Below are 72089 nucleotides of genomic sequence, written 5' to 3'. Positions count from 1 at the left end.
GTTTGCGGTCCGATCGATCCAACTGGCTAGTTCACCGATTTTTTTTTCTTTTTTTGCAACTTTAGTGTTAAGTACTTCATAGGTCTTCATTCTACACTTGAACTTGATAGCTAATGTACAATTTAACATGGTTATTGATAACTTAAGTTTCTAAAATGCATTCACCAACATAACTAAATTTAAGTTGAGATAATAATAAATTTCCTAAAAGTTATACATAAAACCTATAATGATAAACATAATTAAAATATCATAATTCACCACAAGTTTTCATAAATTCATTACAAACATAAATAGATACAATCCAAATGTTCACCAATTATCACAAATAAAAACACAAAAATAAATAAAATAAATATTGAAATTCTTTTACAATCCTTAAAAAGTCCATAAAAGAGTCCAACTCATATTCAAGACAAACCATTTGAATAACAAACTTCCATCAGTGGCATGATAAGCAACAACACCACCTTCACAATTTCATCAACTTAACCTGAAAAAGTTAAAATTTTATTATAAAATATAAATCTAATTGGTCAAACTCAAAAAAAAATCTAATATACAAAATAAATGAAACTTTCGAGTAAGAATAACTCTAACCAGCTTTAAATGAAACAAACATCAATTGAGATACAGTTGATTTTGTGCCAATAAATTTAATGGTTCTAATGACCCTAGTGGCAAGTGTAAATAAATGGTCAATTGATGGGATCCTGAGGTTACCATTTACGGATTTACCAAGACATACAAACATGTGGTCCGATTTGGCACTTTTTTTTAAGTTTTTGTTTGACAACTTTCACAAATCAACTTTAACATGTCTTTAATTTTGTTGCTTCAGTGAAACCTATAAAATTCAAGATAAGTGAGCATTCGGTAGACTAATTACTTCAACATAGAAAAAGAAATAAAAACACAATAAACAGCATAGAAAAAACAGAACAATCATTGATACAAAATTTATTAATTTGATACTTCATCCATGTCTAATTTTATTAATTTGATGCTTCTTCCAAAAAATAGCTCCTCCAAATATGATTTCAAAATAATTAATGATTCATAATTTCATCCTTAATTAATCAAATAAAAATAAAACAAAAATTAGGGGAAACGGATGAAAATTGGGGGAAAAAAGAAGAAAATGCAAAAAAATCGGCTAAAGATAATAATATAGAAAACAAACACCTTGAAAAGGGAAAAATTAAACTTACCAAGATGATGGAAAACAGGAAAAGCGCTTGAGTCTCAAATATCTTGTGAAAGTTGAAATTTCCAACTTGTCTACAATCTGCTAAAGATGATAGCCTGATAATAATGGTGAAGCCGTGAAGGATTGAGAAAATCTTGTTGTGGATATTTGGGTTTGAAAGGGTTAAGAAGAAAAAATTGAAAAAAAAAATTCAAGAGGAGAACTGAGGAGCCGTTGGCCTACAAGCCTGAAGCCGAGAAAGTGATGGATTGAAAGAAAACTACGTCTGCTGTTTTTTTTCTTAATGTTAGGGTTTCATTTTTTTAATCTATTTTTTAGTCAAGTTAAGTAGAATTCTCGACAAACTGAACTTGTCCTATGACTGTAGTCAAGTGGTGGGATTGTCTTATGTGAACATGGAGACCCAGGTTCGAATTTGAGCCCGCCGGGTTACGATTTGTACGATTTTTAGCAGTTCATACGGTTCGACCAGTTTTACGAGAGTGTACTTTATCGCTTTCATCCTCTCTCTCTCCTGATTACATGATACTTGTTACATGAATATACATGACTTGCACTTGTACATGAACATGTTTTAAGTCGTGAGCTCTGAACGGTTAGAAGTATCACACCTTATTTTGGTAGGAGGTACCGCTCATCCCATAGAGTGCTATGACCGATTCAAAATTGATTGGAGCGTTGTCTCGTTGACCAAATATACTTGTGGGGACGCCCCAACCCATTGGCTAGTCTTATAACTCGACCCGGCAAGGGCTTGGTCGAGAAGCTTGGTAAATCTTGGAAAATATTATAGTTTGATTTTTTGAGATCTCGTTTGGCATACTCGAATAGTATCGCTACTTCATACATGTTTAGTTCCGAATTCAAGTGGGTGATATGTTGGTTGGAGGTAGTAAGTGGAGTGCTACGGTCCCATTACTACATGAGTTGACGGAGAGTCAACCCCAAATGGCTTGAATGGGTCAAGAAGTGGAAATAGCTCCTAAGACCTCCCGTATCCTTTCATGTGTGTTATTTCCAACTTGTGCAATTAAATGAAATGTTATGTTTAAAAGTTGTTTAAAGCATGTTATTTGATTGAATGGTGTTACTTGGTTGCTTGTCTGTTTTTTTGGCCTCACTGAGCGTTCGCTCATTCCTTTAAGTTTGTTTTCCTTAACAAGCATTGGAGGTGGATTGGAGGATCTAGACTAGCGTTTTGGTGGAAGCTAGTATATTTTGTATGAATTTGGTGACTCTTAAAGTACAACTTTTGTTACTCTTCGTTAGTGGTTTGTAATTATAATGGTTAACCTTAAAAGTTATGACTTGTATATTCAAAGTACTTTTATTTAAGTCGTTGGATGTTTTGTGGCTCTATATTAAGCTTGAACGAGTGCGTGAATCCTGACGAGAGTTAAGCAGGCATTCCGCTGATACCCTAGGATTCGCCCTAGGGAAAAATGGGGGCGTTATAGTTGGTATCAAAGCGCTATATTTGAAATATCTGGATTAGGGTTAGAAGTTTCTAGTTGTGAACTTTTGGTCATAGAAACCCGTGGTAGATGATATGAACCCAACCGTGCTTGGCGAACTCGCATACCAACAAATAAGATCTAGACAAGCGACTCCATGGTTTGATTGTTCGGGACCCTAAACCCCCTTGGAATCCCTTGGATGAGAACTAAGATTGAATCTTAACCCTCAAGAAAAGATTAAATGAACTTACGGCTATTGGTAGAACGGCGCCACGAGCAAGTGTGATTCTTGCTTGATAAGCCGAGAAGAACACTTAGAACAAAATCTAAGATATTCAAAGTTAATCGAAGCTAAGAGAATACTCTTAAAACTGAAAATTGTTTATTGATTATTGAATGAATAACAACTCGGCCAAGCCTTATATTTATAGGCTTTGGTACCCTTAATCCTAACTAGGAATGGAAAAACGTGACTAGTTCAAGTAGTCCTAACCCTACTTTACTAAGGAAACTAACAAGCGAAATTGGAAAGTGCTAATACGCCCTAAATGGACTAGGGCTGGTCGGCTAAGGCCCAACATGGGCTGCCCAACCTTATTTATCAAGCCTACACTAGTCACTTAACTCGATAAGAAAGCCCTTCATGCCATCCGTGCTCTTTTAGTCACTTGTGGCTCCCTCATGGGCTTGGAGTAGGTTCACCAATGTGTGGTGATTCTCTTGAATCCCTCCTATGCGTGTACGAATGATTTGTAGGAGTGTTTGGAGGGTCTCTCTCATCTTTCTTGTCCGTGCACAAATCATCGGTCCAAGGTTCATCGAAGGGGCACTTAGAACCTCACTCGAGCCATTTGGAGCCTTGGTGGTCCCTCGTATCAGTAGATCTTAGGTTAAATTCTTAAATGGTATCAGTGAATTTAAGACCTAGCCTTTGGTTGTGGGTTATTTGTAGGATATGGATAGCAGCAGTGATGACAATAGTATTGAGGGACCTCTCCCTGTGATCCCGTATCGCATAGTTGGAGGCAGCCCCCTTTTGCGATACTCATCTGCTAGAAGGGGTAGATCGTGCCCATACCGAACAAGATACTCTTACCCTAACCGCTTGGTGTTAGGGGTAGCCGAGGAGCAGAGGCATTTGGTTAGTAACCTCCGGATAGTACTAGAGGAGAGAGAGGAGATGGAGGCCACTATAGAGGCCCAGACTGTCCGGATCCAAAAGTTAGAGGCTAGAGTACTAGAGGAGCATCAGAGGGCTAACACCTCCCATGCACAGTTTCAGTAGACCGAGGGGCGCCTTATCCGGATTATCCAGGATGCGAGGGACCGCTTGGATAGTATTATGGCCGAGTGTGTGACTATGGCTGAGCGTCTAGAGAAGGCTTTGCTTGGGGATGTACCTGGGGAGGCTGCACCTGCTGTGGAGGTGGAGATGGAGCTGATGGAGGAGGACCCTTCTGAGGCTGTAGGATCTTCTAGTTCGGTCCACCTGTATTAGAGATCTCTTGATCTTTTGATTGTTGTTCAGGACTTAGGAGGGGTGAATCTCGTTGTGAGGCCTTTTGTATTTTTGTGCATGTACCCCTGTATTTTTGAGGCATTTGGATGCCTATGTCCTGTATTTGATACTAGTGACTCGTTGTATGTACTCTTAACATGTGACATGACTTCTAATCTATGTAAATATCTATACTTTGGTTTTAAAGTGTTCTTGCAATCTGTACTTGTTTTAAATTTCTACGCTTAATTTTTTTTCCTCTTTTAATTATGCGCTTAGAATCTTGCAATATGAATCGACAGGACGTGGAAGGAGGCGTGGGCATGGAGTTCGGCAACCCTGCACTCCTGAGAGAGGTGAGGGATCTGCGACTGGTCCAAACCAAAACCCTAGAAATGAAAAGGGTGATCAAGTGGCTACAGCCATTAACCGCATAACTGATGTTCTTGAGTGTTTAGTTGAGCGCCAAGGCCCTGAACCAGCCAACCAATTTAGGAACCAAGAGAGGGGTAATGATAGAGCCCCAGAGAGATTCTTGAAATTCGCTCCACCTAGATTTCATGGAGAGTCTGATTCAGAGGTAGCGAAAACTTGGTTTGAAAGGATGGTGGAGATTTTTGCTGCCTTAGACTATACCGAGGAAAAGCAAGTGAATTTTGCCATTTTTCAGTTTGAGGGAGCAGCCAGTTCGTGGTGGAACGTTGTTATAGCAAAGTGGAAAAAAGAACAAACCCCTTGGACTTGGGTAAAATTTGAGAGGGAGTTCAATGCCAAATTTCTTCCGCCTATGATACAAGAAAAGAGGGAGGATGGCTTTATTAATTTGAAACAAGGGTTACTAAGCGCAGTCGAGTATGAGGAGCGATTCACTAAACTTTTCAAATTTGCCACTGAACTTGTGGTTACGGAGCGTAAAAGGATAATAAGGTTTATTCAGGGGTTAAATGTAGAAATTCAAAAATCCATAACAGCCGTCCAGATCACAACTTTCACGGATGCTTTAAAAAAGGCACAGAAAGACTGTTAAGTCCAAATCTAAAGCTTTTCATGCTAGAAAGAGGGGTAACCCAAGAAACACTCCTAGATCGTCTGAAAAGTCTATCCAACCTCTTAAGATAGGAAGAGGGGCTGGAGGAGTAAGAATGCCTGAAAAACGGGTAGGAGTTCCATCAAGAGGAGCCCCGTCGAAAAGAAATCAGGGTGTACGAGATCAGCAAAAAGGAAATTTTCAAACTAGTCAGGCCATGACCCGTCGTGTGATTTGTGGATACTGTAACAAGCCTAACCACATTGAGATCGAGTGCTGGAGAAAGCAAGAGAAGTGTCTGATTTGTGGTAGTGCCGAGCAACAGATTGCGAGTTGCCCTAGTGCCTCTAAGGAAAAGGAAATGCCCAACAGCCTGCTAGGTCTGCTTCAAAGCAGTCAAGTGCCGGAGGGAGCCGACCGAAAGTGCCAATTAGGGTTTACGCCTTAGACAATCAGCAATTTTCTAATCCAACTGAAGTGGTGAAAGATACGATTCCTGTTTTTCATTACCTAACTAGAGTTTTAATTGATTCCGGGGCAACCCATTCTTTCGTAGATTCTAACTTTATGAAGGATGTAGATATTAAGTGTGATTTCTTACCTTTTGATTTGGAAATTAAGACTCCTACGGGGAACCAATGCCTGATTGCTAATAAAGTTTATAGGAATTGTGAGATTTGGGTTGGTGAGAGCAAATTGTTGGTGAATTTAATGAGTTTAACAATTACGGAGTATGATGTGATACTTGGGATGGATTGGTTAGTTCGGTACCATGCTCAATTGAATTGTAAGATAAAACTAGTAGAGTTGCACAATCCCGCAACTTTGAAATTAGATATGAGAGGTAAACTAGCGTCGTCTACTTTAATTTCAGGGATTCGAGTTAGGAAATTGTTGAGTAGTGGAGTCAAAGGATATCTAACCTTTCTTATCGATACACCTGGGGATAAGGTGAAGTTGAAAATGTAACGCCCCCACTTCTCCCTAAGGCGAACCAAAGGGCATCCGCGATACGCCTGCCCAGTTCTCGCTAGGACTCAAGACAAATCCCGTTCAAACTTAATGAAATACCCCATCACGAAGATATAACTAAGAAAGGGAGATCACTCCCATAAATAACATTCAAACTTACATCACAAGTTCCAAAATACATCCAGTATCCAATCATTACATCAAGTTTACAAAGGTTACATCAAATCCCAAGATATGCAATAATTTAGAGTCTAGCCAAGTACATTGAAAACCCTAACACAAAAGTACATTCAAAAGGATTTCTCCGAGATTCACTTCCGATTCTTTCTTGTTAAGGAAAACAAAACTACAGGGTGAACAAAACGCTAGTGAGGCAAAGAACACACATGCAGGCACGTTGTTCAAGTAACAATCCCCAGTAGGCATTCTAACATCCAAATCATAAGGCAATTTAATTGGTTTCAAGTCTATTCCGTCCATGAAGTTAGGGTTTACAAAAGAATGTGTCGCACCCGAATCAATTAAAATCTTAGCTAAACGGTGGAAGACAGGAATCGTACCTTCACCTACCTCAGTCGCATCAAGTATCTGTTGATGATCCAGTGCATAAACCCTAATAGGTACCTTTGGTCGGCTTTCTGCAACACTGGTCTGTTTAAAGGTTGACTTTTCGGGTTTTTGGGTGCCACCTCCCACCTTCAGCTTATTTGAACAAGTCGCGAGTTGGTGCTCGATACTACTACAAGCCAAACACTTCCCAAACTTCCTCCAACAATCGTTCTCAGAGTGGTTGAATTTTTCGCAGTATCCACAAGTGACTTGAGGAGTCACGACTGAACCACTAGAAGGCACTCCCCTAACTTGAACCGGTCCACTACGACCTCCTCTGGATAAAGCTCCAGTAGTCCTTATTTCTCCCATTTCTCTCCCAATTTTGGAAGGCTGTGGACCCTTACTAGTCTGTCCAAAAGTACGACTAGAAAAGTTCCTCTTCCTATTTTGAAAGTCCTTAACTTGCATTATCGCACTTTCAACCCTTTGCACTTTCTCTAAAGCCTCAGTAAATATAGAGATTTGGGTTGCAGCCAAGCCCTCCTGGATTTCCACGTTAAACCCTTGTACAAACCGCTTTATCCTTTTTCTCTTATTGGTTACCAATTCAGGAGCATACTTAGACAGTTTAGTAAATTTCCCTTCATACTCTGCTACGCTAAAGGTCCCTGATTTCAACTTGATAAATTCATCCTCCATCTTTTTTTGGATCGAAAGTGGAAGAAATTTTTCATTAAACTCCCTCGTGAAATTCTCCCAAGTCCAAGGAGTTTTAACTCTCTCCCATTTCCCTTTTATCATGTCCTACTAAGTACGAGACACTCTCTCAAATTGAAAAGCAGCAAAATTCACTCGTCTATCCTCAGTATAGTTTAAAGCAACGAATATGTTGGTCATCCTCTCCAACCAATTCTCTACTACTTCAGGGTCGGGTTCGCCAATGAATTTAGGCGGGTTAAACTTCAAGAACCTGTTTAAGGCTCTATCCTCACCCCTATCCTGTTCCCCAGTTTGATTAAGTGGTCCAAGATCTTGTCTATCAGTCAAACGCTCTAGGATATCAGTCATCCTATTAATGGCAGTCGCCACTTGATTACCCTCAATATTTTCTTGTCCCTGAGTCGGTCCAGTTGTCGATCCCTGGTCATCATCATGAGGTTGGGTCTGTCTAGTCCCTCGCCCACGGTCTCGACCACTCCTTCGTCCGTCCATTATCCTAGGTGTGCCTAGTGCAAGAAATAAATCAATTATGCGAGAAAAAGTCGAAAACAAGAACCAACCAAGAAAGCGTTGGAAATAACAATAATTTACATTCATTAATATGTTAAGATCCATACAATTAGCAAGTCATGGGGAGATCACAAAAATATAGCACGGAAGTGCCACAAGAATACTTGTAATCATAGAAGACTAAAGTAAAAGCAAGTGTCTCAAAAGTAGGTCACACAGTTATGCAAAATACAATGACCTCAGCACTTAGCATCACCTCTGTTAATCCTAGCTAAACCAGTCAAAAGGGTCAACTAGTCTAGACCTAGTCCACAGTAGGACTACCAGGCGGAATCTCCGCCTCAGGATCCTCCTCCTGATCAGGGTTCTGGGCAATATCCGACACCTCTTCTATTATCTCAATGGCATCGGCCAGGATCCCGGAAACCCGATCACGGACCTCCTCTCCTAATCTAGTAAGTCGAGCCCTAGTACTCTAGAGCTCCTCATGAACAACTGCAGCTATATCCACCTCGCCCTCTATAACGTCCTTGATCCTTTCAAAAACGATCTCGGATCAAGAAGCTCGAATTTTTTTCTGATTGCAGAAGTGGATCCGAGGCCTTGGATCCATATGGATCCGAGGCCTTGGATCCATTAAATCTGCACTTATTGCAGAATTTTTGCAATTTTCAGTTTGACCTCAATTCTTCAAAATACACCCTAGATCATTTCTATGTCAAAATAAACCATTCACGCACATGTAAAATGATCTAAACATGCATTCTAAACCTCTTTAATGCATCAAAAACCATAATTACTGAATTTGAGGTATTGAGATCTTTGATCAAACTTCGCCCTTTTCACCTCATTTGGTCACTTTTTCAAAACCTACAAATGAAAAACAACAAAATTACTCAAACTTATACTTTAAACATAAAATCACTCCAAAGTAACACCAACTTAAACAAGCATTGGGTTGCCTCCTAATAAGTGCTTCTTTAAAGTCAATAGCTTGACTATATCACCTCATTTTTCAAGGAGGCTTAGTTAACGAATAATCCACCATTTTTTGTCGTGGTGGATCATTAAATGGTGACTTTATAGCAAAAGTCACATAATCTAATGATGTGAGAAATAGAAGTGACTTACCTATCCCAAGTGGCTCATAGATATTACCTTGAATATGCACCACTTGAGAACTTACCAAAGGGAATGTCATGAGAGTATCTTGAGCAGGAATACCTTTAGAACCTATACTTTCAATGCACTCCTCAAGAGGGGTAAAAAATGAGTCATTAAAACTCACCTCTTGAGGTTCAAAGTTAGTTCCAAAGATATTATCATGTGAAATGAATAGTTGCTCATTAAAACACTCTTGAGATTCATCATTTTCATCAAAATGCAACCCATTTTCACATACAACATTCCCACCATTCGTGCTAGGATCATTTTGCACATTATTAGAGGAAATAACTTCACACAATGCACTCAATTGCTCATGTATTCGACCAAAGTGAGAAGCTAATTCATCTATTCTTTCCTCAATCCTATCAAAACGGTCGGATGTTACATTTGCTAGCTTTTCTATTGCTGAATCAAATTGATTAGAATAATTTTCTACAGCTAGCTCCCAAGATGCATTAGAATCATTAGCTAATGGTTCACTTTCTAACTCCCAAGGTAGAGGTGCATTAGCTAACTTCTCTATTGCCAACTCCCAAGATGGTTTTGATTCATATTGGACACTTTCAGGTTGGTAATCATAAAAATTTGAATTATTACTATAAGTACATTGATTATTCCAACCATAAGCAGGAGAATTGCTCCAATTAGCACTATATTGATCAAAACAAGGATTGTAATGCTCTAATTCATCATAATAATCCACATTTTGTGCTTGCATACATGTATTAGTAGCATGATAACCTCCACACAAGTCACAAATCACATGATAAGAATTAAAAGCATTAACATTCCTCCCTTGATCAATTTCATGCATAATTGTGTCCATTTGAACTTGTAATATCATAACATCAAATTTAGCCTTTAACCACCTTAAACCATCTTCAAAAGACATACATTCAGTAAATTCTTGGTTACCTCTGTTGGAGGAGTTTTGCACTTAGTAACCATCCATTGCCAATCTTCCACTTCTCAAGCATTGTCCTCCAAATTGACCTACCCTTCTCATTACCTAAAATTGCTTTTAAACAACCTCAAAAGCAAAATTAGTAAGAAAAATAGGTAATGAAACACATACACATAAAATACAAAAATAACAGAAAATAACATTCACATTATAACTAATATTATGTCTAAACTAATAAAGTTGCTCTTCACACCGATATTGCCAAATCTTCCCCAGCAGCGGAGCCAAAAACTTGACGTGCGCAGGGTATACATATCAATTTAACCTCATTCTAATCAAGTTTTACATTTATAAATTCCTAAACACCCCACACGCGATTTATCGCAAGTATACGAATCGTGAGCGAGTATAGAGTATTAAGGGTCGATCCCACAAGGAAGATTGCAATTACCGGTACTACTAAAGCTTCTCTATTATTTAGACTATCAATGAATTATAACAAATTTTACCTACTCAAATTATACAAAATAACAAATAAAAGCTCCTTAGGTTGTGGTATCCCTAACTACTCATGCAAGTGCTATATTTGGATCATTGAATACTACATCTAGGCTAGTTATAGTGTAATTTCCTTAAACATCTGAAACCTACTTTCGTAGTGAATCAACTATACTCATAACTAATCCATACCTATTTTAATGGTTATGAAATTAGCTACAAGTTCATTTCTTCAATGAAATTACATGAAATGAATCACTAAAAACCACATAAGTGCACCTCTACTTCCGTGAGTGTACTCCCTATGTTTAGCACTTCTTGAACTAGTGTTAAATCTCAATTTTCATTGCAGAAACAACACCTTAGATAATCACAATTAATGGTACCAGATTAATCATGATTTAAAGAGCCCAAGTGCTAAATAACTTGCTCAAATCTTAGCAAACAAATAACCAAATAATAAACACTAACAATCATAGAAAGTTCAACCAAACCCAAGGTATAAACTTTAAAAACACATATTACACACAAAATCCAGAACTTGTATATTAACTAAACTTGGAATCAAATACAAAAGATAAAGAGTTGGAAGGAATACAACCCTTGTCACATGAGCTTTCTTCCTTGCCTTCTTCATCCTCCATCTTCTTCTTCATCTAGCTAATAACAAGAATGGATGAACTATCCTACTCTATACTAAGCTAAACTAACACTAGGAATATGAAAGAGCTACATTTCTGCAGACTCCAAGTTTCTCCCGTATGTCTCTCTATCTCTTACTCTATCATCCCCCTTTTTTCATTTTGTAATGAATTTGGCTATTTAATGATGAAAGGTTGGTCAAGAAATGATGTTTTCAACTCCCTTTTACAGCTGGGAATGTTTCTCACATGTCTAGCATCACATGTTAGTTGGTGGAGGTGAAATTGAGTTTTACGCGTATAAAGCAGCCTTTTCTGACCAGTGATCCGAGCTTCTACAGTGCCTCGGATCCGTATGGATCCGAGCTCGGTTCCACTAACCCAGAAACAGCCGAGGGTTCGAATGAATAGTGGATCCGAGTGTGGATCATTTGCTCTATTTTTGGCCCAACTTCAACCGATCTTTTCTTGATGTTAGAGGCTGAACCAGCTCATGCCTAAAACATGAAAGTTGTAGCCTTTTGATTTATCTTTCCAATGCATCAAGAATCACCTCATTTGGATCTGTGTAGGCTGAGATATGACTGAAATACCCTTGCCTGCTCCATGCCTTGTTCCAGTTTCGACCAATAGCAATTGACTCTGTACTTCGGCTTTTTTGACCTGGAAAACCTTCAAACTGGATTCGGATGTCTTCACCAAAGTTGTAGATCTATCTCTTATCTTCAAATGGGTTCAAGAATCATCCCAATCCGATCATTGGAGCTCAAGTTATAGCCGAAATACGAAAATATGTCAAAACTGTCAAAATACACAAAATCCAAGTAAAAAGTGATAAAAACCTCATTTAATTGAACAAAAGCATTTTATACCAATTATAGCCAAAATGAATCATTTTCTTCCAATAATATACCCAAAGTGACTAAAAATAATATAAAATATCATACAATTATTACCTAAATTAGTCACTTATCAGTCCTCGAGCTCAACAATCCTCTCATCCTGAGTACCTACCATCTGTCTAAACTCATCCACCTCCGCCTACAAGTCAAAGTTGGAATTCACCAACTGACGACGCTCGTCGTCCAGAGCTAGTACTAGGTAGTTCAGGTAGACAAATGTCACCCTACACGAATACCGAGGATACCTATCATAGGGTGAGTAGCGCACTCGAACTCTTCCACTAAGAGCTCGGTAGTAAATAGGTCTAAGAAACTCTACGTGACCATTAGCATGGTCATTCCCATTAGCTGCCGAAGTCCCATTTTTATTTTTCATCCCTGCAAAATAATCACACCTTTCGGTTTAGAAACTTAATTACTAGCTCGCTCGGTTGTCACTTAATTCATGACCAACTGGGTCACCAACTTGCCCTAAGTATCACTTAAGGTATGACTAAATTGTCCAGTCTCAGGTCTTAAGGGTAGAGTATCTAGTATGTCTCCCATATATATCTTTAAACTAGTGTTCTGATACCAACTATGACGCTCTCATTTCTCCCTAAGGCAAACCAAAGGGTATCCGCAGGACGCCTGCTCAACTCTCATCAGAACTCAAGACAAATCCCGTTCAAATTTAATGAAATACCCCATCACAAAGTTATAAGAAAGGGAGGTCACTCCCATAAATAACATTCAAACTTACATCACGAGTTCCAAAATGCATCCAGTATCTAATCCTTACATCAAGTTCACAAAGGTTACATCAAATCCCAAAATATGCAATAATATAGAATCTAAACAAGTACATTGAAAATCCTAACACAAAAGTACATTCAAAAGGGTTTCTCCGAGATTCACTTCCGATTCTTTCCTGTTAAGGAAAACAAAACTACAGGGTGAGCAAAACGCTAGTGAGGCCAAGAACACACATGCAGGTACGTTGTTCAAATAACAATCCCAATTAAACATGTAGAGCAATAATATTGCAATAAATAATAATTCGAGCGAGAAAAGTAAATAGAATAATTCAAGAATATTGTAGCTCTCAGGAGCTAATTTTCACTTGCTTTGCAAATTTCATTCATACATCTCCCCGTGATGACTCTCTGTCAATTGGGTCAATATTTTCAATCCGTAAAACTCCACTTACTTCTCATGTCCATCCACCTTACAAACCCCCCCATCGGGCCCAAAAGACGAGAAAGGCACTACTGCACGAGTAAGCCAAACAATATCTTTTTAATAGATCAAACTTATCATATTATTCTCATGGCTCACCGAGATTCCCGACCAAACCCATGCCAGCTCGAGTCCCAAAGTCGGCATATGAGTTTGGGCATCCCCCATGTACATTTGAGAGTCGAGAAGTTTCACTCCAATGACGTAAGTAGCCATAGCATACTATTTCATATTATTCAAGCATTTGATATATCCAAGTATTTCAAGCATGAGTTATTCATTTCAAATGAGAACGAGTGCGATAAAGTACACATTCGGCTCCATTTTCAAAATCTCAAGTCATGGATAACAAGTAAGCATGTATCAAGTTCACAAGAGTTCAAGTAGTCATGCACTTGACACTCAACAAGTAAACAAGAAGGAATGTCACTCGACGTTCAGGCGTTCACCGTGGGATCCTCTTGAAGGTCCTCGTGCGAGCATAAGCAATTAATAGTGAACTATCATGTATAAACCCCCAATTATCACGAATGATTGTACACTTGTATAATCTAAGAAAATCTCATGAAAATGAGCCATATTTACTCGTAAATCGAATCTCAAAGGCAGAGTTTTAAAGCACAAGAGAAATCTGGTTTTCATCTCTAAATTCAAGTGTAAAACGATCATGTGATACTGAAGGGAAAAGGAGAATTCGAAAAACTCCATTCCCTTAAATTTCAAAAATTTCAGCTTGGATACAAGATCTTTGAAAAATCGTATCTCACTCATTACAAGTCCAAAATTGGAAAACTTAGTACCGTTGGAAACTCTTCCAATATACTAAAAGTTTCTAGAATATACTTTTCCATGATTCCAAATGGAAGACATTCAAAATTTGGCTCAAAGTTACTATTTTAGGTTATCAAGGCAGTTTCAAGGTTAGTTTTTGGCCAACTTTGGAAATTTGACAGAATTCACAGAATTTGAACTAGTTTATTAGATTTGAAATTCAATTAGAGTTGCAATCAAAGTTTAAAACAAAATAAGTGGAACAAAAATTAGAGTTCTGAGCACCAAGATATGGCAGCTCAAATTTGCTGAAAAATGAGACCGTTGGGCCAATTTTTCAAATTTAAATTGCTGACTTTGGGACGTTGGTTGAACATCGAAACGAACTCAGAATGGCACCAAATTTGGCAGTGTTTATCCTACCATATGAGGGCTATTCCTCTACAAAATTTCATAGGAAAATTCATTCGGGAAGTTGGTTGACAAAACCATTAAAGTTTCCAAATCTCCAAGGCAAAGCTGCCTTGCACCTCTAGTTTTCTTTTTTCAAACCTTTGGCCAAATAAAATGCCTAAAACATATCTCATTTATGATAACCAAGTCTAATAAGGATCCAAGATACATTTGGTAGGTGATTACACCAAGAATTTCAAATAACAAGTCCCAAGTCAAGATTGGTTACAAATCTGTCCAAAATGAGGGTTTTCTCCCACAAAGTCAGTTTCGAAGTCTGGTCATAAATCACTTAATTTTACTCGAAATTGAGCGTAGTTGGTGGTTTGAAAACTAGTTCATAAAGCTACAATTTCTTAGAAGAAATCATTTCCAAAATCTGTCCACTACTAGCTCATATTTGGGCACTAATTCGCTGCTCAAAACAGAGCTCCCAGTGTAGATGTGAAACAGGACAGTCATATTCAAACGTTTGGTATGGACTACTCAGGTGGAACCAAGACGTGCATTTTATACAGTTGGAAAGCAAGGAATGTCTAGTTTCCAGTGCCACAAACGGCACTCAATTTTGACGTCGGAGCAAAATGTTATAGCCAAAACAAAAACACTGCCAGAGCAGTTACGGGAAATTTCCAGTTTTTGCTGGTTTCCAAAAACACATCATTTGGTCAACCAAATCATGAAAATTTTTTATAAAACTTTGTACACAACCTATATTACACATATACATCATAAACAAGTCATTAGAATCTCAAAAATTTGCACTAAAGTGCACAAAATTCACAGGGGCTGAATCGAAAAAATTCTCTCTTTGACCTCCTTTGGGCTTTCATCCTTAACATCACTCATTTCTAGTATAACAAGCACTAAACCAACATTAATAACACCATAGTTCATCAAATTAGTCCATCCAACCATAGTGGGAATTTATAGAACCCACACACCTAAATTTAACATAAATAAATCTACCCACAGGCATGCATGAGCTCATAAGTGCACTACTACTTCCATAAATCAAGATTTTCAAAGTTGATCATCACTTACTTTAGTTGATGAACCAAGCAGAAATTTCGGTCCTCCTTAACCCAAGAAAAACTGTGAAAGCGGCCCTCTTTTCTAGCTTGATGTGGTCTCCAAGTGATTTAGCTAAGTGTGATTAAATTTTGGTGTGATTTGGTGGAAGATTGATGAAGAAATGAAGAAGGAATTGGAAGAGCTTTGGGTTTGTTTTTCTTCCCCTTTGGTCGACTGGAATGGAGCATGAGAGAGAGAGGTTTGATAAAAAAAATGAAGCTTCCAAGAGAAGCTAAAATGTATGGCCCAAAATTAAGCAAAAGTCAACTCTCTCCTCGCGCGTACACGCGCGCGTTTTGTGCTCGATTTCTCTCGAGTTTGTTTCACTAGTGTACCAAACCTCTAATGCACTTGTATTCATACTATTATTATTCACTCTTAATGGTCTAAAAATAATGGTTTTAAGTTCCTCAATTATATCACGCGTGTGAAAACGCGCATTTCCAATTTGTGCGCGATAACGTGAAATCTCCAAGAAATTCTTATAACGATAGTTTCACTAACTAATTCTTGAATACTTAAATATAAAATACCTATTTTAGGACTAATGTACAAGTCTCCAATTTTTCAAACTCACTGCACGCCCAAATCGGTTATTGTTTCCAAACGCGCAATCACTATTCTCACTTAACGAGTTTTCAAAAATTAAATTTTGAAACAAGTCAATTTAAAAATATGGTTAAGTTATAGACCCATGTAATTGGATCTAGAGAGGTTAGAAAATAATATTCGGAGTAAATGGCCAAATAAATAATTAAATAAACTAGAAATAGAAAATTAAATAAGTAAATTTTTGCAAGAAAAATAGTGTTTAAGATTGATGTGGCTTTGGGGATGGCCCCTATCTCTAAGACACCTTACAGGATGGCTCCAACTGAATTATAGGAATTGAAGTTGCAGTTACAAGATTTATTAGAGAAAATGACTCACCATGGGGAGCTCCAGTGCTCTTTGTTAAGAAGAAATGTGGGGATTTGAGGCTATGCATAGACTATCGAGATTTGAATGATACAACTATCAAGAACAAATACCCTCTGCCTCACATAGATGAACTATTTGACCAGTTGCAAGGGGCAATGGTATTTTTCAAATTAGATTTGAGGTAAGGATATTACCAATTGAGGATTTTAGAAGTTGATGTGCCTAAAACCGCTTTCAATTCAAGATATGAGCACTTTAAATTTGCAGTTATGCCATTTGGGTTAACTAATGTATTCGTAGCATTCATGGATTTGATGCATCGGGTTTTTAAACCGTATTTGGATCAATTTGTAGTGGTATTCATTGATGACATATTGGTGTACTCTAAGTCTTGAGAAAATCATGAACGGCACTTGAGAATAGTTTTGCAAACCCTGAGAGAGCATAAACTTTTTGCTAAGTTCAATATATGTGAGTTTTGGTTGAAAGAATTAGCCTTTTTAGGTCACATAATTTCTAAAGAAGGAATCACTGTGGATCCAACTAAGGTAGAAGCTATTTTTAAATGGAAGCGACCAGAGAACCCTACCGAAATTCGAAGTATCTTAGGGTTAGTCGGATGTTACCATCGGTTTATCAAGAACTTTTCTAAAATTGCAACATCCTTAACTGAGTTGACTAAGAAGCATGGTAAATTCATTTGGAATTCTAAATGTGAGGAAGGGTTTCAAGAGTTGAAAAAATGTTTGACTGAGACATCTGTAGCATTGCCGAGCGGAGGAGATGGTTTTGTGGTTTATACAGATGTTTCAAAGGATGGTTTAGGATGTGCATTGATGCAAAATGGAAAAGTGATTGCATATGCCTCTCGTAAGTTGAAATATCATGAACAGAATTATCCGACTCATGACTTGGAGTTAGCGACAGTAGTGTTTGCCTTGAAAAAGTGGTGACATTATTTATATGGAGTGACTTTCGAAGTTTTCACGGATCATAAGAGTGTTAAGTATTTGTTCTCCCAGAAAGAGTTGAATTTGAGACAACGTAGATGGGTGAAATTTGTGGAGAATTATAACTGTTCCCTTAACTACCATCCTGGAAAAACTAACGTAGTGGCAGATGCCCTAAGTCATAAAGTGCAAGTGGCCAGTTTAATAGTATGAGAATGACACATGCTAGAAGAAGCTAGTGTTTGGAATCCGTGTCTTGAGCCATAGAGGATAATTTTTGGGAATATTACTATGAGGTCTACTTTGTTAGATTGAATCAAAAAAGTTCAAAAAGGAGACCCTGAAGTGCGAAAATGGGTTGAGAAAGTTCAAAAAGAGAAAAAGTATGATTTCAATTTGGGGACCAATGGAGTGTTAAAATTCAGAAATCGCCTAGTGGTACCAAAAGATGCAGGCCTAAAGAAGAAAATTTTGGACGAAATTCACCATTCTAAATATATGGTGCACCCTGGAGGTAATAAGATATATCAAAACTTGAAAGCCTTTATTGATGGGAGAATATGAAGAGAGAGATTACTCAATTTGTTTGAGCTTGTCTCACTTGCCAGCAAGTTAAGACCGAGTATCAGAAACCGTCTGGATTATTACAGCCGTTAGAGATACCTGAGTGGAAGTGAAAAATTATCACAATGGACTTCGTATCAGGGCTATCAAGGATTCAGAGAGGGCACGATGCTATTTGTATAATAGTGGATCGATTGACCAAATCTGTTCACTTTTTGTCGATTAGTATGAAGTACTTCTTGAAGAAGTTGGTTAAATTATACTTGGACGAGATTATAAGATTGCATAGGATACTAGTAAGTATAGTGTCAGATCAGGACCCTAAATTTGTGTCTCGATTTTGGAAAAAAAATGCAAGAGAGTTTAGGGACTAAGTTGAATTTTAATACCACTTACCACCCGCAAACCGATAGACAGTCGGAAAGGACAATCCAAACCCTAAGGAACATATTGAGGTCGTGTATTGTGAATTTTGGAGAAAATTGGAGTCCGTACCTTACGTTGGTGGAATTTGTTTATAACAATAGTATTCATTCCTCAATACAAATGGCTCCTTACGAAATTCTTTATGGTCGGAAGTGTCAATCTCCGATTCATTGGGACGAAATTGGAGAAAAGAAGATTTTGAACCCAACTACTGTACCTTAGGTTGAGAAAGCTTTTGAGAAGCTGAAGTTGGTATGTCAAAGGATCCGAATGGCTTAAAGCCAACAAAAGAGCTATGTGGATAATCGAGAAAAGGATTTAGAGTTTGAGGTTGGAGATAAAGTATTTCTTAAAATTACTCCCTTGAAAGCGAGTCTAATGACGAGAAAAGGGAAGAAGTTGCAACTAAAATTTGTGGGACCCTATAAGGTTATTCAACGCGTAGGAAGTGTAGCTTACAAGTTGGAATTGCCTTTGAGTTTGTCCAAGATTCATGTTGTCTTCCATGTCTCTATGTTTAAGAAATATCATCTTGATCCGTCCCATGTGTTATGACCGGAAGAAGTAGAGATTGATGAGAATTTATCCTATGAAGAAAGGCCAGTAAAGATTTTAGATCAAAAAATGAAGGAGTTAAGACGCAAGCAAATCCCTTTAGTGAAGATTTTATGGTGAAATCATGGAATCAAGGAAGTGACTTGGGAAGTAGAAGAGGAGATTCAAAAGAAATATCCAGAGTTGTTTCGAAATCAAGGTATGAATTTCGAGAACGAAATTCTTTTAAAGGGGGAAGGATTGAGGACCCGAGTTTTAATTTTTCTTAATCTTAATTCATTTTACTGGGTTATTTAATTATTTATTTACCCGTTTATTCCGAATAATTTATTTCATCAATTTTAAATCCATTTACATGTAACAATGTCTCATTTATATTTTTAAAACGTTTCGTTAGTGAATTTAATTTTTCTACTGCTCGTTTAGCGAGAAATAGTGAATGCACATTTTTTGAGACAAATTCGATCCGAGAGTACATTAATCTTGGAGAACTAAGGATGATTAATAGTAGACTAAGAAAAGTTAATTGAGGGATTAGATATGAGTAAGTTAAGTTAAACTCAATTAGGAGCACTAATTGCTCACTAATTGGTTGTTGACTTTTGGGCACTAAGAACACCTTTATGTCAATCCTTCTTGTCATTCCATCAACTCATCACCTACCACCCAAAACCCTTTCTTCTTCCTCTTGCTTTGGCCAACTCCCCCTATTTCCCGTTAAAAATTTCAGCTCATTGTCTTCCATTCTTGCTCAACAAAGACCCTCCAAATTTGCTTCTTGTTTTGGTTCTTCATACAAGCTTGAAAGGTGACTTGAACAAGGAAGAAACTTTGATGATTTAAGAGCTCAAACCCTAGTGCTTAGTCTTCATTTTGGCAACAAGGCAATCATCCAAGAAACCCTCAACTTTTTCTCTCAAATCTTAGTAGTAAGTTAGTTTAGTTAGTTTAGTTATTGGGTTGTTGATGGGTTCACAAGAATCCTGACATTAGATAGTAGACTTAAGGTGGCTTTGTAGGTAGAGGCCTTGAGGATTTTGTACGTTTAATTGCTTTTTTGATGCTTATTTTGAGAAGATATGGTTTAGTTCTAGTTGGAAAGCTAAAAAAGAAAGCTAGAGGAGTGAGAGATGCTTGCTGGCCGAAATTTGTTGGTTGTTCCTTTCTAGTTAATTTCGAATTTTTGATGTTATTTTGGTGCAATAATGCTTGATATATGATGGTGATTATGTGTGTTAAATATCTTCCAAAAAACTTTCCAATTGGTTGTGTTAAAGTAGGGTTAAACTGAGGATGAATTCTGGAAATTTTTTGATCAGGAGACCCCAACCAGTGTTCACGTTTTAAGTCATAACTTTTTGTCTGGGAATTGAAATCGAGTACCGTTAGGGCATCCGAAACTAGACTCTGAGATATTTTCGTCGGTATAAAATGCACCTCCTAATTCGTTTCCTATAAGCCGTAGTGATCCGGGCAAAAATGACTGAATTTCCTCACTGTTCTCATCCGAGAAACAATCATAACTGCAGTTTGTAACTCAATTTTACCTATCTTGCAAAACGAATTTTATGACAGTTCCTTCTAGTGAATTGTAGAATTTTGAATCTAATGTCAATGCCACAAACCACACTAAATTTTCAGTTGTGTAGCTCTAGATATGATCAGATTTTGAAACTCTGTCAAGTATGTCAGAACTGGAAATTTCGTAAAATAGGTCCTAAAAATCAGTTTTTTTAGAACTATTGTATCTTGGTGTAGAAAGGTCCGAATTGAATTCTGCCAGTTGCATTTAAAATTAGGTTTGGAGTTTTAATTGTGGTATAAATTTCAAAGACTGGTTCCACTTCTACGAATTTTTCTGAATTTCCAAACTTTACTGAAATTGTAAGCCTGTTTTGCTCTGTCCTGTCTAGAATAGTGATTTTGAGCTAAAATTTAAATAATTTTGGATTGGATTCTGAGAAAAGTGTCTTCTAGAGAGTTTTAGTGCATTGAATCTAGTTTGCAATGGTAAAAATTTTCAATTTTTAGACTTACAGAACTCGAGATACGATTTTTTCAAATAGTGTCGCTTTAAACTGGAAATTTTCTGATTTCAAACAAATACTCTTTTAAAGAACTTTCCACCTTCCTTTGCGATTGTTGGACTGTTTTAAGTTTAATTTCAGGGTTGGATACAAGGTCTCTTTGTACTTTAAACCTTCATCTCGAATCTTAGTTTCCAAGGGATTAATCCCTTTTTTTTTATTCCTCTTGATTGCATAACACCCTTGGTTATGGCACCTCTCTTCATACTTGAATTATGGATTTCAACCCCTATTCTTATGGCCGTGATTTCCATGAGTTTGAACTCTAAAAAGGGAGCGTTTTGACTAGAGTAAATCATGGAGAAATTTTACTAGTTTTCTACTCAAAACTTGGAGCCTTTAGCTTTAACATTTGCTATGAAAATGAGCGGAGTTTTGGATGGATTTTGACTCCATTAGTTTGAAAACGTGAACGCTCTTTATGTTTTAAAGTTCGGAGATGAGATTAGAAGTTTCGAGAGATGGAAACCATTTATCCTTTTCCTCGATTTTTGTGCCGAAAGTGAAAGCGGCACTTTCTTTTGGAATTGAGATTTCTTTCCACGATTTGAATAAAAAATGACTTTCGAACTCTCTTTGAGCATTATTTCAATGATTTAGCGAGAAAAGTTACTTTAACTTGATTTGAACTTGTGACCATGAGAATGGGTAGAGAGAAAATGTCTTTCTTATTAACTTTGGTCGAGCACCTAGGTAATTGTGATTGTACATGTCTCAGGTGGTCACGAAAACGCCGAAGAGCTCGTCAGACTTATTGCTTCACTCTTGTTTTGTCCTTGACTTGTAGTGAGTGTCAAGTGCATGTTAAATGCTAATGTATTTGAAATGATATGTGTACAAGTGCTATATATGATACATGAATTTGCTAAGGTGAGAGTGTACTTTATCGCCTTCGTCCTCTCTCTCTCCTGATTACATGATACTTGTTATATGAATATACATGACTTGCACTTGTACTAGGGGTGGGCGCGGGTCGAGTACCCGCCCCATTCACCATTTGGCTGACCCGACCCGCACCTTGCGAGTCAGCCATTTTCTGACCCTTACCCGCTCCGAATATCAGCGGGTACCCATTATAGGGTACCTGTTGAGATAGGGTCAGATCGGCGGGTACCCGTCCCACCCCGTTTATCATTTAATTTTTTTTAAAAAAAATGATTTATACCAATTTAATTTTATATTTTACATATTCATCTAAGATTTAATAATTTTTTTTTCTAAAAAAAGGTTTTCCACCAAGAAACAAGCATATGAAGAGAATATAAGATAAAGGAAAAAAAATTAAAAGAATTCAAAATCAATAAAAGTTTGAAATAAGTAACACAATTTTTAATATATATATTCCACATTAATTAAACTTTTTTCTATAAAATATAAGATCATGGCCTTTACAAATAAATCTTGTAAATAAACTATAGTCTCTCATATTTGTAATGCAATTTGTTCAATAAAATTATTTATTTAGTTCTAACTTATTATTTTATAGTGTGTGTATAAAAATAAAAATAAAAATAAAAAATATATATATGTGGAGCGGATCGGATACCTGCAAATTTTTAATTATGTGACCCTAACCCGCTCCACATCTTAGCGGATACCCGACCCTCTTTTGACCCAATCAAATAATAAAAATCGGATATCCTAATTTTCGGATCGGATCGGATCGGATATGACGGGTTTTCGGGTTAACAAATAATTTTGCCCACCCCTAACTTATACATGAACATGTTTTAAGTCATGAGCACGGAACGGCTAGAAGTATCACGACCTATTTGGGTAGGAGGTACCGCTCATCCCAACTCAGTGTTATGACCGATTCAAAGTTGATTGGAGCGTTGTCTCGTCGACCAAATATATTTGTGGGGACGCCCCAACCCATTGGCTAACCTTGTAACTCGACCCAGTAAGGGATTGGTCGAAAAGTTTGGTGAAGTTTGGAAAATATTATAGTTTGATCTTTTGAAATCGCGCTTGGTATACTCGAATAGTATCACCACTTCGTACATGTTTGGTTCCAAATCCGAGTGGGTGATATGTTGGTTGGAGGTAGTAAGTGGAGTGCTACGGTCCCATTACTACATGAGTTGACGGAGAGTCAACTCCAAATGGCTTGAATGGATCGATAAGTGGAAATAACTCCTGAGATCTCCTGTATCCTTCCATGTGTGTTATTTCCAACTTGTGCACTTAAATGAAATGTTATGTTTAAAAGTTGTTTAAAGCATGTTATTTGATTGAATGGTGTTACTTGCTTGCTTGTCTGTTTTCTTGACCTCACTGAGCGTTCGCTCATCCCTTTAAGTTTGTTTTCCTTAACAGGCATTGGAGGTGGATTGAAGGATCTAGACTAGCGTTTTGTTAGAAACTAGTATATTTTGTATAAATTTGGTGACTCTTAAAGTGTAACTTTTATTACTCTTCATTAGTGGTTTGTAATTATAATGGTTAACTTTAGAAGTTGTGACTTGTATATTTGAAGTACTTTTATTTAAGTCGTTGGATGTTTTGTGGCTCTATATTAAACTTGAATGAGTGTTTGAGTCCTGACGAGAATTCGACAGGCATTTCGCTGATACCCTAGGGTTCCCCTTAGAGAGAGGTGGGGGTGTCACATCTAATACATTGATAGAGAAAGTTGTAAAAAAGGAGCATTACTCCCATATATTGTATGATCTTTAAATAAGACAATAAAGAAAGAGTATGACTTCCTTATTTTATATGATCTGTAAGTAAACAGCTATATTTACACTATCTAAATGAACTATGGCACGAAGCGGTACAAGAAAGTTGATTATCATTTTCAAAAATACATTCCCTAGATAAAAGATAAATAAGGTAAATTATATATTTTAGCATTGGCCATGAGATAGATGTGAAATAAAAAGCCCTGAACGTTTCGAAGAGTTCCACGAATTTTGATTACGAGATTGCACAACGCTATTTTGATACTTTCTTGACTCAAAATAAGATTCATTGAAGCTGAATAATCAACTTCGATGCAAATGTCTTGGTAAACCTTTCATTGACAGAGTTGCAACTTAATTACCCAAATAGTAAAGCTCTAGCTTCAGCTTCCACTACTTCTAGTTTCCCTAATTCCTTATAAAACACAAAGATTACCTTTCCAGAGTAATCTCAGAGAAGGCCACCACCTGATGAAGAATTCTTATGCACACTTGCATCAATATTTACCTTAAAATGGCCAGGAGATGGCTTATTCCAGCAAACAACATGAACACTCCTAATCGGATCAGCTTTGAACTTGAAAAAGTGAGATACATAAACCTCCATGTCACCTTGCAATTACTTCTTGTGAAGTGGAGTGCAGCTCCCAATTTAGCTAGATGTTGATCCACAGCAATGAAGAAACCTCAAAAGTGTGCTTCGTTCCGTTCACACCAAAGAAACCACAGTACAATAATTGAAACTGCACATCGGATATGGTCAAAGGATGCACCTGATGAAGATAAAAACCAAGACATTAGCAGCGAGGAAATACATGTTCCATGACTGGCATGAAGACCAAAAGCTGAAAAAAAAAAAAAAAAAAAAGATCCTACACTCTCTTTGCAACTTGATCACCCAAGAATAAATGCCTAATTGTTTCAACATCATTACAACAGGCTGCTACCCTTATAACTCATCTGTTGCAAACTAAAACCATATGTCTAAATTATTTGTTTGTGTCTACGAAAGGCGTTTTAAAAGTTGTTTTACATTTAATTATTAATTTTACTCAGCTCAGTGTATTTGTGACTAGTTACTTAGATTAGATTATTTAAATTTTATAGGGCATCAAGTTTTAAGTGTGTTAGGATAGTACTCAACAAGATTAAAGCTAAGATTCAGGTTATCAATATGTTAAAAATAATTATAACGATTTAAACCCTTCTTACTCATTTTTGTTCTACAGATTGATTTCTTTGATATGAATCAACCTCCAATGTATCCATCCTCTTACAAATTCTTGTCAAGAGCTTGAAAGATGTAGAAGATAAGAAAATAGGGGGAGATTTACTCTGTCCTGTCTAAATGTGTTCTTTCTTTTTCATAAGACTACAGAAGAATGTCATCAATTATTTACAAGATTTTTCTGTTACCTTTTCCAAAGAAGCTCAACCATGTGCTCCTCATAATTGAAAAAGATATAGAGGATGTTAACATTTTGTTGTTTTTAGTCATTTTTCCTAAAAAAAAAAAAACTTTTCCAAATGTGCTCAATATTCATTGTCATATGCTTGCTTCTCAAGTAGGAGTTGTTCCTTACAATTGGGAATAGAAACGGTGTAAGAAGGGATGAAAGGTTAAAAAAAAAAAAAGTAGGAGTTATTCCCGTGAACGATGTAATTAGGTGAATGAACCGTGGTCATGTTAGAAAGCAAGGTGAAACATTAGTTTCTTCAAACTTGTGATCTAAATTATAAATTGGTGACATTTAGGAAAACTATGTTACACCTTTTTTTTATTACTTTTATTTGCCAAGCCCATTCAGAAGGGATACAATTTTCATCACCCATAAGTGAATTTGAAGATGAATTACTTTAGGTACCAAATTGTCAATATTGTGATACTAAGAAATTTTATTTAGAATAATTAAATTTTTGTTGCTTAGTAGGGGGTTTTATTAAGGGTAATACTGAATGATTTTATTGGAAATGCGAAAGAAACGGCATGCTTTCGCTTATATGTTAGGACATATAATAGTTTATTTCTTTTTGCATATTTTAAAAAATTGCTTTTAATGTTTTAAGCTAATAAAGAATGGTAATTATGTCGCATTTTAGGGAAAAAATTCTATTGGTTGGTCACTTCATTAATTCTCAATCCATCTGATGCAAATGAGTCTCAAATTTTATGATTTCTCCTAGTTTTAGCTCCTTTTCCATGTACTGGTTTTACAGACTCTAATTCAAATTCATTATCCTTCATCCATTCAATTTTCAATAGTTTCACACAGGACTTAAATGCATATTTCTACTAAAATTATTCACAAAATAATAAATCATCTACACATGCTTGAAATAGTAGTCTTTTCCTTTTTATAGTAAGAAAATAAAATTCACGTAATAGTTTTTAATAATAATATGTGAAACTTGTTATTATATGCTTGGTCATGCTAGTATATTGTAAAAGGTAAATGTGAATTTTAAGTAAATCATATAACCTATATGTCAAAACTTTATTTCCTTTTTGTGATAAACAAAAGTTTGAGCGGCTTGGAATGTGTCTATTTCCTAGAGTGGTAATGGTACAAGATGGTTTGGGATTAGGAATCGCGGGTTTTGTTTTCTTTAGAAGGTGGAACTAGAATGGACCTTTATAGGGATGGCTATGGTTATAGTTCTGGAACATCTGGTATCGATTTAAGCTATGATTCGATTCCAATTATTTCAGGGGCTGCTTGGTTAAAGGGTTTGAAAATCACAGAATGGAATAAACCCCTTATTTATTGTTTGGGTTAAACCTATTAGAATGCCATTTTTGGAATCATTTCTAAAAAATCATTCCCGAGCAAATTGGGAGGTTTTGGACAAAATCCTCAACTCATTCCCTCAGACAATATTTATGACGGATCTACTATCTCTTTCTCTCCATCACACGCCGCACAAAACCAAAGTCTTCTTCTTCATTAGTTTTCCTACCTCTTCTTCTTCAATCAATCGTCGCCCATCACCTTCATCGGACATCTTCTTTCTCATTTCAAAGTCCCAAGTTCAGGTTCACAAATAGTAGCAACAGCTTTCCAAGATCTGAGAGCCTAAACGAGAAATTAGACCATGTAGTAGATGATTTGCTTGAAAAGGTTGAAGCGTCCAAGGTGGAAATTGGAGAAGATTTTATTGATGGGCAAAACATTCCTTAGAACCAAACAATACCATGAGTGGTGAAGTTCTGGTGGAATTTTTTGATTGTGTTCTGGTAAATCTAAAGGATCTGCTTAAGTTTGAAAACAATTTGATTCTGTCTTTGAAGGAACAAATCTCAGCCCTTGAAGTGAATCTACGATTCTTGAGAAACTTTGTCACTTTCACGAATAGGCTATGCAGTGGGTATGAGAATATCGGACTGTTTTTTACTTCTATTGTAGATACTGCAAATAATGGTATTTCGTCCTGGTGTTGGGTGGGATGGAAGAAGTAGGAAGTCAAAAGTTGATGGTGATAGAGACAGCGACATTGTAACCCGTCATTCTAAAGCCATAAAGAACTGCTGTTTTATTAGAGAACGGATTTATTTTTATTTCATCTGATAAATAAATTTGTTTATGGAAAAATGGGTACTCTGTTCTTATGATGGAGGAAAACCATAAAGAGCTAGTGTTTCATTGAAAAACGGGATTATTTTGGTTTTATCCTATAAATAAATTTATTTATGGAAAAATGGGTACTCTGTTCTTATAATGGAGGAAAGCCATAAAAAACTGGTTTTTTATGAGAAAATATGACTTTTGTGAAAGTGACTGCGATTTGGTTTATGAAATTATCCCAAAAAAAATTTAGAATGAATTTGTTTGTTTTGAAAGTTGTATAACGGTCGTTAAACTTCAAATATCCCTTCCTCAAACTTCAAAATCTCATATTTTTGTTAAATACAAAACCTACCAGTTTCTGCAATTATCCCTTTGTTTTATAAGAATTGTTATATCATGGGTAAATTTGAAATTTAATTGTATTTAATTCCGAAACACTCATCAAACCAAGTATCATAAATTGGAATGATGCTAATTCCAATGTATGAATCAAACTAGATATTGGAATGAAAAGTTTAATTCCAAAATAAGAGTCTATGATTCCATTTTCATTTCCGATTCCAATATGTGAAACAAGCACCCCCTAGTTATGATTCCAGTTATTTTTAAATTAAATATAAAAGAATGTGACAATAAATTTAGAACAAGAAGAATTAAAGAACATAAATTTAGAAAAAAAAATAACAGCTTTAATTTATTATTATTTGACTAGAAAAAATGATACAAATTTGGCGAGAATGTACCTCATATCTATTGAACATTTTAAACAAAATAAAAGATAAATAATTTTCTTATTGGAATTGAAATGGAATAGGAAAAATGTCTCAATTTTCACATTAAATTGGTACATGCATATATACATACATACATATAATATATACAAGCACACATACACATATTCTTAAAATAGATGATTCCATTTCAAAACCACCAATTTTTCGTTTCAAAACCTTTTTCGTTTCAAAACCACCAATTTCAAGTCAAATTTTTCATAATTATGAATCATAACCTTTAGTAACAGTTCTGGTTCCTATCGTAGTTCTCTAAAATCAGTTTCCATTATGGTTTAACAACTAACAATCCAATTTCAATTTGGTTTTAGTTTAAACTTGAATCGTGGTCAAGTATACCGGTACCACAATTCGCTTATAAGATTACCTATAATATAGTTGTCAATTTGGAAGTAGGATTTAAACACACGATCTTTTTAGAGAAAATAATTTGTCTTTAGCAACTGAATTAAAATGAGTTATATCCATCTAAAATGTTGGAGTAGAGGCGGGTGCCATCTTGATTTTGATGTAGTTTATGATTATTCTATTTATTACATAATTTAGTGTACCATCACAAAACTTTATTTTACACGTAAGTTTTGCCGAAATGCACTAATTCAATCTGTAAATTTTACTTGATCTGTAAGTGTACATTAACATGTAAAAGAAATATATCTAGGGGCGTAAACGAATCTAATTAAGTTAAACACCTTGATGTTTAGCCTTGTCTAGTTATTTTAATGAGTTTGAAATTTTGTTCAAATTTAACTTGTTTATTTGCCAAAGCAAATTTGAATGCACTTTTATTCGGTTTGAATATTATCGAACATAAAACATTGTTCATCCTTACCTTAATTAGTTGATAAATCAAGATCAAACAGATTCTTACTAAATCAACTTCGATTTGAGTATCAAATAGTGTTTGACATATTTTTCAGTCCTAAATATATCAACCACACACAACTGTACCAAACTTAACCGTATCTAGCCAATCCCATAGATTGTCTTATACTCAAAAGTGCTTTTATATTCCCCATCATAAAAGTGCTTTTGGATAGTGCTTTTATCCCAAATAATATTTCGCTTGCATTATAAACATATTTCTCAATCCACCTTTTTATATTACCAATCACCTTTTTATCTCACATACATCACATCATAAAAAGTGTTACAGTAATTATTCCAAATAATATTTCAAATAATACACTACCAAACAAATCCATACCTCAGAAGTCACGTACTAATATATTCTACTTCAACCATCAGCCTTAGACCGATGGCCACCACCAACCCTTTAAGGCTTTGGAGGGGTGGGAGGCAAGGGTTCGAACCTTGGGAACCTTGCCTCCCACCAAGTTGCCACAGTTGTGGTTCTTAAAAAAAAATTCAGATGAGTGCGTGGTGCACCCGTCTGGTTCAGTGGTAGTTTTGTCTCCATCGGTCCCTCCATAGGCCCAGTTGGATCTCGTAATTAGATTAAAATAGAGTAGGATTAGAAATAGGGTTGACGATTGACAAAAAAAAAAAAAAAAACTAATATATTCTACTTCCACTACTGCTATTGGGACGTACTGTCTAGTGTCTATTGAGTGTCCACCAATGCCCTCCAAACATATCATGCTGCCCTTCTCTACTCGGTCAGTAGACATTAATTCACACAGCTTTTCTGCAAGAAAATATCTGCCACTGTAGCCCTCCAAATCCTACTCTAAATTCTGGCATTCAATTCTGTCTCCCACTCTCCCTCCCTCTCTTCCCCACAGTACTCAGCTTCCCTCCGTTTTCTTTCAACAAATCAAGAAAATCTCCTGCAGAAAACAGTACAAAGTAAGAAAGAACGAATCAGAGGAGTTGTTTATTCTTTCTCTTGTACTGTTTGTATTGCATGGCATCAGACGCTAATAATGCTTCAACAACCAATGCCAATCCCTCAACTTCATCACCACATCCCACACCCACCACCACCTCGTCAGGGTGCCACAGCCACCAACATTGTCGCCACAAGGCTGCTCATTTCCACCGCCGGCGAGGAAAGAGTGCTACTGTCTCCTTGGCCGGAGTATTCCGCCGGAGAAGCCTCCTCTTGCGATGCCTACTGGTGCTGCCACTCACTCTCTACTTTTCGGGTGTGATCACATTTACAGTGGGCCCCTTGCTTGCTATTCTACGCCCGGCCCCACCACCTGGCTCGGTCTACCGCAGTCATGAGGTGTTTGAGAAGCTTTGGCCCGACATTCACTCCGATAATTCTTCTTCCGTTGGGGTTTGTGTCATTATCTCTTTTTCTCCCTCTCTCTCTCTCTCTCTTTTTTTTTTTTTTTTTTTAATTTTTCTAGCACGCAAGGATGGGATTCAAGAAACGGAAATGAAAAGATGGATTTGAACCAGACCTCTAATGCTTAGATGTTTTAACGCTAATCATTATACGAAGGCCTCCTCAGCATTGAGCTGTGTCATTATGTATCTATGTATATGCTTAGCATTTGATTTGCATTTTCTGCTTTTCAGTTTTTCTTTTGTATGATTTTTAAAATTTTTAAAATAAAGATGGGCTCTATTTGGGTGGCATAACTGTTAAGAATTTTGTTTCCAAAAAATTTAAAAATATGTTTTTGAATTACCTTTGTCTTCATGGTACAAATCTATCAATAATGGTGATATAGTAAATATTTGGGCAAACTGATGTGCTAGTGGCAATTGAACTTTCAAGAAAGTTCATTTTGATCACTCAATTTTTTATTTTTATTTTTTTGTCTCAATTGGTCGTCCAACAGTCATAAGTGCTCATAAAATTCCATCGGTTATCTAAGCTAAATTAATTTAGGTTGAATTTTTGTTGTTCATTTCATCAAAATACCCATTTTTAGTATAGAAACGATGCATCTTGATAAGTGATGAATTTGTATATGTCACGTTGACAATGTGCCCTTAAAGTTGATGCCAATTTCAATGTACGGAATGGTAAAACATGAACAATTATGAAAATTGGATGATCAATTTGAGATGAAAGAAAATTCAAAGGCCGAGATGGGAAAATTTATCTCCCATTGATCGACATTGCCCTGAATTTTATGGAAAAAATAATTTAAAAAAAAACTATGAATTGGTAAGTGGTTGTTTGGCCTTCTATGTTTATGAAATGGGCTCCATACAGCTAGGCACCAATAAATTTAGGCTCGTGTCTCACCATTGCCAATTTATTACATTTTAAAGCTAGACCTTTCTTTTGAGTGCTAATTTACATTGTACCCTTGTACTGTTATGTAATTTCAACTTTGCACTCTTAACTTAAAGTTTGGAAACTTTGCAATTTGCACCCTAAACTTTTGAATTAGTCTCAAACGACAACCCATCAGTTCATATTAACAAATGCAAATGGCTCATTTTTTGGGTGCCCTTTTTGTCACTTAGAAGAAATAGTGGCTTGGTGTATAGTACTTATATACTGTGATTAAAAGTGATTGAAGTTATTGCAATTTTTGGATGAATTGCCACATTTAAGTGGCAAAGTGCATGAAATAAGATTCTAATTTCTAAGTGTAATGTGATAGTAGTAGTGTAAAATTTCCAAAATATAAGTTCAAGGTGCAATGTAAGAGATTCTATATAGCAGGGGTGCAAGTGGAGTAAATCTTTCTTTGTTTTTAAGCTTTCCAAAATTTGGAATGTGAGGGCTGGGAATGAAGAATTATGGGAGAGACAATTAGAATTAAATTGATTTCTGCACAGTCCTGGTTAGTTTGTCAAAAAATTGAATCTCCCACCATCTGGGATACATGCATTAGGTTTTAAGTTAATTATGTAGAAAATCTATCAACATTTTGATAATACACAATTTGGTTCTTTGATAATTTCAAATTTGTCTATCTAGTCCCTTATACTATTTGATTTGGTTCTTTAAAACTAATATTTTCAAACTTGGATCTTGATAACCCAATTCAACACTTCAAATTAATGGTTTCAGATTTTAACATATTCAGGTGCGTTTCATAATAAAATATAGAACATCTAAATTAATTACTTGACACTTAATTTTGTAGGCAAAACTTATTCCAAAAAATAAGTAATAATCAATTCACTTATCACTTAATACAAAATATGCTCAAATGTTAAGATTTTAATACTTAATAATTCAGTTCCTTAATAGATTCAATCTTCAAATATTAGTTTTCAAGTTCAATTTTATCAAACGCAACCTTAATCTATTTTAGTTCATTAAATTCTTAATTTTCTTTCAATTTACATCTGTTTTTTTTTTTGTATTTTTGTATTCTTTTTTTAACGAGAATTTGGTAAAAGTTTAAGCCTTTTTTTGTTTTTGAATTTTTTTTCATTGAATAAAACTTGGGTAATAGCTTTAGGGACGATCCCTTCTTGGCTAACATAGCAATTAACCACCGAATCCTAATTGATGATCCCCTTAAAATGTTTGTAGTGCAAGGTCTCATTTGATTGATTGACAAATTATGATATGTACTCCAATGATGAGAAATTATAAGTTAAATTTTTGTGGGTCTTTAAACTATTCTAAATAAATTGTATCTCGATTTGTTTTCCATGAGATAATTGGTTAGCTTAGTGACAATGATTTAAGGCTAACTTAAATTTGGTGCAAAAATAAGTGATAGTTTTGTGAGGGTAGGTCTCATAAATATAACCCTTTATACTAAGGGTCCGTTTGTTTCGGGTGAAAATGTTTTTCAGAAAAATATTTCCCTAATTTTTCGTGTTTGGTTGCACAAAAGTTACTGAAAACATTTTCCTATGTAAAATATTTTCACTCATCTTATGAAAAACAACTTCCCTTCCAAACTTACTGAAGTTATTTTCCGAAATGCATGCATCTTGCCTGTAGTATGTTCCAAACGTACTGAAATCATCTTGTAGTATGTTCTTTTTTTTTTTGTATAAACAGGAAGACTCAAACCCAAGACCTCTTCCTTACATTCCCTCCCCCGTACCACCCAACCCAACCCAACCCAACCCTCCCCCTAGTATATTCAAAATAAAAAAAACCTCATCCTACTCATCCTATACTAGTAATTAATTATGTATAATAGGGACATTCTTTTCTAGAGAAACTTTCAGCAGTAAGAGTGCAAGATATATGTCACAATAAGCATTGCATGTGATTGATATTTAACACTAAATGGCCAGCAATTTGTTTATTGCTTAAGGAGATATTTTTTATTCATATATACATTTCTCCAAGATTTTTTAAAGTTAAACAATGAGATAAATTTTCTTATTTTGCATGGGAAGAAGTATGTAGTTAAAATGTGTAGAAAGTAAAGATAGAGATAAAAGTGAAAATATTTCAAAAGTTAAACAAACACCAGAAAAATGAAGTAAGAAAATATTTTCAATAAACTAACCAAACACCTGAAAATGATGAAAGGGAAATGATTTTCATGGAAAATTACTTCCACGGAAAATATTTTTCCCAAAGAAAACATTTTACTTCCAACCAAACAGACCCTAAGATTGATGATATTACCGCTAATGAAATAAAATTTTCCATTCTGCATGGGATAATGAATTTTTTTATCCAATTCTACAAAAATATAACTTTGAAATAATTGACCAAATTAATGTTACATGAGACGTTTTCATGGTCATAAATTCTACGTACAAGTGCAAATGACATTTGATTTTGGGACAAGAAATAAAGTTGAGAGATGAAAGTTCTTGTGTTTATTGTTTTGTGATTCATATGCACCGATGGATGGCAATTACTAACTTTTATTTGTCTTGTTGCCACAGTTGTCTTCTATTTGGAGATACAGAAGGAAATTGAAAGAGCAGAAATCCTGTCCAAATGGAACTGCTCGCCAAGGAACTGGTATTGATTTTGTCAAGTTACTTGGTATTTTTAATGCAGTGGTAGAACCCATAATAATGGCCATGCATAAAAGTCGTGGAAACTGAAACCTACTTAACAAAGAAAAATGATAGAGAAGGGGAAAAAAAAATGTTCTGCAAATAATTGCATAAACAGCTGTAGATGAATTAAAGAGTTAACTTTTGATTTCAGAATCTCTAACACTGGACCGGTATTTGATTATTGAGGCTAATGGTGGTCTTAATCAGCAGCGATCATCGGTAAGTGTACTCTGTTCAAGGATAAGATAAAGTTGGAGGAAAACTAGTGTTGCTTTCACTGCAGTTAGGTCTTCAATTTGTTCATAAATAAAGAAGAAATGGTTGAAACTCATCTCACAATCAGTGCTTGCTGTGGAAAAGCTTTAAATTGTCCCCTACAAAGATTTTAGCTAAAGACTATTCGAAACCATCGTGTATGGTGTGTTAAAACATAGGGAATAACCAGGAATTCACTATCTTATTGTTCTTGCCCCATCAAAAATTTTTTCATGTGTATCCATTGCCCTCATTGCGTCTACAATTGCATGGCTTTTCAATTAACAAATACTCTATGAGATTAAGGTTAAGAGTAGGATAAGGAATGTGGGATTTGTAAATAGTTAATGATGAAAAAATAATATTGACAATAAATATGGTAAGTCTTCTGAAAAATTTCGTAAGTGTTGGTAAAAATGCATATATAATGCAAGTGTTAGTTGTACATATGATACATTAAAACGTACTCACATTTCCCTTCTTGGATCTAAAGAGACCGAATATACACAATATTTTGGGATGAAAGGTATAAAATGTGTCACACAACTATTCCAATTCGTACGGGTCCCAAACCTGGTTGGCAGAGTAGCAAATACAGTGTGCTTCTTTTACCTACTGAAGAGATAGGTTTAGAGTTCTTAAAAGATAAAACACTAGATGGTTTACTGTTCCTACATATCATCTTTACGTTGAAATTATGATTCTTATGCCTCTTACAATTTTGTCTTACCATCTCTTTTAATGTTTTATTTTCAGAAACTAAACAAGTTAATCAAAATATGTTGACCAAAAATGGGATAGCGTTGTATTGCTCTGTATTTAATATTCGACCAAACCCCCCCCCCCCCCGCGGGGCGGGGCCAAATTAAAATTCTAGTTCCATCTCTGCTTTTGGATGAATTAAAATCAAAACAGAAGTATTCTTATGTGCAATAGAGCTCCAATCATTCTGCTGAAGAACACAGCAAAGATACTGTGTTTGACTGCCACTTGGAGAAAGAAAATTAATATGGATGATAGATGAATTTCCATTTCAACAAAACACGGCAAAGGTTTGCTTGCTGTAGGACACGAGAGAGAGAGAGCAAGATAGAAGAATTTCCATTCCGACAAAACACATTCAGCTCATAGATGCATAGAGTGACTTGTTCCTGTGTTAGACTGGGCATACCAGTTTTTTAGACAGTAAAAAAATGACTTGTACCTGGTAGCCAATTTTTGAAAAAAAGTGGTTGTTTATCTAAGTGTTACTCACTGTATCAATTATCTGCTAAGCCAATGATATATACTATGTGTCCAGTTGCTAAGTACTGTATATAGATGGTATTTGTTTCTGTTAGGTTGCAGTATTGATCATAGGATAAACAACTTGCAACTAATTTGAAGGTCTAATCTTTTAAGTTTTATATGTGGATCAAGGTTTCCCCCTCCTTATTTTGAAGAACCTTTAATGCAAATCTGAATGGCCATGCTCTTCTATCCTAACTAGCAAAGAAAGCCATTGGCAGCAAATAAGAACTGCAAGTAAATACGCTTAGCATCATGGTAACCTGAGCTTCTGAAATATAGCTAGACATAATCACAGACCAATTAATGCAAGAACTATAAATAAGGGAGCAGGCTGATGACAATTCATCTTTTACAGCTTTAGGTTATTATGATGTAATTCAGATTTTGGATGCTTATCAGTGGTATTATCAACTTTTGGAACCAGTACATGAGTTTGATGCTGGACACCTATTTAAGGAAATTCAGATACATATATTTGATCTATTTACCTGATGAAGTGGTAGAATGATGATTGAGCTGTAGGCATTATAGTGATTCAGAGAATTGAGAGACATATTTGCAGATTATACTTAGCATTAATTGATACCACATTGTTCTCATATCAAAACTGCAGGAGTTACACAATGACACACAACCAATGACATTCTATCATGTTTATGTTAAAGTATGTGGACCTTTGCCTCTGTCTTTCTGTCCTTTGCTCTTTCTGATTAGTTCAACTGATTGGCATATGTGGTGTAATAAGGCATTTTTTGGTCATTTTGCTAAAACAAATAGAGTGGACTATACATGTTAAAACAATAAGTCACAAGTGGAAGTTCTAATCATGTAAAATTTTACTGAGATATATATAGCCCATAAATAAGTAAGATGTTATTAGACCTATGCTCTAAGTTTTCTATCAGAATGCATAAAACTGGGCTTCAGCTTTTAACTTCTAGAAGGAAATTTTCCTTCTTGCTAATTTGTTCATGGAAACAAGAGAGACTATAAAAAAGTCAATAAGTATTGGCATGTATAGTGTGCTAACAACAATTGAGTTTAGATAGAAGATTACTTGGAAAATTTTTTTAAAGTAACACTGTACCACTTTTTGTGATTTGATGTTTGTGAGATGAAATGGCGGTTGGGAGGATTACAAGGTGATTCATGATGTAATAAAAAATTGTTTTTTGCAAATAATGTCCCATCCAAACAAAGCTTTTTTGGTTGTAAGTTCTCTTGATGATGCAATGTTTTACACTGAGCTTGTAACCTTTTGTCTTAGTTGTTAATGTACTGTTTTTACATAAAAGCTTATGTAATCTATAAGCAAAATTTAGTCTTGGTTCAAACTTTCCTGCCAGTTTGCAATTCATTTGTGTAATTTAAATTATCTAACCTTAAAAGAACCTCCTTGTAAACATTAGTTAAGTTTAATGGACTCTAGATAATAGATTTGTATTCTCCTAGAAAAGGCCTGTTCCTGACTTAGTTCTGGTCCTTTTCATTTGTTTATTTTCCTCCTTGTGATAAGGCCATTGCCAAGAGGATCCTTTAAATCTGCCTTAATTGATTACTTTTTCCAATAACTTTTGACCTGTGAGTACATATCTTGACAAGATGAAACAATATGAGGAGTTTTTGGATTTTTGATTTCACATTCTGGGCTTGAAAGGCTACTAGCTCAAATGGATAAGACTTTAACCAAAAGTTCCTCCAAATGACCCTTGGGTTCTGGAAATTTGTTGTTGTTTTATTGTAAATTCAGATATAGAGCCAAAATCTTTTGTAAACTATAATGCATTTGCAATTTCAGTTTCATCGGACAAATCGAGTTTTATGTACATTGTCATCCTTGTTAAAAACTTATGATTAAATTATTCATTTTACTAGATATTAGTTGAGTGAAGCTATAGGTTACAGTAATAGCTAAACCTGCAGATATGCAGTGCAGTGGCCTTGGCTGGGCTTTTGGGAGCAACTCTAGTTATTCCACGCCTCGAATTTCATAGTGTTTGGCAAGATTCAAGGTAACTCAATTATGCTTTAGTAGAATATTATTTCTTGTTGTGAATTTGGATTAAAACTAAATCAACAACGCAGTTGTGTTTTTATTTGATTTTCACTTCGTGAAGGTTCCACTTAGTGACAAACATCATATATACTGTCTTACCCAGTAACGTAAAAAGATGTACAAAAAAATCTATTTTTTGGCTGGATGGAGAAAGAAGTCTAATGTATTCACTTTGCACCTCATTTTCTCTTCAACTTCTCTTCTGTCTCTGAATGCTTCCTTTGTTGCTGAAAACAAAATAGATTCCTTTCCCACTAATGGTTTCTTTTTGGAATGTGCAGTGAATTTGCAGATATTTATGATGAAGAACATTTCATATTTACCCTGAAAGATTTTGTAACAGTAGTCCGGGAGCTACCTGAAGAAATAATGAAAACATATGATTTTAACATCAGCAGTATACCAAATATTCGTGTCCAAGCTTGGGCTCCTGCCAGTTACTACTTAGGAGAAGTTTACCCAGTCTTGCTCAACCAGAGGTTCATTCTGATCATGACTTTATAGTCCAGTACTTTTATAGTAGAGTATCACAACAATTTTCTTGAGAAATCTCTAAAGCCTTGCTTTCTCTGACACATTGCTTTCAGTTTCTCCCTTGTACTCCCAATATCAGGCTGAAATGTAAATTAACCTGTATAATGAATATAATGCAGGAAAGTATGTTTAAATTTTTCTATTAACTGCATGAGATGTTCAAACTGCTAAGGTTATTTAACAAACTCCTAACTGATGCTCTCGATTGTGGCTTCATGTGCTCTAAGTAAAAATATTCACTTGTTGTCTTTCCCATCAATCACTATGATCTGTTTGCTCTAGCAAAGAATGGCATGATCTATGGAAAATCTCTAGCTTCTGCTGAACCAGAATTATTAGGTCAATGCCCTCAAAGCACATTCCTGCTTGTCTGTCAAGAGTTATTGTTTAGTTTGTTGGAGAAGTCCTGTTTCGATACTTAGTAGAAATTGTTTCCAATGAAAATAATTCTAATTTTGTGTGTCTTACAGATGCTTCCCATTGAGCAGCTTTGCCAGGATAAATTTGCCCATGAATGTTGCTACTAAGGATTCTATGGAGCACCTAGAATTCTGAATCTTGTTCTTTGTCAAACATCAATTCTCATGATCTACTTCTTCTAATCAGTATGTTATACAAACAAATAAATTAGACCTACAAAATGTTATATTGTCTTTTCTGTTTTGCCTTGTCCAATGCTATCATTGTTTTGTAGGGATGTTCGTGTCAAAGTGATGTGGTGTTAGTTTCTTGCATAGGGATTTGTGCTGTATGGTTGTACATGATGTTGTTGCATGTTTTTTCTTGAAGATGAGATTTGGAGTGTTCCTCACCAAAAAAAAAAAAATTCCTCTATGATTGGGTTATCATTTTAATATGATTACCTTTTCCTGTCCTGAAAAATCGTTTTGGCATGTCATACAATACAGGTTTGAACTTGAGGGAACTGGAAAAGCACAAGAAACTGTTTAACTAATGTACTTGGTTAAACTTCAAACTACCCTTGCCCCCCCCCAGGGCCCCAGAATAAAAGGATTGCTGATATTGCATCTCTTTAACACAGGGTTGTCCGCATATCTCCATTTGCAAACAGGCTGTCAATGAATGTTCCACCTCATATTCAGTTTTTAAGATGTTTGACCAATTATAAAGCTCTCAGATTCTCTTCTGCCATATCGAATCTTGCACAAAAATTAGTCAATAGAGTGACAGAGAAAAGCTCTTCCTATGGTGGGAAGTATGTTTCAATTCATCTCCGCTTTGAGGAGGTATACCTGCCTGCTTCTAAATTTGAATCCTGTTTTCTGCATTGTAATGCTTTTATGAGCTAATATTCAGGTGTTCCATTTCAATTTAGTTGACTCAATTTCTTGATAATCTAAGTTATCTATCTTTGAAGTACAGGACATGGTGGCCTTCTCTTGTTGTTTATATGATGGTGGAAGGTCTGAAAAATTTGATATGGATGCAATACGAGAGAAGGGGTGGGGTAAGAAATTCAAGAGCAGCGGTCATGTGATTTCACCTGGTCTTAATCGCATTAATGGAAGGTGTCCTATGACTCCTTTGGAGGTTAGTTCGTAAATTATAAAATCAATGTGTATATTGTGTACAGGAAAATTTGAGCTAAGCAAAGATGGTAAATATTGGCCAAACAAATATGTCTAAAAGCCCTGGAGTTAGCCTTGTTAATATAACCTCCTCTCTTGGTATCCTTAGGCTAAAATAACATAATTTATTCATTGCCTTTTCTTTTTTATTGACAATGGAACTGTTGGTACTGATGTGAAAACTAAATTCAATTCTACCATTGAGGGTCTAGAAGATTGCCCAGTTGCATGCTTCCACTAATTGCATGTTCATGTGATATCAGAGTATAGAAAGCATTGCTCTCATGCATGACTCGTGCATTGGGCTGAATAAGGCTCCAAACTGAAGAAATTCTTTAATTAAATATTTCATGTGCATTCCTTGAGGCATTTGCTTAATCCACAAACATGTCTACGTTCTGAACCAAATGCTGTTTCTATGTGTTTTTCCTTTTCAGATTGTTCAGATGTTTCTGTGGATTTGTATGTTTGCAGTAACAAATGTTGTGTTAAATATGACGCAAGTAAATGTGAACGGAAGCTATCATATTTATACATTTTCAGTAACAAATGTGCTAAATATCATGTCAGTCTATGTGAATGGATTTTCATGTCACTTTAACAGTCAGAAACTGGTGCAGTGTCTTGGGCAATTGATATAATATATATATATATATGTATGTATGTATGTATGTATGTATTATATGTTCTGAGGGAGGTGAATGAAATGGCAGCTTTGTGAAGTTGTTCTGATCTATACATACTGGTAATACAAGATACTGACTGCTATATTCTTCTGAAAACTGGAATGGAAAAAGAATAAGAAAGTGACACCTTTCCAGGCCCTTGTATCATTATCATTTTTATCATCTCCAATATCACCATTACCATCATGATATTGACATTTAGTCATGTATTCTCCATCAGTGGACGCTATGACTTGTGCTTATCTCGTGGATATATTCATTTTTCAATGCACAAATGTAAACTAGAATCAGAACAATTTCTAATTGATGGTGCATATTCATCTTTGATTTTTCTTGCAACTACGATTCGTTGATGTTTTATACTATAATTGCATGAAATTCTCAACTGTTGCATGTAAATTACTCAATCCTTCTATTCATTTCTTTTCTTTGTCAGGATAGGTTGGGATGATGCTTAGAGGTATGGGATTTGCCAATGACACGCCTATTTATTTGGCTTCAGGAAAAATTCACCAGGCAGATAGAAATTTAATGCCTCTTCTCAAGATGTTCCCCCTATTACAGACGAAGAACTTGCTTGCAACAGAAGACGAGCTTGCTGAGTTTCAGGTAGAGATATAATGCACCTACTGAGTTTACATTTCCATTATGAAGTATTTGGTATACCAATTTGTGATATTAGCTCTTTCAGATGATTTATAATTCATTGTGAACTCTGCAAAAAGGATGATATTCAGTTTCTGCATAATAGCCAATTTCTGTATGAGAACTATTTTCTGTGCAAGGGTGTAGTAACCCTGAAACTTACTAAAATATGAAGATTTAAAATGAACTTGTCTAAAGAGCATCAGTATTCTGAGCGAGGCAACAAAATGGTAGTCTGTGCTCTTTCATGAGATGGTAGCCACTTCAATGGCCTACCTATTCAACTGGTATTTGTTTAGATGTGCCCTTATTTTGTATCTTCTTTACTATGCTTTGAAAAGATCAGATTCCATTAGGCTACTAAATTCTCCGACAGAAACTGGTACATTAAATTTTGAGCTCTTAAAACTTCCATAAGTGCACTTAATTGCACTGGTAGTCAGTTTCATTGCTGAAAGATCTCGTCCATCTAGCAAATTAGAAGCCAATTTGGCATTTTAGTGTTCTTATAGATTTTGTGATCATTCTTTTCATTTCTTAATGATGTACCTTGGATCTTGTTCTTCTAGACAATGGCCTAAAAGAAATATTTTTATTTGTTTCTGCTGCCTGAAGAAAAGCACCTGAGTAGACTTAAGTTAATCAGTGTTTCAGTTTTCCAAAGTATGTGGGCTGATATTATTACTAATCTAACTGCTCAAGCAGATTTATGTATTGGTCAGAGCATAGTATGTTAAAAGAAAAACCAACAAAACTGTCTGCGCTAGCTTCTTGATTATTTGTTAATCAAAGGACTAGGATACATGAAATTTGATTGACTCTTTTACCCTTCATATCCCATCCAAGGGATACTCTTCAAGGTTAGCTGCATTGGACTATGCTGTATGCTTGTTTAGTGAAGTATTTGTCAGCACTCAAGGTGGAAACTTCCCGCATTTTCTGATGGGTCATAGGAGGTTCCTCTATAATGGCCATGCTAAAACCATCAAACCCAATAAGCCCAAGCTTGCGCTTTTACTGCACAACACAAGCATAAGGTGATATCTGTTCTCCCATTCTGTTTTGTTTACTTCTCCATTCTCTGTGTGTTTTACCATTTTTCTGTTAACTAGCTACTTTTGTTTACAATTTCTAAAAAGTTTCACTCTTTGCCTGTTTGAAAACTTTATGACTTTTTATTTGAACGTTGAGGACATGATGCACTATTGATACATGTAGACCAGAAGTTGATTTAGTATATTTCCTTGGATCTTACTGAAAATGGATCACTTAGAACTAAAGGGAGAGAACAGGTTGCTAGTTCTGTCTTTTACAAGTCTACACAGTATGTTTATATTCAGTTAGAGCAATACCTGTCAGGTAACTTTAAAGGGAATCAAATCTATAAAGTTCTTGAGTTGCTGTTGTATTTTAGTAGAACTTTTAGTTGAATTTGGGAGTTAAGCTACAGATTCTACTAACGTATAAAATGCTTCAGGTGCAACTCTTTTTTCCTTTAATCTTTTTTTGGGTTGAATACAAGGCTTTATTAGAAAACTGAAAACTAGCTTAATTTTCTTGAAATATACTTATTTTCAGAGGTACTTGCTCCCAAATGATGCTAAGATTCTTGAATTGATGTGAGTGAATGTCCCTCACACATATACTCAGCAGAAATGCTTTCCGGATGCTGGGCAATTCTGGGGCATCCGACTGTGCTATTCCCTATTAAAAGCATTTTTTAAAATTCAGAATCATTCCAATCACGAACTCCAAATCGTTTTGACCTTATTTACTACCGATAGCAGAAATCACTGCAATCTAGGTGTCAGGATTCAACTAAACCAATCAGCATCTACATTTTAGATTAATCAGCAAGTGTTGTGTAATTACTGGACTGATCATCCAACAACAACACCAAACAGTACTGAACCCCAAAGTCAAAATGTGGTTTGACATATTATTCACTCCCTAAAAGAACTGTATCTTTAGGTGATCTGGTGAAGTTTGTTTTGTTGGACAAGTTGTAGAATTCAATTTTTTAACATTATCAGTTCAGGTTTTTGATCTGAAAACTAAGAAAAAAAGGGAGAGAAAATACTCTTTTTCATATCTCTGGACTACACAATGTACAAACATATATATACACAAGTATAACCTAATTTAGATTCTAAAATCATGCTAGCCTAAATCAATCTATTACCTAATTAATATCTGATACTATAATCAAAACAAATTAAATCTAATCTTTCATAATATTTACAATAGCAAATCTTTCTATAATCACATATCTTCAACACTCCCCCTCAAGATGGAGCATAGATGTTAATCATGTCCATCTTGCCACAAATATAATCAATTCTCGGATTATTTAGAGATTTAGTGAAAATATCAGCTAACTGCTCTCCAGTTCTCACATGATTGGTTGAGATCAAGTTTAGCTGAATTTTTTCATGAACAAAGTGGCAATCAATTTCGATATGCTTTGTTCTCTCATGAAAAACTGGATTTGATGCTATATGAAGTGCAGCTTGATTGTCACACCATAACTTCATTGGAAGTGAATTATTGATTCCCACCTCACACAATAATTGGTGTATCCATATAAGCTCACAAGTGGATTGTGCCATAGACCGGTATTCAGACTCTGCACTAGAGCGAGATACTATATTTTGTTTCTTACTTTTCCACAATACCAAATTACCTCTAACGAAGACACAATATCCAGTTGTAGATCTTCGATCAATTTTAGAACCTGTTCAATCCACATCTGAGAAGCATTCAACATGAGAATGGCCATGATTACCATATAGTATACCACGTCCCGGAGCTCGTTTAAGATAACATAAGATTTGCTCTAAAACTGCCCAATGAGTGGTTCTTGGTAAGAACATAAATTGACTCACAATACTAACCGGATATGTAATGTCCGGACGAGTCACAGTAAGATAATTCAATTTTCCAACTAACCTCCGGTACATTTTAGGATCTGAGAATAACTCCTCACCATCTGCTGTAAGTTGCATGTTGAGAATTATTGGTGCACTACATGGCTTAGCACCTAGCTTTCCTGTTGCTTTCAAAAGATCAAGGACATACTTCCTGTGGCATAAGAAGATACCTTGTTTAGATCTTGTAATCTCAATGTCTAAAAAGTATTTCAACATACCCAAATCTTTTGTCTGGAAGCGCGATTGAAGAAAATTTTTAAGAGCTGCAATACCTGCATTGTTACTACTAGTAATAACAATATCATCAACATAAACCACTAATAGGATAATACCAACTTCAGATTGTTGATGAAAGACAGAATGATCAGAATTACACTTCTTCATGCCAAACTCTTGAACCACCTCACTGAATCTCCCAAACCAAGCACGAGGACTCTGTTTTAAACCATATAATGACTTCCGGAGTCTGCAAACCTTACCAAACTCCCCCTGAGCAACAAATCCAGGTGATTGCTCCATATAAACTTCCTCTTGGAAATTCCCATGAAGGAATGCATTCTTAACATCTAACTGATACAAAGGTCAATTATTAGTAGCAGCAAGGGAAATAAACAATCGAACAGAGGTAAGTTTTGCTACTGGAGAAAACGTGTCTGAGTAATCCACCCCATATGTCTGAGCATACCCTTTTGCAACAAGACGCGCTTTGAGGCGAGCAACAAAACGATCAGGATTGACTTTAACAGCAAACACCCATTTACAATCAATAGGTTTCTTACCTATTGGTAGATGAACCAAGTCCTAGATACCATTATTATCTAGGGCCATCATTTCTTCCTCCATAGCAATCCGCCAACCAGGATGTTCCAAAGCCTCAGATAAACATTGAGGAAGAGATATTGAATCTAAAGAAGTAGTAGAACAACGCAAGGAGGGAGACAAATGGTTATATAAAGCAAATGATGAAACTGGGTAAGTGAGTGCAAATCAAGACTGGAATCTAGAGACTGAGGAAGCGGTGGATCAAGACTCGGATCTGTAGACAAAGAAGATGGTGAAGGATGTGAGTCTATATGTTGAGAACGACGAGAATACACTTGAGTAATCGGTGGCCTGGTAGGAACAGTTGTTGTAACAGTGTAGACTAGAATATCATCTTCCTCCCCCTAACTACTATAGTCATTAGACTCAAGAAAAAATGGATGTCTTAAAAAATGTAACATCAGCAGAGACTAAATAACGATCTAAACTTGGAGAATAACATCTATACCCTTTTTAAAGACGTGAATAACCCAAAAACACACACTTGAGAGATTTGGGATCTAATTTAGACACCTGAGGACGAGTATCACGAACAAAACAAGTACATCCAAATATATGTGGTTCAATGGGGAACAAAGATTGGGTTGAAAACAAAATTAAATAAGGAATCTCACCAGCAAGCATAGAAGAAGGCATGCGATTAATTAAAAAACAAGCTGTTGAAACAGCATCTGCCCAAAATTGCTTATGAACCTTCATATGAAATAAAAGGGCTCTAGCAACTTCTAATAAGTACCTATTTTCCTTTCAGCAACACCATTTTGTGGTGGTGTGTCAGGACATAAAGATTGGTGAATGATTCCATTTTCTGACATATACGAATTAAAGGGTTTAGAAAAGTACTCTTTTGTATTATCACTTCGCAAAATGCAGACAGGCACATTGAATTGTGTTTTGTTTTAGTACAAAAGGAACAAAAGATGCTAAATAAATCTAAACGACTTCTCATTAAATATAACTAAGTAACACAAGAGTAGTCATCACAAAAGTGATAAAATACTTAAAGTTAGACTTAGATACTATTGGACAAGGGCTCCAAATATCAGAGTGCACTAATTCAAAAGGGGATGTAGCCCGTTTATTGACTCTAGGCAAGTAGGGCAAACGATAATGCTTGACAAATTGGCATGACTCACAATCTAAATGGGATAAATTTTGAAAACTTGGACACAACTTCTTCAAGGTGGGTAAAGATGGATGATCCAAATGACAGTGAATTTCAAGAGGAGTCAAGGTAGAGGAACATGCAACAGATTTCATCACTTTCGATGAAGGGGTTTCAAGTGTATACAGGCCGCTAGACTCACGTCCTTTACCAATAATTTTCTCCGTAATAAGATCCTGAAAAACACTATATTCAGGAAAGAATGACATAGAGCACTTGAGAGCTTTTGTAATTTTACTGACTGAGAGTAGATTAAAAGAAAAATTAGGTAAACATAAGATTGAATATAAGGGGATAGATGACATAGGAATTGCTACATCAGAACCCACAAGTGAAGCACATAACCCATCAGCCAAAGTAACATTCGAATGATCTTTGTTAGGATTAAAGAGGAGAGGATACCTTTATTACCGATCATATGATCTGTTGCACCGGAATCGATGACCCATTTTGTTAGAAGATGACATAAGGCATGTAGTAGGTTTACCTGAGTGATCAATAGAAGGAGGATTGGTACTAGAAGATGGGTTAGCAGATTTTTGTGAGGCCTGAAACTCAGTAAAACGGGGAAACTCATTAGCAGAGATGAGTATGAATTTGTCAGAAGGCACATAATTATTTTCCTGGGTTGCAAAATTTGCAAACGGGGGCTGCTGTTGAGATCTACCATGAGATCCCAACACGTAAGTATGATATGACCTAATTTCTTACAGTGATAACAGACTCGTTGATTTGAGTTGTATTGTCCATGACCAACAACCCCACCAGTCCCATTTTTGCCACTGTTTATACCATTATTTCCTCGACCAACTTCACTTCGACTCACGAGAGTACTAGTAATATTGAAAGTAAACAAAGATCCCTCGGTTCTCAACACTCGTGTGAAGGTGTCATGGAGGGAAACAATCTCTGGGTTAGAGAGAATTTGTGTTCGAGCAGCATCAAACTCAACTGGTAATCCTGCAAGAAAACTCATTACAGCCATTTGTTCCTGTTGAAACTGTTGAATTTTTACATCAGTACTAAAAAGGAGAGAATTCAATTCCTCATATACACGTTTAAAATCCATAAAATATTCTATAAGGGATCTCTGTTGTTTTTCTGGACGGTAAAATTCCTTGCAAATATCATATATATGATTTAAATTACCCTTACCAGAATACAAAAAGACCAAATAATCCATAAGATGTTTAACAAACTCACAATAATTGATGAGACTGACTATCTCATTATGAATAGAGTTTCGAATCTGCAAAAATAATTTTGCATCTACCCTTAGCCAAACCTTCTTTACTTCCCCATCAACAGGTGGGTTATCAGTAAGATGATCATCTCTATTAATGTTGTGCAGATATATCCGAATAATTTTACTCCAATCCAAAAAATTTTTCCCACTCAATTTGTGTTCAGTAATCTTTGATGTTGTAGAAATAACATCAGAAATTACTGTTTTCATCTCTCTACTACTACCTTTCATATCTGCTATTATAATTCACACAAGAAAAAACTAAAAGTGACTCAATAGGGTCACGTCAAAAAACAAACTGATGACAGAATCTAAAGCTCTGATACCATGAAAACTAAGAAAAAAGGGAGAGAAAATACTCTTCTTCATATTTCTGGACTACACAATGTACAAATATATATATACACAAGTGTAACCTAATTTAGATCCTAAAATCATGCTAGTCTAAATCAATCTATTACCTAATTAATATCTGATACTATAATCAAAACAAATCAAATCTAATCTTTCCTAATATTTACAATAGCAAATCTTTCTATAATCACATATCTTCAACATGATCCATATAGCAGCATCCATACACAGAAAGAACCCTGATTTCATAATTAAAAAAATAAATAAATTCTCTTCCAAATGTTCTGATTTAGGCAATGCCATTGATCCTAGTGTGTACTTTATGATGTTAATGATAATGGAGGTGGTTGTTGACTCCTTAGTACGTATTGAGGAAAGCAAAGAGGTTGCTGCATGTAAGTGCAATCATGTGCTGGAAGAACTTTCAATATGGTGGGGGGGGGGGGCAGTTTGGCTCTGAAGCCTTTATTTTTGCTTGCTTTTGTTTCATGCTGAGTCAATAATTATATCCTAGAAAACAGCTGCTAAAAGGGACATTAGCGTGCTTGTTCAGACCATCATCAGTTAGACATAATAGCCTCGTCAATTGAGGAACTATAAGAAAGTCATGCAGGAAAAGCAAAATGTAGCAAAGAAGTGGTTTTTCATTTTAATCCCTTTATTTTTTCAGATAGATATGGAAGCAAATATATTCATTTGCTGTCCTTGCATGTTAAGTTTTGATTAAGAAGCTTGTGGTGACACCATGAGGTTGGTGCTGCAAAAAATTCCTTGGTTATAGGAGACAAATCTGGCTGTATATATTGATTTAAATGTAACTTGGTGTACAAGGGCTTACTCTGGAATGGTCATCTTCCAAATCAGAGACTATGATATTATTAGCACATAAAGAGACTTCATAATACTTAACATGCATTACATATGTATCAAGAAAAATCTGATCCTAATCAGCAGCACCATCAGAACTTGCATGGCTGCCAATGTGCGTCTAATTAAAAAAAATCCCACCAGAAGAAGTGAGAAAGATGGAGAAAGACAGAGATAAGGCAAAAATCAGATGGGGGTTGAGCATGTCAGGGATATGAACGAGAACTGTAAAACTAATGCGTATAATTTCAAGAAATAGACTTAAACTCCAAATATGGAAAGCCAAAGAGAAGACCTAGCAGATGATGAGTTCGGATTTCGGACATTGTCAATCTGTTGAAAAAAAATGCAGAACCCTCATCAGAGGGAATTAGTAGATTTAGGGATGTGAGCGTCTGGGTGTTCAGGCAATTCTACTTCTTTCTGGATATGAGATTTCATTGTGAAATGAACGCCTGAAGAAAATGTCATAACTACAAAATCTAACAGGACGAGAAGAATGCAGCATCTCTCTTGCATCCAAATTTTGGAGGGATGTTAATATTTCTATCAGTATTTTGGTTAGATATAGAAATATAATACACAGATTATACTTCAACTTAATATGACTATGATTAGTTAGTTGGACCAAAAAAGATTTGTGCGTCATACATTTCAACAATTTCTTTAAACTACTTGCAGATGGGATGCTTTTAAGAATGAGATGCAATCAATGCTTGCTGAAATTGATAAAAAAGGTACCGCTGTGCCCATTGTCAAAAAATCCAGGAGAAAGGCTTCCATCTACTCAAACCCTTTGCCAGAATGTAGGTGTCTATTGGAATCGAAGAACATATCCAGTGCATTTATGCTGAAGGCTGCTGAATGATATGAAATTGTTCACTTATAAAGCACTTTTGCAGAGTAGCTTCTCGCATACAGCAGACAAAGATTATCTGCTTTTACCTATGAACAAAGAAAACTTTGCGGGCATTGACTATAAAGGTTGCTCATGTGTACTAAATCCCTTGAATGCGAGCTTAGGGCTGGATAAACTCCCTATGGTGATCAATTGATTTTTCTTTTTTGCAAGGAAAGGTGGTGTAGACGTTTGACCAAATTGTTTCTGTTGTTGGGGAAGAAAATTTTTGTATTTTCTGGCAACTTCTGAGTAGAGGATGTTGCAAGGATTTTGTTATCAGGTGATTGTAAGGGTATGCTGCAGAGCTGATTTAGGCCAATTGAGTGTTCTATGACAATGTTACACTTTGAGAGACATATTATTGTTATGTTCAAAAGCAACTGTCATGTTACCTCTTGAAATGTACTTTCTTCGTGCATCTATTGAATAATTAACATTCTAACTTTTTTATTGTTGATGCTTTTGTAAACGAAGCACTTTCTTTTTAGCAAAAGGAAAAGTTTGTTAATTTCAATAATACCCAATGGACTCTTCAGGCTCACCATAACTAAACGTTACTAGAAATTCCCGCCCCCAGCTGCTGGACAAAGAATATTACTCCCTCCGTCCTGTTTTATTAGTCTTGGTTTTTTTTTTCACACAGATTAAGAAAGTGTAATTAATTTGGTTGGAAACATAAATTTAGATTAATAATTTTCTAAAATACCCTTATGCTAATCACGAAGAGTGTATTGGAAAAACTCAATGTATTCAATGTAGTGAGTTAGTATTTAATAATAATGTATTAATAACAAGATATTTAATAAGGGTATTTTAGACAATTTGAAAGATTACTACATTCCTTAATGGGGAAGTGGACTACAATTTGGGACGGACGAAAAAGGAAAACAAGACTATCAAAGTGGGACGGAGGGAGTACATCTTCTTTCCTTTATTACTCGTTTCATTTTTTTATGGATGCATTCTTCATTCTTGCTCCATTTGTTCACAATATAATTTGAAGCTACAAATTACTGAATTTTCAATCTAAATATGGATTCATTTGTTCAAAATCTATGCTCAAATGGTTTGAACAAGATTTACATTTTTTTAGGTTAAAAAATCTTTTAAAAAAAATCACTTATGGTTTGACGTATGTATACTTTAGCTCTCTCTAGTTTAAAATGCTAACAAATTTACCCTTATGGTTGTAACCAAAGTGAAATTGTTAGATTTAATTCCTACACTTGAATAGTCAAAATTTCAAATAAAATTATTATGAAATTATACAATCACCCTTCAATCTTAGGTTAAAATAATTTTAAAATTAAAATTTTAAGGTAAAATTAAAATTAAAAAAATATATTTGCCTGGTCTTTAGTGCTACTTGTTAGACTCCATGATTTAAAAGTTTTATTTGCTTTGTCTCATGAAGGGCAAGAACAAATCATGAAGTCAAATAAAAGATTTTTTTTGGGTAAAAAATAGAAAAACCCATGTGGTAAATCTAATATATAGAAAGTCTCCCGTGGTTTCAAAACGTACAGCACAAAACCTCATATTTTGAACTAAATTATAAAGGTGACGAAATCCGTTAAAATTAATGGGGACGAACGAATGACAAAAATGCCTTGATATAACTAAGCAAAAAGGAGCTCAACAAAATCATTTGTTTGATTCTTTAGAGAGAAAGAATTGGGGGTTAAGGGGTAAATCAGGTATATTTATTAAAAATTAGGTATAAAAAAATTTGTTTTTAGGTTCCAATAAGTCATTTCCATTAATTTTAACGGATTTCGTCACTTTTACAATTTAGTTCAAAATATGAGATGCCGTTTTATACGTTTTGAAACTACGGGAGATTTTTCTGTATATTAGATTTACTACAAGGGATTTTTTTTTGTTTTTGAACTTTTTTTTACTAGGGTGGTAGCAATCCAACATATAATATTGAAACCAAAGCAAATATTAGCTTGTTTCTAAAATTTTATTTTTATCCCAAATTTGCTCTCGAATTTTGTTTAGAACATCATGTTGACCTACAATTGAAGGATAATTTTTGTAATTTATAGTTATTTTATTTGAAAAGTTTGACTATTCAAGTTTGAGCGTTAAATGTAACGACAAATTTAACGGTTTCAATTTGATTATAATCACAAGGGATTAAATTGCAAGTTTCTAAATTACAGGGAGGTAAATTGTACATATTCCAAATCCTAGGATTTTTCTTTTTGGTACTTTACCCTTTTTTTAAGAGAAATCGAACAAAGTGAATTGATGAATTGAATAACGAACTATTGCATACCAACTCATAATTACGCTAGCAACAGATGTTGCACTTTAACAGTTGCATCGAATCCTATCAAAAACCTCTCTATCATTGCACACGAAGTCGATAAGTAGACTTTGTAGGTATTATCATCAATATTTATGGATCAAATGCACTTCCCTTTTCTAAGGAAACCTTTATGGTGGGAACCTGTCTATGGTAGGAAGGCCGGTAGAGAGCGACACGTGTTGACGTTATATACAGTTCAAACGGAGACGTTAAATTGTTGCATAGCATGTGAAGAGGAAATATATGAGAATCGTTTGCGGATGCAACCAGAAAGCATACTGATTTCCGTACGAGTTTGGCCAGGAAGTGTTATTACATGTTAAAATCAGAGGCATTTATATATTTGCAAATGTACCCATTACTAATAGAAAAATGTTGCAAATGCCTTGGACAAAAAATGTGCGTAAAGAAGGTATCGAAATTTTAAGAAATAATAAATGATTATCGCATACGCGTGGGGGATAATAATTTGGAAGAAGAAAAAGTGGAGGTAAACGAAAGGATTCAAGCCTTTATTATATTTATATACATATATAAATTTAGTACTCAAGTGTTCAGCTTAAGCATCCAGGAAAATGGTCCCATAACTATCGATACGGTAAACAACACAGTTTTAGATATGATATAATAGGTTCTAAAAATTTTAGCGACAATTTGATTACTCGTTAGACCTATCCACTTGAATAGGATTATGGGTAAAAATAAGGGAGTAAATTTGTCATTCAAAATAGTAAGTTAGCGTAATAAATTAGTAACTTTTGCAGTCGAAAAGGTAATTGTAAGTAATATGAAACATACTTTTTAAAGAGATAAATTACAATAGTATATCCCAAATATACTTTTGAGGGAGTAAGCTTATTTGAAGTAAAAATATGTTTTTATACAGAAATAATGAGTTTTAGTTATAACATAGTAAATTTGATTAATGACAAAAACATGCTAATTTATGGCCATAATATTGTATTATGCTTAAAAAACTTATACGAATCCCATATTTTAGAGTTATTTGAAATAACACAAAAATGTTTTATTATTGATTAAAACTGAGTACGTTACTTAGTCAGTACAGTTATTATACTTGTATACATACTTGATGGTATGTGTATAAATAAGCATTTTTGAGATTTACGGGGAAATTGATTTTTTCTTTTGCAGTTTAAAAAAAAGGTAAGCGAAAATCTTTTTTCTCAGAGCACAAAAATCCACAAGTCAAAGTTCTTGGTCTAAAGGGGAAAGAAACATTTTGAATATCATTGTTTACAGTACTAAATAAATTAGATGTAAAATGCTCGTTAAAAACAGGTGCGTTGACATATAATAAAGGAAAGACATAAAGAGCAGACCATTTACGAGAAAAGTTGTTATTCATAAAAATAGTAACGCTTTACGATTTTCTTATCAGTTTTGCAACGTATGAGCAAAATGGCAATAATTAAAATAGTATTTTATTCGAATTATACATATTTCATTAATTTTTTTCCATTTAAAAAAATGAATGAGAATCTTTTATGAGAAAGCACATAAGTCAAAGGAATGATGTAAAAGGGAAAAGAATAGCATATACGTACAGTACCTATAGTTTATGTTCGAAGGACTATAGTGCTATTTTTTAAAAATATCCCAAAAATATGTAATCGAAACGGAGCCGATTCTTCACTATTTAAAATGTCAAATCTGTGATTGTGTTGTAACTGTTATCTATTGGTATCGTAAAGTATTATTTTTTCATAAAATTTCACCTCTTTAACGCCAATTTTCCCATAAACCAATTTATTTATCGGATAAAATATATGAAAATTCGGTTTTGAATAAAGCAGTAACTGTTTATGGCTTTCCTCCATTATAAGAACAGAGTACCCATTTTTGCATAAACAAATTTATTTATCGGATAAAATAAAAATAAATCCATTGTTAAATAAAACACTAACTCTTTATGACTTTCCTCCATTATAAAACAGAGTACCCATTTCAGCCCCTCTAGAAAAATTCCACCTCTTTAACACCAATTTTCCCATAAACCAAATTATTTGTCGGATAAAATACATGAAAATTCTATTTTTCAATAAAACACTAGTTCTTTATGGTTTTCCGCCATTATAAGAACAGAGTACCCATTTTTGCATAAACAAATCTATTTATCGGATGAAATAAAAATAAATCCATTGTTCAATAAAACACTAATTCTTTATGACTTTTCTCCATTATAAAAACTGAGTACCCATTTTAGCCTCTCTAGAAAAAAAAATCTTGGCTTTGTCACTGACTGAAATGTTTGTAACTGAGATTTATCCTTAGTGAAAAAATGTATGATACGTAATTTTTTCACTGTATTGAATTTATATGATGGCAAATTAAATGGGTCCATTGGATTAGTGTGCAGCAGTTTTGAGAATGATTCCGAGAGTAAACTATATTATGGCAGTAAAATATATTGAATTGTGAAAATTATAATTTCAACATGCTCCTAAATTTTGGATATATGACTTTCGCTGTTGCGAATATCTTAAATTAATAGTTGGTTATTACTATGAGTAATGTGGTAAGTGTGAGATGTGAATGTCAGTAATAACTGTTAGTTAATACTATCAGTAAAGTCAGCAGTAAATGTGAGATGTTAATTGGAATTTACAGATATTAATTTGACATGGTTGGTTATTATCTGTTAGTTAAGATTCGGGAGTTTTAATTTTATTGGTTAGTGGGGAAAATGTGAGGGAAATGTGGGAAAAACATGAGCACGATTATAGGATTTGTACGAGCAGTTAAAGGATTAGTTGTGAGATAAACATTTCTTAATTTTAGAAATGTAAAATTGTAATAAAATAGTATTCGAACTTTTGACAATTTGAAAAGCTCCTTATCTAAAATTCTCTCTGCAATACATATAGACAAATATAGATGTTTTTTTTTAGTGGTTGAATGTCATATTCGCGAACTATCTGCAGAAAAAAATAAATTTGTAGACTAAACTAATTTTGTTATACCAACTTTGTTATTCTTATTATTTTATTAATTGTTATGCTATTTTTCTCATTTTGTTAGGTCTACATTAATGCAAGTTTAATTCCTATTATGTCTCGTGTCCCAGAAAATACATATTATCCTATTCAAGTGGATACGTCCAACTGATAATCAAATTGATGCTAAAAATTTAGAATGAATAAGTTGCTTTTGCATAATGGTTGGAAAGGTTTCTTGATACTTTATGAATGAGGTGCCTTGCGTTTGCCAAAAGAATTTGTAGCATATTTTTGTATTGGAAATGGAGTTAAAACTTGCTATGGTTTACTTTTCTGTATTTCAATTCCATTGTAAAGGGTAATTTGTTGTTCAACCTAATTTCATTCTGATTTTATCTAACTAATAAATTAACGTATCAAAATAGATAATTTATGGAGGAAAGCCATAAGTAGCTGGTGTTTTATTGAAAAATGGATTTATTTTTATTTTATCCAATAAATTCTTTTATGCGAAAATGGGTTATTTATTCTTATAATGGAGAAAAGTCATAAAGAGCTAGTGTTTTATTAGAAAACGGGTTTATTTTTATTTTATTCGATAAATACACTTTTTAATGGAAAGGTAGGTACTGTGTTCTTATAATGGAGATAAGTCACAAAGAGCTAGTGTTTTATTGAAAAATAGATTTATTTTTATTTTATTTTATCCACAAATTTTGTTATGGTACTTTATTCTTATAATGGAGAAAAGTCATAAAAAACTAGTGTTTTATTGAAAAATGGATTTAATTTTAGTTTAGCCGATAAATAAATTTTGTTTATGCAAAAATGGGTACTCTGTTCTTATAATGGAGGAAAGTCATAAAGAGTTAGTGTTTTATTGGAAAATGGGTTTATTTTTATTTTATTCAATAAATAAATTGTTTTGTTTATAAATGGGTACTCTGTTCTTATAATAGACGAAAACCATAAATAACTAGTGTTTTATTGAAAACGGATTAATTTTTATCTTATCTGATAAATAAATTTTTTTATGAAAAAATGGGTACTCTGTTCTTATAATGGAGGAAACCTACAAAGAACTAGTGTTTTATTGCATAAAAGGTTTATTTTTTTCATCCAATAAATAAAATTTTTAAGGGAAAACGGGTGTTAAAGAGGTGGTATTAGATGAAAAAATGATACTTTAAAATACCAATGGATAACAGTTAAAACACAATCACAGATTTGGTATTTTAAATGATGAAGAATCGGTTCCGTTTGCATTACATATTTTTCGGGGTATTGTCAAAAATAGTACTGTAGTCCTTCGAACGTGAAATACAAGTACTGTACATATCTGCTATTTCTTTCCCTTTTACACCAATCCTTTTGACTTATGTGCATTTTGATAAAAAATTTCAATTATTATTTTTTATTTGCAAAAAATAATTTAATTCTGTATAAATCGAAAAAATTACTATTTCAATTATTGGCACTTTGCTCATGCTTTGGAGGACTGGTAAGAAAGCCGTGAAAAGTTGAAATTTTTATTAATGAAAACTTTTTCCATAAATGGCCTGATTTTTATGACTTTCCTTTATTATATGTCAAAGTACCAGTTTTTAACCAGCATTTTACATCTATTTATTTGGTGCTTTAAACAATGCTATTCAGCTGTATCTTTCCCTTTCAGACCAACTATTTTGACTTGTGGATTTTGGTGCTCTACGCAAAAAAAAGTTCGCTTACTTTTTTTTTAAACTGCAACAGAAAAAATTTAATTATATATAAATTTCAAAAATACTAATTTTTTCACATACGATCAAGTATTTATACAAGTATATTAACATTACTTACTAAGTAAGGTACTCAGTTTTAATCATTAATAAAACATTTTAGTGTTATTTTAAATAACAATAAAATATGGGCTTGGCATAAGTTTTTTAAGCATAATAGAGAATTTTTGCCATAAATTAGCATGTTTTTGTTATTAATGAAATTTACTATGTTATAAGTAAAAATGATTATTTATATATAAAAACATACTATTACTTCGAATAAACTTACTCCCTCAAAAGTATATTGAGGATAAAAATTATAATTTATCTCTTTAAAAAGTATGTTTCGTAATACTTTCAATTCACGTTTTGGGCTGCAAAAATTACTAGTTTATTACGTTAACTTACTATTTTAGATGACAAACTTACTTCCTTATTTTTACGCATAATTCTATTCAAGTGGATAAGTTCAACAGGTAATCAAATGGTTGTTAAATTTATTATAACCTATTAGAATAAGTTTTTTTATCATAACGATAGTCATGGGACCATTTTCCCGGATGCTTAAACTGAACACTTGGTCACTAAATTTATATATGTATATAAATATAATGAAGGCTTGAATCCTTTCGTTTACCTCCACTTTTCCTTCTTCCAAATTATTATTCCCCACACGTGTGCGATAATCATTTATTATTTCTTAAAATTTTGTTACCTTCTTTATGCACATTTTTTGTCCAAGACATTTGCAACATTTTTCCAGTCGTAATGGGTACATTTACAAATATATAAATGCCTCTGATTTTAACATGCAAAAATACTTCCTGCCCCAACTCATACGAAAGTCAATATACTTTTTGGTTGCATCCGCACAGACAGTTCTCGTATATTTTCTCTCCATGCGCTGTACAACAATTTAACTTCCGCGTCTTCCTACTACTGGCAGGTTCCCACCATAAAGGTATCCACTTTTCTAATTCAGAAATAGCTATCATATCACCATCAATCACTCCTAACTTTTTCAGCAGTTTGTCGGATGATGTTATATTTCCCATCGAAAGCCATGCCTTAAATTAAAAATTGGCACTCAAACTAAACATTTGGCCTCTCCTCCCCCTCATTTTTGGCCTATTAAATTGACACAGTGAAAGTATTCTGGCACAAGTCATCGGGTAAGGTGCAAGAAGAGTTGTATTCACAATTGTTTCTTAACAGTGTTACATCTTGTTAATAAGTTGCAATTCATTGTTAATGACTATTACAATCTCATAATAAAAATATAAATATTATGTATGAAGTTCATATGAATAATGTATTGTGAAATTGTACGAATAATTAATAATGAATTACAATTTATTCAAATGTTGAACCGTTCTTGCTCCTTTTCCAACCCATTACAAAGCAGGTGACCATTTGCCCATGCGTATGGATTGTGACTGCTTAAACTATAGAATTATCCTAAAAGAGCCTACAAAAGAAACCAACAAAAAAGGTTACATGTACGAGGACAAACTACTCGATTTCAACTATTGTTTTCAAAAGGCAACCAGGGATGAATGGAGCTCCCCAGCTAGTGACTAGTGAGGCTGTATTTGAAGACTTAGAATATATAAAACGATGGATCAATCAAGTATGTTATGTTATCTCTCAAGCATTACCTGATTGAGTCAATTTTTATATCTCCAAACTATTTATTGCTTGAAAATATGTCACTTGAACCAGTCCAAGGGGCAAATTCAACCTCAAATCTCTTAATTAAAAATTGGTTGTTTCAATTTTAACCATGAATGTCTTGTTCAATATATCTAAAGGAACTTCCAGAGACTACTTTTAAGCCAAGAGATCATGAGGCATTAGGTAATTAGACCCGTTGTAAAAGGTTTTAGATTGATTCAATGTTGCACAGATATTACGAGCTAGGATACATAATACATTTTCCATTGGAAGGGTGAGACTATTCAGGGATATTGACCTTATGTAGAAAAGTAACATTATTCCCATAGTGCAATAATGAAAAGGACTATTTCCACTTTGGACCCTTATATTTTGCACAATGTTACTTTAGGCTCAATTAAGGGTAATTGTCAATCTTAATTTGTCCCATTACATTTAAGTAAAAGGAAAATTTCATAAAAAAATGGGACTCAATTAACATAAGTATGTATTAGGGACAAATGAAGCACGAAAGAGTAACTCAAATGATGAATTTGAATTCTGATAAAAGAAGCAAAAATGGAGAAAAATATGAGAATTGGTTTTCTTTTTATATGATGCCTTTGAATTTCTTATTGTTCTTTATATTGTAATTTATAAATAAAACAAGTAAATATATAGTTAAGAATGTATATTAAGAATTTTCAGTGGAAATAAATGAAAGAAAGTTGGAGTCCTTTAAATCTGATCGACTTGTTTAACTCAATGTCTAGAGAGCAAAAAATGATGAAACTTCAAAAAGGAAAAGATAAAACAACGATAAATGCTCATTTTCATTCTTAAAAACCTTTTATATCTTTATTTGTTTACTTGTCCTTTTGCTCTCTTTTAGTTATTGAATTCTAAAGTTTGGTTGTTTTTGCACTTAATTTGTCATCAACGTGTTTGAATTAGCTCACCAATTAATATTACAAGTACAAAAGCTCAAAGCAAAGTTTCTTAGGAAGCATTTGATAAAATTGAAATCTGAAAACAGAAATCTGAAGTCTGAATTACTAAGTTATTCAATTGTTAAGTACTAAGTTTGACACATTTAAATGTATACGACATTAAATAATAAGTGAATAGTTATCACTTATTTTTGGGAGTAAATTTTGTGTAAGAAATTCAGTACCACTTAATTAATTCAAATGTTCTATATTTTTTTTATCGAACATGTCTGAATATGTCAAAATCTAAACTCATTAAATTTAAATATTGAATTGAATTATCAAACATAACCTTACTCTTTGAATTTGATATGGTCACTACTCCAAAAGTGTCCTTTTATGACATTCAAAAGCGTCATTATAGATCTATATCATGACGTTTAGGCTCTAATGACGCTCTATTAGAAGCGCCATCCATTCTAGCGTTACGATAGGTTTATGACAGTTTTAAGTGTCTCAATTTATCATTATTATGACACTATTAAATATCATTATCTATGCATATTATGACACTTTCAAATGACAAGAAATTTTGGGGTACAATAACATATCATGACACTTTTTTAGTATAAGTAGATAGAAATATTATGACACTTTTGAAGAGTAACCAGATCAGGCTTTTATGACATTTTCTACTTGTCGGTGTAGCATCCAAATTAAAGTGTTCCAACTTCCTGCTGCATATCATATGACGGCAGAAACCACATTTCATCCTGCCACACAAGCATCTCCAATCCTAAATTTTGAAGGATTGTAACGTAGCTAATACAATAATATAAAAGAAGCAATACAATCATCCAAACTTGAGCAAAAGTACATCATCCAAACAATCCACACCAAAAGTGTCTACAAATTACATACTAATTTAGAATAAGGGAAGCCTTAAAGATGGATCAGAAAATTTATTATTTGAGCCACCAGCAATAGCACCACTACTGCCACTGCCTGAAGTGAGTGATCATCTTCATCCAAAGACAGTCTTTCATATGCTACGTTACTGAAAGAAGCAGCAATAACAATCACAGGTCCAAAAGTAATCAAAGCTCCCACAACATTTCCTCCAACAACTTGACCGTATCCACCAGCCAAATATATGGTCAAATTGGTGGCACCCGGTGGAGCTGATGGTGGAAGGAAGGAGCCCGACAATGATAAAATCTCGAACCAGCCATGCAACGTCATGATTGAGCCGGCAGCAGCCGGTTGCCTCAAGCTCACATTGTTGACCGTGCCACTACTACTCAATATGCAAATACCTCTTTGCCTTTTTCTAACATATGTTGCAACTAATTCAAACACATCACAGCCGCTGCTGACCTCTAATATATGTGCTCGGAGCGTGTTGGTGCTCTCTTGAGTGATTATCACCGGGAGTTTAGGCTTGTTTTTGGAGCTAGGCGGCCGGCCTCTTGGCCGACGAGCTACAACATCGCCTGAGCTTGTGTTTGATGTGACCAGCTCTATATAGACAAAAACAGCTAAATATCTCAAACAGAAAATGCATGTTCAAACTAAAGATCCGAAGAGAAAACATAAAGACACATTCAACCATGTTGCAATATTTCAGTTCTCTATTCAACTCAAGATAAGTATATAAAATAAATTTCAAGAAAAGAAGGCAGAGCCTTGGCAAAAAAACTAAAGGGTATGCTACTTGGAAGAATTGAGTAAACTAGAGAGCAAATCCATTTGGCAAGCAATGAAAAACTCATTTAGTCAATTTATCAAACATGTGGTGGGTCACAGATGCTACCAAACTGATGCTAAAGAAGGCTATAACATTTTCTTGGAATCTTTCGACGGCATCCAAAAGACAATTATCTTTCGACAGCATCCATTTAGACCTAAAGTTAAAATTATCTCTTAAATACAAGAAATAAAAAAAAAAACAACCTTGATGTTAACAAAAAATTGAATCATTGATATTCAATAAACTAAACAAACATCTTAATCATCATACCTCCATCGGTGGGATGAATCCTAGTTGCTTCCTCCTTGAAAAATTAGCAGATTGGCAAGAAAATTGGCTAAATTTGCCCTAAATTGAGAGAAACAAGAGAGGGAGGGAAAAGTCACAATACAAAAAGAGATAAAATGCAGCGGGTGAGGAGAGATGTGATGAGATGTGGTAAGTAAGAAAACGGAGGAAATATTAGAATTTTTGCTCCTGATTGACCGTCATGTTAGCACCCTATTATGACGTTTAGGAAAAAATGTCATAATACAAGTGTCACTAAAAGCTATTTTTCTAGTAGTGGGTGAATTGTGATTATACAAAACCTTAGGGAGCAAAGTGAAATTCATGACTAACTTAAATTGGTGATGGAATACCATTTTAAAACAAGTCAATGGTTAGATGGTAAATAATATAAATACGGTCTACAAACTCACTTATAGATTATGGTCTACAAGTAAGCGCATAAGCTTGGTCAGGTGTTTCCAAATATTTTTTCTTGTTAGATAGACTAAATAAGTGCAATTGAAAGTTTAGGAACAAAATGATACTAAGCAAATTGAAAAGTGACTACTTTTGACATTAATTAGACTGAAGACATACAGTAAACGTTGGATGCTACATGCAAATTTTCTAATGAGAAGCCTTTTCTGGTCAAGAACTAAGTAAAGCAACAAACACCACTTTGCACTTTAAATTTTGTTTTGAATATTTTGTACCATAAACTCTCAATTTTGGACACTTTGGACACCATACTTTCAAGTTTGTTCCTTTTAAATCTAATTAATGACAATTTTAACAAAATTAATGGTACATAGGACCCCACAAATCAATGACAATGTACTGCAAGTGATCAAAAGTGCCAAGATATTGTAATAAAAATAAAATAATATATTATCATTAATTTATACCATCTTTTATCTTGTTAATTTTGTTAAAAATATTAATGATTATGACTATATAAATTAATGACAATGTATAAAAAGTGGCCAAAAAAAAGTTAAGGGATTAATAGTTAGAATAAACGGGTATATTGTCATTAATTTTTACTATCCTTTATTTCATTAATTTTGCAAACATAATTATTGATTAGATTTAAATGGGACAAACTTGAGAGTAAAGGGTGTCAAGTGTCCAAAATTAAAGTTAGAGTGTAAAGTATTTAAATTAAAGTTTACAGCACAAAGTAAGAAAGTAGTATAAGTTTAGGGGTGCAAAATGGAGTTAGTCCAATTGAAGCAGGTAGAATACTACTATTTTTTTGTACAAGAAGTTAATTTATTTATTTAGGTATTAAAAATAAAAAGTCCAGGCCACTACTATGTGAAAGTTTTTATCTGAAGCTATTGACTTCGGACGATTAAAAACCCGACTCTGTCTTTACGTACTAAAATATCCACTTCCCCGTATTCACTGCTACCTTAAAACTCAAAGACGAAGTTCTTCAAGAAGTATGGAATGCAGAAGGTTCAGGATCACACTTATTTCTGCCAATGATCTCCCCGTTGTTCAGGATTCTGGAAAGACAAGAGTGTACGCCAAAGTTTCACTAGATGGCAAGCGTAAAACGGAGAAGCGAACACCGGCGGACAAGGAAGGTCAGATAAACCCAAGGTGGAACTTCACACTTTGGTATAAAGTGGCTGAGGCACTGATCCAACAGGAAGATGTAAACATTGCAATAAAGTTGTATGCTGAAAACAACTTGAGGGACAAATATGTAGGAGAGCTCAATCTTCCTTTGAAGAATCTTTTTGACAATGGACTTAATGCTGAAAAGGTCAGTTATGCTCTAGAACATAAAAGTAGTGATGCTTCCTTTTCAAAGGGAACACTGCAAATGTCATATAGTTTTGGGGAAAAGATCATAGTGAAAAATCTAGCAGGATGGAAAAAAGCAGCGGATTATGGGGCTACCATACTACTTAAAGGAACATGTCTTCTTGTATTTGGATTCGTTGTTGAGGAGGAGGATGATGTTGGGGATCATGATGTACTTGTTAAACCATGATCACATTTCAATCGACTGTAGATGAAGCATATGGAGTTAAACTACTGGAGCCGGCGGTCAGGAGAGAGTTCTTAGAGTTTGTCAGAAAAATTAAGTGCTGTTATTGTCATTTAATACTTTAGAGTCTGCGTTTTGTAATAAGCATAGCTTTTTGTAAGGAAAATGGTTGATTGGCCAATGCTACACCTTTTCAATTAGTATGGCTGTTAGGCAGTCATTTCCAAATTGCTGACACGGGAGTTGTAACAGAAATGGTATCGGTTATTGTATAAAGAAAATTCTTCTCTCTCTCTGATCTTTCTCCTTTGAACTCTATCTCTCTCATTCTTTCTGCTTATTTTGCCTTAACTTTTCAATTCTTCTGACATTCTTGATTCAACTTACTAACTCATAGCTGAGGTCCTGACAGTTGCTATCAGAGCAATCGATGCTTGATTGGTTGGCACTGAATTCATGGCTAAAAAAACTAGATACAAGGCTTTGGAGGAGCAGATTAAAAGGCAAGGAGCTTGTTTGCAAGAAGGCTTGGATTTTCCAGATTAATTTTCAATAGGCTCTGCAGTAGAAGTTCCATGAAGAGATGGAGGCCAACAGTAGAAGACTAGAAACTTTGATTGATTAGAAGCTTGGCACCTTTAATGCCTTCATGAAGATGATGATGAGGGCCGAAGATGATGATGAGGGAGAAGGGCGTCCACGAAAATGAAACTAGAAATTCTGAACCAATTCTTCCAACACCTCCAGCTCACCAGAGATTGATTCCAGATAATGACCAGAGTATGAAGACTCAGAATAAGAAAGGTAAGGCCAATATTCCAAATCCACCCAAAATGGAATTGCCTATGTGATTGAAATGTTCTTGGAATGGTGAGGAAAGCTAAGAAAGTCACTTGGAACTTGGTGCATGCAATTCAACATCAAGTTAGAGCATATAAAGCAGTCGAAGGGTTTGATCAAAGCAACACAAAACTTCTGAATCTCCTTCAGGTGGCTGATGATCCGTGATTGAGTAGCCTATGTGATCCGTGAGCTTCATACATAAGTTCGGGTGTGCAGGAATAATTATTCTTACTTAGTTTTTGCTTCATGTGACTAGCTCATGTTGAGCAAATAGAGTCCGTGTGGTGTAGTTAGTACTTAGCCGTTTACATTAGAGTATTAGGAGTTAAATGTCACAAAATCCTAGTGTAAGTAGGATTTATAGAGTCGGCCAACTTGCATGAAACAAACAGCCACTTAGTGTTTTCCAAGTCACGTTCGGTTTTGGGTTCTTGTACGCCTATAAAAAGGCCATTTTGTCATGCATTAATAACAAGAAGTAGAATTTTCCAGCAAATATTGAGAGTTTTCTCTTGGTTTTTTGCAAGTTTTTCTTGAATATCTTAGACTTGTTCTTCGATATTCAAATCTGATTTATTAATCTAGAAACACATTAGATTGTGGCGTCTTCTACCTATACCAAAGATTCTTAATCATGTGATTAACGAGTTGAGATCTTTTGCTTCCAAACTCGATACCAAATTTTAGATCCTTGGACTTGTCTTTTATGGGTTTCGTCACAAGGTTGATGATTTTCATATCAAATGGAAAGCAAAAAATTGGTTTCAAGGGTTAAACTTGAAAAACCCATTTGTCTTGGTCACAATTTGGGGGGTTATTGAGTGAGAGGTTTGGGTTAATTGGAAGCCGTGATGTAGTGGAGGAATTCAATAAACTGCAATCGAAGGGAACTGTTGAGGAATACCAAGAAAAATTTGAAGAATTAAAGACCAAAATGCTAATCAAGAATTCCCAGTTAAATGAATCATATTTTATATCCAACTTTATCAGTGGGTTGAAGGAGCAGGTAAAACCTATGGTTAAGATATCCAAGCCTGATACCTTATCCAAGGTATTCGAAATAGCTAAATTACAGGAGCATTAATTGGAATTGCAACATCAACAATCCAAGAATTCAGGGAAATCAATGTTAGAGCCCAAATTTGGCTTATACAAACATGGTGCATGTCATCCAAATGGCTCTGGTTCATACAAGATCCCAGCAGTAGCTCCAAACCTCCAAAAGAGAAAAAAGGAAATGCTTATCAGGATGCCAAAAAAATTTCAGCAGAGGAGGTCCAATACAAGCATAACCATGGCCAGTGTTTCAAACATGGGGAGAAATTTGGTGCAGGGCACCAATACAAGTTGGGGCATCTAAATTTTTTGTTATGTTATAAAGAGGATGATGGAGAATTTATGGATGCTATAGGAGACCAGGATGAGCACATGGATAGAACGTGAGATCTAGCAAAAGTATCTTTAAATGCTATGTCAGGCGCTATGAAGAGAAAATCCACAGTATTACTTGGTGATACGGACGGGTTTCTAGTGAAAATTCTGGTAGATATAGGAAGTACAGATAGTTTTATCCATTATGGGTTGGTCAAATTTTTAGAACTGCGCTTCCAAATGGTCTCCCTACTGTCACAAGTGGAGCAATCTATCCAAGAGTATCTTGGTTGATCCAGGACTATAAATTTCATTTTGATTTAAGGATCATGGAGCTTAGAGCTGGGATGTAATCTTGGGAATGGATTGGATGTGTCATTTAGTCCCATTACATTTGATTTTCAGGAATTGAGTATTGCTCTCAATTGTAAAGGGTCACGATGCACTTGCAAGGATTCATCAACCACCCAGTCATGGAGTTGGTTAGAGGCATGACCTCAGAACTTCTGTGCAATAGAAAACTAGATGCTGTGATATAGAACGGTTGAATACAATTAATGACAAGGTTCAAGAGACTCTTGAAGAGATCAAGGCTAAGTTGTAGAGATTTCCAGAGGTGTTTGCCACACCTCAAGATTTATCACTAGAAGGAGAACTAGACCATCAGATTACCCTCAAACCCAATGCTGAACCCTTCAAACTCAAGCCCTACAGGTATCCCCACTCTGACAACAATGAAACTGAGAAACAAGTAGCTAATACTTAGGACATGTCATCTCTGAATCTTAAACGAGCATGGATGCCTCTAAGATTGATTGCATTGTGTCATGGCCAATCTCAAAGTCTATGAAAAAACTAAGGAGTTTCTTGGGGTTGTCTAGTTATTATCACAAATTTGTAAAAAACTATGACATAATATCAAACTCTTGACCCAATTACTCAAGCAAGATGGTTTTCTATGAGGCAGTAATGCTCAGGCAACATTTGAGAATCCCAAAATGGAAATGACTACAGATGCCCAACTTTGTACTTCCTTTATGATTGAAACTGATGCATGTGGTATAGGGATTGGGGCAGTTTTGATGCAAGAAGGGCACCCATAGCCTACCTCAGCAAAGCTCTTTCACCACAAAATCTGGGGCTATCAGTTTATGAAAAAGAATTGCTAGCCCTGGTATATGCTGTAGCTAAATGGAAGCATTATCTAATTGGCCACCATTTCATCATAAGGATTGACCTACCTCTTGCAACACAAGTGGCTGACAAAGCTATTAGGATTGGATTATGAAATCCAGTACAATAAGGCTTGTAACAGTGGAGTAGCAGATGCCTTATCTAGGAGAGGAGAATGGAGGAGTGATAAAAATAATGATCTCTCAAGGAAGGATGTGTACTATAACTACGGCACAACCAGTCTTGGATGAATGAATTGCTGGATAGTTAAGATGGGGATAGGGTAGCACAGGAAATTATTTCCCATTCGTTACTAGATCTCAGCTCTAATCGAGACTATTGCCTGGAAAATGGTATACTGATGTACAAAGATAAGCCGTATGTGGGGTCTGCTAATGAAATCAGGCTTAAGTTGATTAGGGCACTTCACTCCTCTGTAGTGGGAGGACATTCAGGACAGAGAAGCTACCTACGAAAAGTCAAATCATTGCTCTATTGGCCTCAAATGAAACAGAATGTATTGCAGTTGGTTAGATCATGCGACTTGAGTCAAAGGAACAAAAGTGAGAATGTATCCTATCCTGGACTTCTGCAACCCATTCCTATCCCATCTCAGGCATGGTCTCAGATAACAATGGACTTCATAGAGCAATTACGTATATCCAGAGGCTATGGCACTATCCTGGTCATTGTGGATCGTTTGATAAAATTTGGTCACTTCATACCTCTCATGCATCCTTTTTCAGCCAAGCAGGTGGCTATAGACATGTAGTGTTCATTGATAATATTTATAAACTCAATGGTCTTCTAGAAACACTTATTTCAGATAGAGATAAGTTGTTTGCTAGTATTCAAAATAGTGGGAACTGAACTTCACTACACATCCTCCTATCATCCACAATCATATGCACAAAGTGAGAGAGTCAATCAATGTTTGTAGAGCTACCTCAGGTGTATGTGTTGTGAACATCCCCAACATTGGAGTAGCTGGATTTCTCTTGCAGAGTTTTGGTGTAACTCTAACTTCCGTACTAGCTTAAAGTTGACTCCATTTGAGGAGCTATATGGATATAAACCCAGGCATTCCCCTCTAGGACCTTTCCATGATACTGCAATTCTAGCTGTAGCTTCTATGGTACAGAATAGACTTCAGGTGCTATCTTCCATCAAAGAAAACATAGCTAAAGTCCAAAAAAGAATGAAACATTACATAAATTGACACAAGATTGAGAGAGATTTCCAGATGGGCGATTGGGTTTTCCTCAAACTACAAACATACAAGCAGTAGACCGTAGCAGTTAGGAGGAATTTGAAACTGTCTTCAAAGTATTTTGGCAAATCTTGGAAAGGACTGATCAAGTGGCTTATAAACTCAAATTGCCTCCAGGAGCCGTAGTTCACCCTATATTTCATGCTTCCCTATTAAAAGGAAAGATAGGGGTCACTGACAAGGTGGATGTTCAAATTGCCTGAATGGGATGCTGTGGATTTGTCTTCTTGAACCAGAAATAATATTGCAAAGGAGAGTCATTCTGTAAAATTCTCAACCTATCATACAATATCTGATTAAGTGGAATCCCTTAGGAGAAGATGAGTCATCTTGGGAAGATAAAAGCTTCATCAACAACTAGTGTCCTGCATTTCGAGCTTGAGGACAATCTCTGTCTAAAGGGGGAGGGATACACATATTTCACAATTGAATTAAAGAAGACCAAAGTTAGGAATTTGTTAATAGGTAATGTTGCACTAATGCCCAACCAAAGTCCGACTGTCGTACCAATTAAAAAAAATGAAATTTGAAATTTATTAACATTCTCTAAAAAAGGGTACTATAATAATCCTGTAAGTACTGAAATCATTAAAAGAATACCCAATAATTTATTTGATATTTTACGAAGTATTTGAAATATGGGAAAAAAATACCATTCCAATATTACTTCCAAAAGAGTTACTTCCAAAAGAGTTGCAAATGGATCTGCCGGTTTACCAACCATTGATGTCAGGAAATTAAGTGTTGTTACTGTCCTTTAATTAATACTTTGCGTTTTGTAATAAGCATAGCTTTTTGTGAGGAAAATGGTTGATTGGTCAACAATACACCGTTTCAATTAGTATGGCTGTTAGACATATATTTCCAAATAGTGGACTTGAACTTAAGCAAGGGAGTTGTAACAGAAATGGCATCGGTTATTGAATAAAAAAAAAATTTCTTCTCTCTCCAATCTCTCTCTTCTCTGCTCTGTCCCTCTCCTTCTTTCTGCTCGTTCTGCCTCAACTTCTCTTCAATTCTTCTGACATTCTTGGTTCGACTTACTAATTCATAGCTGAGGTCCTAATAGAGCCTTCTCTGTGGTCAAGTTTAGGGTTTGAGCAATCGAATCTTTGGCAATTGGGAGCAAAAAGATTGTGGGGAGGGTAGGAAGGTAAAAAAAAAAAGCATATAGAGTTGATGTTTAATGATGGAAGTTATGAAGTTTTAGCTTGCCTGTACATATATAACTCAATAACGCACATCAATGCACGTGAAATTGAGCAAATTCTCCAAATAATCCTTCAATTATTTTACTAATTCAGGTTTAATCCTTCATCTTAAAAATGGGACAGAAGGGTCCACCAACAAAAATTTTTGGACCAAATTAGTCCCTTTGTGGCTAAGAGAATTCAAATCTCATCACCACTTTTGTCCAACTATTTCTTGACAGCTCCACCGCATAGGAATCGATTTGACCCAAAAATTTTTTATTGAAGGACTATTCTATTCCATTTTTAAGATAAAGGATCAAACTTGAATTAGTAAAATAACTGAAGAGCTATTTAGGGGATTTGCTCCGGGAAATTTTGTGACAACACAATTTCTTAAATTTAGTAACTTTTCTTGAAAAATTGGTTGTCATTCCACATATCAAAAGATATTTATTTACTTTGGAGAAAACCTAATAAATATTGAGTCAAGATATATGGTTCTCTAGATCATATTACAAATTTCTAGTTTAATAACACGCAAAAATGCTTACCCGTCCATGTTCTTTCATATTGTTCTTTATCTATTTGCTTCCTGATTTCTTTATACATGGAATCCATTGCTTGGTTTTTTATTTTTGTGAATTCCTAATCTTTCATAATTGACTCAGAAGAGAATGTACACAATAGAAGGGATTACTCCCATGCAAATACAAGAAGTAAGAAAGAGCCTATAATCTGTACTATAAATTTATAGAGTGTCATTTATGAAACAAAAGAATATCAAGTTTAGCACATAGTTGTAAGTTTTCCTGCTTCCTGTCCACCTTCTTCCATCCTCAATGGCCCCCTAATCCATCCTCAATGAAGTATATACATACCCTTGAGAGATCTACGTTGAAATCAAAATTGCAAACAGAAGTATGTAGTGAAAAAAGTCAATGGCGCTCAGTTCCAACCAGTTTACGACTAATTCACCCTTAGAACCGGTTGGACCAAGGGATTGGTGCATTTTTGCGCCTTCTCGTGCTTTTTCAACTTGCTTCTCGCTCGCAACCTTGTCCAATACCTCTCCCAACTTGATGTCATTTTCAAATGTGTAAAAACCTACAAAAAATAATGAAAACAATACCAAATTCATTAATAGATTGACCATTCTTCTTAAACCATACTTAACTAGAAAACTTAGTAAAAACCCTAACAAATTTGATGCAAACACACAAAAGACATGGGGGAAGGTTTGGATTGGATGATAAGATGGGAGAAATTGTAAGTAAAAGATTATAAATTTAACACCTCCTACTCATTAAAGAAAAAAGACACTAAAAATAAATTAAAATACACACCCAAATATATGAAAATATGGCACTTTTCAACACGAGTAAGATGGATCATATGCTTTCTTTTGACCAATATCTAGGGCACTTGGAAACGATAACGAAAACATTGACGTTTCTTGGTTTCAAAATTTGTCTTGGGCTCAAAACAGAATTGCATTCATAAAATAATATTAAAGAAACATTTCAGTCACATTATCGAGCCCCATGATTCATTGAAAGTATTTTAGCAGCTGAATTACAACTGAAAATAAGAAGGGTTTCCAAGAAATTAACATAGCTCAAGGGACAAACTTATAAATTTCTAACTTTAAGGTCAATGATCATGACCACGTGTCACGCGCAATTGGGCAATGCGCAGCAGTCTTGTCATACTGCTTTAGCGTAGAGACACTAAAGCGAATTAGGGACCCTGAGGCCTCTCCTTTCTTTTTGGGAGGGGCCGTTTAGAGACTCGGTCTGATGACCGTGAATTAACTTTTGACCACATGTGTCTCACGCTATGAAGTCTCTCGTCAATTAATACTCAAATATACACTTCGTTAAGTGTCAAAGAAAATACAAGCAGTGGCCTTATGTTACAAGTTGGATCTTGTGATTGTATTTTTCTGATACCAAAGAATATGTTACTTCTTGTGTCTTATAAATATTTTCACGTTGTTTATGTATTGTCACTTATTTTTAGTAAAATGTTGAGCTCTTGATATTTGAATACATACGTTATGTGTTCAATTCTATACCTGAATCCTTGACAAAGATGCTTCTAAAGCATAGTAAAACTGATTCAGTAATATAGATAAGTCTTGTAAGCTTGCTAACGAATTGGGTCTGAAGAGTTGATTTAATCAAATTTTGGTAATCCCAAGCCAAAAACAGACCTAGAATTTTACAAAATGTTGATGATCCAGTGCGAAGTAACTTTTTGAGTTGATTATTTGTTGGTTAATTTACGAGGATACATGTTAAATCTCTTCGTCCTTGCTCTTGCACTTGTGCGCTTTGTATCCCAAAATTGTTCTAGTACCTCTTGTAGCTAGACTGGTTCCATTTTTTAATCATTGAGAAAAGAGAACTTAAAGTATTTGGTCAGTGGGAACTAATGTAGACAAGTTTGTGTTCTTAAATAGTAGTATAAAAAATACCAAACCTATCATGATTCTTTGTTATGGTGTATGTCTATCATCATTATATTCACTGGAATCTGGATACTTTTCACGGTTGACCAAACTTGGATGTTTTTTCTGCGAGGTAGACATGCACATGAAATGCACGGAGTAACAAAACCTTAATTTGAATGGCCAATTAAAACATTAATTCTAATCTCTGTGGGGACTAAGATTCTAAACTTTCAAACGGTTCAATAATTGTATTCTAAACTTTTTTTTCTCCCTCCCATCCTTCTTACTCTTTCCCCCCCTAACTGTATAGCACAGCATTCGAATTCTAAATATGGTAGTGGAAAAGACTCTACATAGGATTTGAATGCTAAATATGATAATGGAAGCGACTCTGAAAACCATCCTTTAATCATTGAACTAATCTCAGTGATTAACTTTCAACCTCCTACCAAACGGTTCAAAAATTTATACTTTTCTATCCCGAAATGTTTGTTGTATCTGGAGACTCATACTTATTATCAATAATGCAAGTATTTCAAATGATATGGGTTTAAGTTGCAGTTATACCCTGCTCGAATGTCAATGTATTCACCAGTGTTTCAATGATAAAAAGTCCACAAAACGTGATAAAATATGTGGGATCCAAAAGACTGAAATGTCTCATAACTTTTTATGAGGAAAGTGTCATGCATGGTTGTCGTTTACGTATCATGTGGGCGTCATGGGCTATCAACTGCAATGTTTGTATTTGATAAGTGCATATTTGAGCCCACTAAAAGATTAAAAAAAAAAAAGGTAAGTGTATGGAATGAAAATGTGTGAA

General features: G+C 34.9%; 2 protein-coding genes, 1 long non-coding RNA gene and 1 pseudogene across 3 annotated transcripts; 2 read left to right on the top strand and 2 right to left on the bottom strand.

The window, feature by feature from the left end:
• The first annotated feature begins 29736 nt into the window (after positions 1-29736).
• On the top strand, positions 29737-49778 carry LOC113714110 (O-fucosyltransferase 10). Its single transcript, XM_072068264.1, has 10 exons — positions 29737-30363; positions 33864-33942; positions 34135-34202; positions 37452-37540; positions 37866-38063; positions 39161-39365; positions 39502-39669; positions 40835-41002; positions 41885-42075; positions 49104-49778. The coding sequence occupies exons 1-10, from the start codon at positions 29986-29988 to the stop codon at positions 49288-49290; spliced, it is 1731 nt and encodes a 576-aa protein (XP_071924365.1). The 5' UTR covers positions 29737-29985; the 3' UTR covers positions 49291-49778.
• A 9951-nt stretch (positions 49779-59729) lies between these two features.
• LOC113714109 (AT-hook motif nuclear-localized protein 23-like) lies at positions 59730-60554 on the bottom strand (annotated as a pseudogene).
• A 136-nt stretch (positions 60555-60690) lies between these two features.
• LOC140015571 (uncharacterized) lies at positions 60691-61235 on the bottom strand. The gene is made up of 2 exons (XR_011822216.1): positions 60963-61235; positions 60691-60846 (listed from the first exon to the last, which is right to left on the bottom strand). It is a non-coding gene; the product is annotated as an uncharacterized lncRNA (long non-coding RNA).
• A 1174-nt stretch (positions 61236-62409) lies between these two features.
• Positions 62410-62967, top strand: LOC113714108 (protein SRC2 homolog). The gene has a single exon (XM_027237906.1). It carries the CDS (start codon positions 62410-62412, stop codon positions 62965-62967), a length of 558 nt encoding a protein of 185 aa, XP_027093707.1.
• The last annotated feature ends 9122 nt before the right edge of the window (positions 62968-72089 follow it).

This window comes from Coffea arabica, chromosome 10c (assembly GCF_036785885.1).
Source record: "Coffea arabica cultivar ET-39 chromosome 10c, Coffea Arabica ET-39 HiFi, whole genome shotgun sequence".
Lineage (NCBI taxonomy): Eukaryota > Viridiplantae > Streptophyta > Magnoliopsida > Gentianales > Rubiaceae > Coffea > Coffea arabica.
The sequence above is the reverse complement of the archived record's forward strand: the minus strand, read 5'-3'. Positions and strand labels throughout refer to the sequence as shown.

Bases quoted from the DNA above. Each gene is read 5' to 3' on its own strand.
- LOC113714108 (XM_027237906.1), top strand. From the start codon at position 62,410: ATGGAATGCAGAAGGTTCAGGATCACACTTATTTCTGCCAATGATCTC.
- LOC113714110 (XM_072068264.1), top strand. From the start codon at position 29,986: ATGGCATCAGACGCTAATAATGCTTCAACAACCAATGCCAATCCCTCA. The intron at 37,541-37,865 runs GTAACTCAATTA...TGGAATGTGCAG, and splicing joins AGTGTTTGGCAAGATTCAAG to TGAATTTGCAGATATTTATG. The intron at 38,064-39,160 runs GTTCATTCTGAT...TCTTTAACACAG, and splicing joins CCAGTCTTGCTCAACCAGAG to GGTTGTCCGCATATCTCCAT.